Source organism: Cibotium barometz, chromosome 54 (genome assembly GCF_041138505.1).
Source record: "Cibotium barometz isolate CiBa-2024 chromosome 54, ASM4113850v1, whole genome shotgun sequence".
Classification (NCBI taxonomy): Eukaryota; Viridiplantae; Streptophyta; class Polypodiopsida; order Cyatheales; family Cibotiaceae; genus Cibotium; species Cibotium barometz.
Window position 1 is genome coordinate 23,192,778 of NC_141099.1, and position 72,089 is coordinate 23,264,866.

General features: G+C 43.5%; 1 protein-coding gene across 1 annotated transcript; it reads right to left on the bottom strand.

Annotated features, from left to right (window-relative positions):
- Positions 1 to 23,346: 23,346 nt before the first annotated feature.
- Positions 23,347 to 57,664, bottom strand: LOC147607958 (uncharacterized). Its single transcript, XM_086789728.1, has 5 exons — positions 57,356 to 57,664; positions 55,918 to 56,892; positions 24,324 to 24,524; positions 23,975 to 24,170; positions 23,347 to 23,871 (listed from the first exon to the last, which is right to left on the bottom strand). Exons 1-5 carry the CDS (start codon positions 57,515 to 57,517, stop codon positions 23,693 to 23,695), a joined length of 1,713 nt encoding a protein of 570 aa, XP_086645854.1. The 5' UTR covers positions 57,518 to 57,664; the 3' UTR covers positions 23,347 to 23,692.
- Positions 57,665 to 72,089: the final 14,425 nt, after the last annotated feature.

Genomic DNA, 72,089 nt, shown 5'->3' on the forward strand with positions numbered 1-72,089 from the left:
ATAATGCCTATTGTGAGAGATGGTGGTGGTCAACATAGCCATGGAAAGGTGGCCCAGATAGCCAAGCTAGCTCATAAATGCGAGGCCCTAGGAGAACGAAATGAGTTTTTCCAAGACCAATGCCTTTAGTCTAACATTAGAGGATTTGGTATAGAACCCTCAAGGTCGAGGAAACACTTGAACTTCACCACTCTTAGGAGATTTTTCTTAAAGTAATTTATGTGTGAAGGAGTCTTATGGGGTATAGCTTTACAACTACATAAAGACAAGAGAGAAGAAGAGGAGTTTGTTAGAGATTTGATTAGTTGTCTCAAGCATTTAAACTCCTGTTGTTGCCATCCGCAAGGAACGTAGCAACACATGTGCTAGTAAAATAGCAACACCATGCACAAGTGCGCATAAATAATATGTACAATCATTTGAACTCCTGTTGCCTTCCACATGAACATAGCAACACACATGCTAGTAAAATAGCAATGCCATGCACAATAATTTGCACATGGTCAACAAAATAACCCATATGAAACAATAATAATCTGAGATGATATAGACAATATCCTCCATGTGCGATACACATATTGCTCATCACATATCTCATAAACGTAAACACATTAGTTATTCTAATTAATTACTATCATAATAATTAATCCCAATATGAAACATTGATAGGCACAAACACAATAGAATCGCCACTTGTTACGCTTTGATGAGCGTATCACTATACACATCATCTAGCATGGCGTGTCTCACCACTTTGATGAGTGTATCACTATACACATCTGAAAAGATGCAGGGGGGAAGAGAGCTTGAGCTCTTGCAAGCACACACACACACTCACAAAACCCTAATAGAGAACACACAAGGTGAGAGGCTGAAAATCTTCTTCTTCTCTACTCAACACTCAACACACCATATACAAGAATAAGAGTACACACAATATGAAAGGTACTCAACCAAATACATACACGGGTTCTCTATAATGTGAACCCGACTAAATGAGCTGGCGCTATAACTATGCCAGTCTCTAGAATGGCTGTCACACAGCCTGTCATCCCACTGGCCGCACATCTCCCATGATCTCACCAACCATGCCAGTGGTGTAAGTGTGGGGCCTATCCCCCAGGCGGGTCATCAGTGGCCACCGCCTCACTAAACGAGCTCAATATCTCAACACTCCCCCTCGAGCTCAACTCCATCTCATGTACACCAAGCGAAGCCCTGAATCTGCGGAGCTTCTCTGTACCCAATGCTTTGGTGAAGATGTCAGCTACCTGATCCTCTGTGCTGACATAAACAAGGTCAAGGTCTCCTGCCAAGACCTTCTCTCTGACAAAGTGGTAGTGGACCTCTATGTGCTTCATACGAGCATGAAAGACTGGGTTCCTGGCCAACTGTATACTGCTAATGTTGTCACAGAAAATGACAACTTGTCTATCCACTGATAGACCCAAATCTGCAAGTAGCTTTCTCAACCAAGCTACCTCACATGCTGCCATAGCAGCTCCTCTGTACTCGGCCTCCGTATACTCGATAGAGCAACCGTAGGCTGCTTCTTGCTGCTCCAAGTCACAGCAGCACTCCCCAAAGAAAACATGAATCCACTGGTAGATCTTCTGTCTGAGATACTACCTGCCCAATCAGCATCTGTGTACCCATGTACACATATCTCTGTCCCAGTCTCATAGAATAGCCCACAATGTAAAGTAGACTTCACATACCTCAGTATGCGTCTCACTGCATCCAAATGTGGTTTCCGTGGAACCTGCATAAACTGACTCACCAACCCAACAGCATAGCTCAAATCTGGTCTGGTGATCGTCATGTAGATCAAACTTCCTACTATGCTCCTGTACATAGTAGGATCCTCCAAGATCTCTCCTGAATCTGCACTCAACTTGCCATTCTGATCCAATGGCACAGAAATAGGCTTACAGCCTGTCATACCATACTTGGACAACATGTCCAAGCCATACTGTCTCTGCAGTAATCCAATACCATGTGGTGACCTAATCACCTCAATGCCCAAGAAATATCTGAGCTCCCCCAGATCCTTCATCTCGAACTTCTGTCTAAGCAAGATCTTTACATCAAAGATCTCTGCATCATGGTCCCCCGTAATGATCAAGTCATCTACATAGATGACAACAAGCACAACCCCTCTATCACCATGTCTCACATACAATGAGAAATCTGCATTGGCTACATGAAAGCCAATAGTGACAAGATATTCAGAAATCTTGTCAAACCATGCTCTTGGTGCTTGCTTTAAGCCATACAAGGCTTTCTTCAACCTGCAAACATGCTCGGGGTGACCCACATCCTCATAACCAGGTGGCTGCAACATATACACCTCTTCTTGCAAATCCCCATGCAAGAATGCATTCTTTACATCCATCTGATGTAAAGTCCATTGCTTTGACGCAGCCACTGCTATCACAACTCTCACCGTTGCCATCTTGGCAACTGGGTTGAAAGTTTCCTCATAATCAATCCCATATGTCTGCGCATATCCTTTGGCTACCAATCTAGCCTTGTACCTGTTTATGCTTCCATCACTGTTATGTTTAACTTTGTACACCCACTTGCATCCAATGGCTTTCTTTCCTTCAGGCAATTGCACTAAATCCCAAGTTTCATTTCCATATAGTGCATCCATCTCCTCATCCATAGCTTTCTCCCAACACACATTTCCAATAGCCTCATCAATGCATGTGGGCTCAACAACCTGCACAACCTTTGCCATATATGCATAGTGATGTGCCACATAACCATCATATGTAAATCTCTACACAGGGTTCTTCACTCTCCCTGATCTTCGCAGCTTTTCATTCATGGCTTCCATAGCCTTCTTTACACCAGGTGTTCTCATAGCTGGGATCCCAAGCTCCTCATCAAGGCTCATATCTGAGCCACTAGACTCTCCATCAACATGAGAATGCCCTGCAGAAATGTCAGGCATACCAAGGGGCTCAACCACTTTCTCTTTTCCTTTACGTGATGTAGTAATCACATTTGCAGGGCTGGTATTATGATGCAGCCTGCCACTCCATGGTCTATCAATAGACCCACTAGATGAGGACTCTCCTGGTCCACTCAAAGACTGTGATTGCTGACCTGCATTCTGTGCAACCACACTTCCACTCACATCAGCCCCAACAGCTTCTTTTCCAGCAGCATACCAGCTGCTCATCTCATCAAAGACAACATCCCTGCTTACCCTCAACTCACGTGTAGCAGGGTTATAACACCTGTATCCCTTTTGCTCAAGGGAGTATCCAATAAACACACATTTTTCAGCTTTTGGATCCAGCTTAGTTCTCAGCTCATCTGGCACATGCACATATGCAATGCATCCAAAAACTTTCAGATGAGACAAATCTGGTTTTCTGCCAGTAAACCTCTCCTCTGGAGTTACATCATGTATGGCTGCACAGTTGGAGTCCTGTTCATGATGTATACTGCTGTAGAAACAGCCTCAGCCCAATAGCGATGCGGCATATTCTTCTCTTCCATCAATGCTCGCGCAATCTCAGCAATGTGCCTGTTTTTTCGCTCAGCAACTCCATTTTGCTGCGGAGTGTATCTGCATGTATACTGTCTCCGAATACCATTCTTCTTCAAATATTCAGAGAACGCATTGGAGAAGTACTCTCCCCGTCCATCTGACCTTAGGCACTTTACATATTTCCCTGTTTGCTTTTCAACCAAAACTCTGAAATTCTGAAAGTGAGTGAACACCTCACTCTTCTCCTTCATGAAATATACCCACACTTTCCTTGTGTGGTCATCAATGAAAGTCACATAATACCTGCAGCCTCCCATAGATATGGTCTTCGTAGGACCCCATACATCTGAATGCACAACATCTAGTGCATTTCTGCTCACATATCTGTTACGTGGAAACACATGCTTTGTTTGCTTCCCAAATTGGCATGCTTCACATATTTTTTGCATACCTTCCACTTTAAATTTTGGCAGCCCTGTCACAATTTCTTTTGTCTGCATAGACTTCAATCTCTGCACATTCACATGTCCAATTCTTTTATGCCATATGTCTGTGTCTGCAACAATTCCTGAACCATTTGCAAACATCGCAGCACTCATCTCAGGCATGTCTACATCCAACGTAAACATTCTGCCCACTCTATTGCCTTTTGCAACCAACCTGCACTTGTCTTTAAAATCTTCAACATAACATCCATCAGGGTTAAACCGAACCTGCAAACCCTGCTCAATCATCTGGCCAACTGAAACCAGATTCTTTGTTATGTTCGGTACATGAAGTACACCTGCAAGGTACTTCACTTTGCCATCCTGCATAGACAATGGCACATCTCCAACGTGGGCAATTGGATGAGCAGTGTCATCCCCTGTTTCCACAAAACCTGGTCTTTCCGGGTTTTTCATGTCCTTGAACCACTCCCCATGACTCGTCATGTGGTTCGAAGCGCCTGAATCCACATACCATACATTATCTTTTTGTGCTGCATCAACATTTTCAGACATGGCATTCACAACATGCTGCATAACAAACAACCTTTCATTATCCTCATTATTTCTGCTTGATGATGCATAGTTGTTTTGCTGCACTTTCCCATTTTGCATGTCAGCCTGCTTCTTATAACATTCTGACTGCACATGTCCAGGCTTACCACAATAATAGCATTCACGTGCATCATTATATTGCTTTTGCCAATTTCCACGGCCTCTTTGACTCCCCCTGCCTCTGAATTTGCCTCTTCCACCCTGCGTGTTGTTGTTGTTGTTGATTCTGGGACTGTTGTTGTTGTTGCTGCTGCTGCTGCTGCTGACCATAATTCTGATTACCTGTTCGGCCACCTCCTTGACCGCGTCCACGGCCTCCTCTACCTCGTCCTCTTCCTGAACTCGTGTAGAAGGCCTGTTGCTCTGAACTGTTTTTGCTTTGTGAAGACTGTTGGTCTTCACCCAAGTTCTTCTCTTCGATAATCAGCATAGACACCAAATCTGTAAAGTTGGGAATGTTTTCCCGAGTCTGAATAGACGTCTTAAATGCCTTGTATTGTGGCCCGAGACCACGTAGACAGACTTCCACTTTGTCATCATCATCTACTGACACACCAATAGATGCAAGGGATTCCACAATACCCTTTATCTTCAACGCATAGTCATTCACAGACATGCTCTTTTTCTCCACAGTATGAAGTTCATTCTTCAACTGTATCTTACGTGCCTTGGTATTTGTTTCATAAAGCTTTACCAAGGTGTCCCACGCCTCCTTGGGGGACTTGGCATCCTGAATGTGCCCAATCATGGTGTCCTGTATACTAATGGAAAGCCAATACATTACTTTCCTGGCTCCTTGGTTCCAGTCTTTAAACTCTTTCACATGTGCAGTAGTCGGATTTATATCCGGTATCTCCGGTGCCTCTTCATGCTCACCTTCTATGTAGTCCCAATAGCCTTTTCCCATCAAGAAATTCGTCAACCTGAACCTCCAAGCATGGAAGTTATTCGTATCCAGCTTCTCAGCCACAATCTGTGTTATGCCATCATTAGACATCTTGCCAAACACACAATTTTACCAGAAACTGCACTCTGGTTTTTCCTGCACAACTGCTGTATTTTCTGCACAGCGGTACTGTAGTACTCTCAAATGTCACCAACAGTGACTTCAATGTGCATACATACACCCAATGGCAACTGTAGACCTCTTTGCAGCACCCACAGTGTCTGCACAGTCAGTCTGTCTTCCTGCAGTTCTTAAAACAGAGTTCTGCAGAGAATCGATGACTTACCCACAGTGCTCGAAATCGCCTGCTTTCTGAAAAACGGAGGTCCAGACGCGCCCGAAACGCGTTTTTGGCCCGGAATTTCAGTCCGAAGGACTACAGTCCGAAGGATTGTATAGTTGCCCTATAGCTTTACTCCCGCGAAGAAAGCTCCTCAATCAAAGATCGTTTGCCGGTGCCTCCCGTAGAGCTCCCGACAAGGGTGTAGTCACCAACACAATAGGGAAGAGTAGTTGAAGCTCTTACCCTCGTACTGCTTCCTGTGGTTCTCTTGCTTGCAGCTCAGCCCTTAGCACGAACCAGGCTCTGATACCATGAAAAGATGCAGGGGGGAAGAGAGCTTGAGCTCTTGCAAGCACACACACACACTCACAAAACCCTAATAGAGAACACACAAGGTGAGAGGCTGAAAATCTTCTTCTTCTCTACTCAACACTCAACACACCATATACAAGAATAAGAGTACACACAATATGAAAGGTACTCAACCAAATACATACACGGGTTCTCTATAATGTGAACCCGACTAAATGAGCTGGCGCTATAACTATGCCAGTCTCTAGAATGGCTGTCACACAGCCTGTCATCCCACTGGCCGCATATCTCCCATGATCTCACCAACCATGCCAGTGGTGTAAGTGTGGGGCCTATCCCCCAGGCGGGTCATCAGTGGCCACTGCCTCACTAGACGAGCTCGATATCTCAACAACATCAACTAGTATAGCATGTCATTTGCATAAACCATGTGTTACACTTAGATTGTGTAGTTGTCTAGCAGAGTCCACTTGTTTCACTTCAATAACACATAGCTATCAAGCATGGCACTACTTGTTATACTTCAACAACATACACCTATCAAGCATGGTCTCAAGCGATACCAATAACACTAGGTCACTAGTATTTAATATGGGATCATCCACGATACCAATTCACTAACATGGCACACTAGCATCACGAGCGTCCCCATTTAGCCAAAGGGTGGACATTATATAACATTTACTTCATGAAAGAGAAAAGTGAAGTGTTTTACACACTCTCAAGGCTATGGTTGAGAGAAAGACAAAGGCATGTACATAAAATGCCTAAGATTAGATGGAGGGGGAGAATATTTCTCCAATGAGTTCAACAATTATCTAAGAGAGCACATGATAAAGAGATAGTTCACATGTAGGTATATCCCATAATAAAATGGGGTTACAAAGGGAACATACACATTTAGAGAGCACGGGACAAAAAGATAGTTCACATGTAGGTACACCCCGTGATAAAATGGGATTGTAGAAAGAACATGCACATTGTAGAAGGGGGGACTTCTTTGTGTGAACATTTTCTAGTAAGCCTTTTTTTTGGAATCCGGCTAACGGATTCCAAAGAGAGAGAGAGAGAGAGAGAGAGAGAGAGAGAGAGAGAGAGAGAGAGAGAGAGATGTCTGTTGAAATATACAAGTGAATGGGTGTGTGTGGGAAAAAGCCCTTAGCAAGAGGTTGTAAAAGAGAGTCTCTAAATGAGTGAGAAGTAGTGAAAAGGTGAGAGGTATCTACTGGGAGAGAATAAAGGGTAGAATGAGAAGTTCTAGGATGTGTGGAGATATTCTAGGAAAAGTAAAGAGGTGGAGAGAATCAAGCAAAAGAGGAGTGAATCAAGGAGAGATCAGTGGGATTAGATGCTTGGCATCTTGTGGATGTAAACTCTATAAATTGAGGCATTGGCCTAATGACTATTTGTTGGTTTTTGAGTATCCATGCCTACATTAAGCTATTAGTTAATTGCTCACTAATCTTATCTTAATCATCATCTAATCACTTTACTAATGATGTTGATTCTTGCATTTGATCCACCATAGCTCATCACTTTGCTTGCATTTTAACATGGTATCAAAGCCAAGCTTAGGATTAATCTAATTTATGAGCTTATTATCTTGCTAATCACCTTATTAATTAGGATTAAGAGATAATCACTTTTTTTAAGCCTCTTTTCAACCATTCTCTGCACCCCCAGCTGGTGGAGGAGCTCCCTCTCCCTCCAGCCTTAACAATAGGCTTCAACCTTCTAGCCTCATCTAGCTACACTCCCCATGCTTCAGCCCATCACGTCAAATCTCCAAACCGCCACCATCGGCGGCTGCTCCTAAATTTCGTGAATCTACAAGCACCTATTTCTGGAAGAAAAACTCAGATCTAAACTTACACAGAAGCAATTGGTCTAATTGGTCTTGGTCCCCATGGGTTTTCTAGGGTGCTCTACATGCTGGTGATGTCACATTTTTGAGATTCCTCAAGGAGAAGTGGCATCAAGCACTGCATCTAGAGATTAAGCATTCAATGTTTGGTCAAATATTTTGTTTCTTGGCTTAATCCTCTACTAGACTAACTGCTATTGATGCCTTTGAAAGGAGTTGAGCTCATTTGAACTCTAAGGCCCCAGATCTCTAGCCTCCCTGCACACTATTTTCTGCACACAAAATAGGAGATTATTTTGCTAATCAATGATTAATCAACACTAATCACTATAATTTGGTGCAATTGAGGGTTCAAATTTACCATTGGGTATCTGATATAGATCCCTATCACTTCAGATTGCAATTCGGAGATGGTTTAATACTCCAACCATTCAGTACAAATTTGTTACCCTTGGCTTTATGTAATTTTTGGTGAATTTATGCTGATAAATCTGTTGTAATCATCACTTAAACACCAGATTTGAGTTGTAGAAGGGTAGACACTGCCCTTGAATCATGAATTGGATCAAGAGGTAAGACACCTTCACATCATCATGAGCACGGCACAAGAAATAGCTAAATTCAATGGAGAGCAATTTTATACATGGCAAACAAAAACCATGTATTTGCTCATGAGGAAAAATCTGTGGTGGCTAGTTGAGGGAAGAGATGAATGCATAGAGGTGATTAGGAAAAATGAGTGGAAGAGCAGGAATGAGAAAGCATTAGGACTCATTGCACTCAGTTTAAATGATAAAATCATTCACCACATCACATGGATACAATGGGCAAAAGATGCATAGGATGAACTCAATAAATTATTTGGCACTCAAGCAAAAAATTCAAAGATAAATCTACTAATGCAATTCTACAAACTTGATATAAAGGAAATTGAACCTTTAATCACACACTTGAACAAATACAAAAGCATTAAGCAACTGGCAACCATTGGTGAGAAGATAGAGGATGATGAGGCACTAGCAGTGCTTCTGAAGAGTGTGGACAAAGGAGAATATGAAAACATTGTGGCAACCTTAAAGAATGTACCTGAATTGAAGCTGCATGAAATAGAAGGAGCTCTACTAGAACAAGAAACCAAGGTCAAAGAGAAGAAATGGGTGGACTCAACACCTAGAGAGGAAAAAGCATTCTTCACCCGAGGAGGATTCTCATGAGAGGACGAGGACAAGGAAGAAGCAGGGGAGGAGGAAGGATCCACAACTGTGGAAAGCTAGGACACATGGCAAGAGACTGCTATAGCAAACCTAGTGAAGAAGGAACGACATCGGCAAACTTCATGGAGAATCCTAAGGAAGTGGAGTCAGATCATCTTTTTTGAGAGAGAAAGAGAGAGAAACCCCACAACCCAATGTAACCTGCCCCAACAACAGAATAAAACCACCTCTGAGCCACCGATGATGTAGGCCAGGTAGATGTATGTGTGAGAACTTTAGTGAAGGTCACGGGCACTTGTAGTAGCCTTGGACACATAGAGAGAGAGAGTGTCAAGGACTATGAGTTAGGGACTTGAGGCACTGGTCGCGGGCTACCAAGTAAGAGGGAAACTTGGTATAGGGTCCATGTGTGCTAGGATTATTCACTTGAGGGGAGGTATTGAAATATACAAGTGAATGGGTGTGTGCGGGAACAAGCCCTTAGCAAGAGGTTGTAAAAGAGAGTCTGTAAATGAGTGAGAAGTAATGAAACGGTGAGAGGTATCTACTGGGAGAGAATAAAGGGTAGCATGAGAAGTTCTAGGATGTGTGGAGATATTCTAGGAAAAGTAAAGGGATGGAGAGAATCAAGCAAAAGAGGTGGAGTGAATCAAGGAGAGATTAGTGGGATTAGATGCTTGGCATCTTGTGGATGTAAACTCTATAAATTGAGGCATTGGCCTAATGAGTATTTGCTGGTTTTTGAGTATCCATGCCTACATTAATCTATTAGTTAATTGCTCACTAATCTTATCTTAATCATCATCTAATCACTTGACTATAATGATGTTGATTCTTGCATTTGATCCACCATAGCTCATCACTTTGCTTGCATTTTAACAATGTCAACACTACATCCTCTAAATTGAGGTTATTAAGTGAAAATAAAAACAAGTTCATTCACATACAAATTCTAAATATAACTCTTTAATCAAAACTATTGTTAAGTCTTATTATACGAGATACTAATAAGGACACAACATTGCTTACTTCCATGGGCTTGGCTTGCCCTTTGGAGTGAACCCACAGAGTGAGAAAATGGCGTTCTTTCCCTTCTGCACTTCCTCAAGCCAGAGATGCTCAAATGCATCATCAATAAAACCATGAGCTCTCCATATCATAATTAAGCCCACCATTTTGGTCTTCACTTGAGAAATATCATCACTACAGAAAGTGGTAGGATGTGAGACCTTTCCATGCTTGTGCACCATCTATGGTCTTTTTCTTGACCTCCGCATTGGTGGCATACATCGCGATACGCCCAACAACGAATTCAATGCTAACATTTGATGAGGCCATCACAAGCAATATGTAGGAGGGATGTGGGTGGCGTGCTCTACTAACAATGTCTAGCTAAATGGTAATTGACAAAGTGCTATGGAGCTTTTCTCTATATTTATAGGAGTGCGGGAGAGGTGCATAAAGAGTTATTCCTTGTAATTTTGTGGAAAAGAAAAAAACATCTTTCTTCTTTTTATTAACAATAATAAAGGCATATTTCCTCATTTGTTAGTGGGGACAATAATAAAGTCATCTTTCCTTTCTTTTTGGGAAGAGCGAGTATGTATCTTTTCTTTTTTACATATACAATTTCAGAAAAGCTTTCTTGCCTGCTAAAGGGCTTGATGTGATTTCTGGCCCACGATGATTCTCTCTCTCTCCCTCATTCTTCTCCTCTCATTTCCAAGTATCTTGTCCACTATTTGATTTCATATATTTATGATAGATTTTTCACTTTCTTGTCACTATTTGATTTCATATATTTATGATAGATTTTTCACTTTCTTGTCACTATTTGATTTCATATATTTATGATGGATTTTTCACTTTATGTGAAAATGACTAATAGGGGCATTTTCCTATAGTAGTCGTCTAGGTGAAAAAGATTTACAAGGGTATTATTCTAGTACTTATCTATGTTGATGACTTGATTGTCACATGGGATAGTGATGTTAACATTCATGAGGTGAAAATGCTCATTAAGAGTAAGTTTGAAATGAAAGATTTAGTTGAATTATAATACTTCCTAATTAAGTATAGAGGTGATTAGATCACATGATGAGATTTGGCTTTTGCAAAGATAGTATGTTTTAGACATGATGTCCAGGTATGGAATGATAGGTTGTAAGCCAATTTGAGTGCCATTGAAGTAGAACACAAAATTGATTGTAGATACATGTGATCTTTTGGAGGAAACTTCTATGTACATGTGCATTGTAAGGAGTTTGATCTACATGATTATCAACTATGATGTTAGATTAGTGAGTCAATTTATGCAGCCTTGGCTACATATACATGGATATATAGGTACAGGTGCATGTACATGGATATATAGGTACATGGACAAACAGTACATTATGGAATTTTTCATGAGGATAGAGTACAAGTACATGGATATATGGATATATGGATGTTAATTGGCCTAGTATATCTCAGTTTTGGGAGTGTTGCTCTATTAATAGGACCAGTAAGAAGCAACCAATGATTTCTTTGTCAAGTACAGAGGTTAAGTACAAGGGTTAAGTATAAGAGGCTAAGTATAGGGATGCTGCTATGGTAGCATGTGAGGTAGCTTGGTTGTAGAAGCTACTTGTAGATATGGATGAGCCAATGGATAGGGATGCTATCATTTATTGTGACAACATGAGCAGCATATAGTTGGCTAGTAACCCAGTGTATTATGCTAGGACCAAAAGAACATTGAAATACATTATCATTTTGTGAGTAACAAGGTTCTAGTAGGTTATGTGGATTTGGTATCTATTAACACATAGAGGAACATGCAGCTGACATCTTCACAAAGGCATTGGGTACATAGAAGCTTCACAAGTTTAAGAGCTTTACTTGGGGTGCAAGGTAGGGAGTTGAGCTTACGGGGAATGTTAAGATATTGAGCTCAACTAGTGTAGACATGGATGACACGAGGATGACACAACCCATATTCAAAGGCTAAACATCATCTGCACCCACATCCCCATCAACCACATCTAAGAAAGTAACATCAACAGCATCAAGAAAGGTATTAATAATGCATGGAGAAGCATCCTTCAGCTTAGCTTGATCACACTCATCATCCACACTCATGCATGGAGCATCCTTCAGCTTAGCTTAATCACACTCATCATCCACAATATTTCCTCGCACTTCTAGTGCATATACATTTGTTTGCTCCACAATGCCATATTGCTTAAAATTCCTTCCTGAATACATATGATCATCATCCTCCAAATCTGTGTATGCTCTCCCAGTATGCCTCTCAACATTTAGCTCCAAGACTGTATGAGTATCATTGCATAGATGCTCCACCTCTGGCTCTAACAAATGAATCATAGCTTATCTCCTTATTAGCCAACACATCATCCTCACCTTCCTCCTCTATAACTGCTTCAATCATATTCGTATTACCCAATGGACCTTAAGGCTGCACTTGTCCTTGTTTGGGCACTTGATTTCCATGAACTTCATCCCTATCAGTAGCATCGATATTACCCCCTCTGGTCTTTGAAAAATAGGATATATACCTCCTGGCTCTCTTCTTGGGTTGAGGACATTGAAGCACTATATGACTCCTTGATGGACTTTGTAGCCACCTCTTTAGATCTTCTTCTTCAAATAGAAATCAACCATTGAACAAAGGCTTAGGTGGCACGAGGGTAGCACCAAGTTCCAATAGAGGTGTAAACAGGGACCCTAGGCTTGCCTCTATAACCTTTAAATGATCCTATGACTCACTAGAACTCCCTCTGCTCTCGTCTTGCCCAAACTTGGTCACACTGCTTCCTTCTCTATTCTCTGCGCACTCTTATGTCCGTCTCTCTAGTGGGTTCTCCGAAAGCTCCTCTCCTATTGTGCAACCTCTTGCCCCAAATAAAAGCTCATTCTCATATAGAAGAAAAACAAACACCCTACATCTCCTACCTTCCTAACAAGAAACTGTCACGCATTGCCTTCAAGATCTCCATGCACATTTCCTTCATTATCTAGATCTCATGGATCTCTCTGTATCTTCATGCATAGTATCCTCTTCTGGCCGTTGCATGGCCTTCCCATTTATCCTTTTCATACTATGTCCACTACATACTAAGTTCTAGACCAGCATATGTTCATATCATCTTTCTACAAATTTCCTTCTCCTCCTATTCATATCATGACTTCATTGGGCCCAAAAAAAACCCCTCACAATGTGAATGGAGATTTTGTTCAAATTTTGATCATAATGGAGTAGAAGATCCCAAACTTGGTGCTAGATGTGGGAAACCATAGCACTATGCCCCACTACCACATGAATATGAAAAAGACATGTTAAGGATAGCAAGGGAAGTAGGAAGGGGGTTTGCCATAATAATCACGTTGTTAGTCATCATGACCTCTTTATTTTGGATGCACCTTTTATTTATTTCATCTACTACCAAGATTAAAGTCTACCATGATTAATGTGTTTAATCAGCTGTGTGCAATGGGATGATATGATTAGGATTAATTTGTTTAATTAGTTGTGTGCACAGCTAATATTATTTTGGATAAAGGCAATGAATGTGTTAGACCACTATGAGATATTTTGGAAGACATGAGAACATCTTTTATGGTTTCATATTTAAGAATCTATATTTTTGTAAGGCCTCATACCTTTTGTACACACCAAATAGTATTTTATATTTTGGTAGGCCCAATACTTTATATTGATGCATACTATATTTTTGTAAAGCTTGTACGCTCATAAACTCAAAAGCACTTGCTTGTGCTTTGTTTTTGGAATTATCTTCTTGAAAAGCACACTTTTTCTAATATATATAAATATGGGAGAGTGATACAAGGGCCACAGCTTGCACACTCATAAACTCAAAAGCACTTGCTTATGCTTTGTTTTTGGAATTATCTTTTTGAAAAGCAAATGCTTTTTCTAATATATAAAAATATGGGAGAGTGGCATAGGGGCCACACTGTATCTAGGGAAGATTCAACCCAGTGTCGACGGTGACTTCTAATCTATTCTCCATCTCTCTCTCTCTTGTTTATTTTATTTGGTTTATTAAGGTTTATGCTTTAATTTGTACAATTATATGTTATGCTCTAATTTTTATGTTGAGAAATTAGAGTATCCTTCTGCAAGTATCTTAAAGTTCCTAACAGTGGTATCAGAGCTTCTCATTTTTTGAAAAGGCTAAAATTATATTATAAAAGGAGGTAAGATTTTACAAAAAGCTTTTTATAAAGAAGCTTAACTTGTTACAGAGTAGCTTGTAGCTCTACTAGTTCCAAAATTAACTAGATCAGCTTATTGTCCTTAATGTTCAATGCCATGGACTCTTTCTTTTTGAACTTAATCTCTTTGGCTACCTCAATCGCCTCATTGTTGCTCATGCTGATCCAGGTCCATTCTTTCCATTTGGATAACTTTGACCTCTGTGATCTTCTTCAACAGTTTTGTCTTGGACACCTTCAATGCCATCCTCATCTACAAAGACAAACATTGTTTTAGGCCATGGATCATATCCCCTTGTACAGATTGGAAGACCAACAAGTTTCTATAGACCCAAACTATCCAGAGATAAGTGGCCCTAATAGAATTCCACAAGTTTGAGGACAAGCCATTGCTTTTTCCTAGAAGAAGCTCCCTCCAATTTAGGTCCTTCGAGTGGGCGGGGGCAATAAGGTTGCACACGAGTTTAAGCACCTCTGAGTTGGTTAGACAAGATATGAATAGGTGAGAGATGGTTTTTGGGCTTCCCCTACATCTTGGACATTGCCCATCCCTGATTCCTATCCTATGAACTTTCTCACTAGTCCACAATGCTTGGTGGAGAATCAGCCATAACAAACAAGACATCTTGGGGGGAATGGTGCTGCTCCATATTTTGTTGAATCTAAACTCTCATTGTCTTTTTTCCCAACAGATGTTGGCATCTTGCATTGAGATTGATGTGGAGGGGGGAGGAAGCTTTTTGAAATGGGGGATAGGCCAAAGAGGGTCTTTTCCTCTCCATACCATAGCCCTTATCCTGAATGGACCTCTGTGATGGATGAAGGATGCAAAGTTACTGTCCCACAGAGCGATTCTGGCTAGCACAAGGTTGACATCTTCATCGTTCAGTCAAAACTTTTCCTTCATGGATTCTGGGGATAGCCACCCTTTGTCCTGGAAGTTCCACAGGTCCCCCTAGGTTTCTATGCGTTTCTTTCAGAGTTTATAGCCAGCTGGGAACTATTCGTTCGGGATACTATTCTGATAGACCATCGAGAACCAGGCTGAGTCTCTAGATGAAAGAGGTCCACCTTGAACCTTATGTTGGGTGTGAGCTCCAAGAGGGCTTTCAAATTGTTGCATGCTCTTTAGAATCCCTTAATGAGAGGGCTCCCCTTAATGAGAGGGCTCCCCTTAGGATTGATTTAAAAGTTGCTAAAGAATAGGGTCATGAAAGGTAGCATTGTTGCATGCTCTTTAGAATCCCTTAATGAGAGTAGGATTGATTTGCAAGTTGCTAAAGAATAGGGTCATGAAAGGTAGCATGTTCCACGTCGGGAAGTTCAGCTATACCAAGAGAAGGGGGAGTTCCTATGAAGAAGTTGGGCCCAGTCCTCCTCTTTTTTGTACAGACTTCTGATGATCCATTTGGTCATCATTTTGTCTGCCACCTCACCCATGTCCGGGATGCCAAGCCCCCCTCCTTTTTTCGACGTGGAGCAAACTTTCCAGGCAACTTTGGGGATTCTAAACACGGGCATCACCACTCTACAGGAAGTTTCTAAATAGGGCTTCAAGGACTTTGAGTTCAGCATTTAAGGGTTGCCAACAGGAGAGGTAATAGATAGTCCATGGGATTAAGATGTGCTTCAGCACTATCAGTCAATCTGTCGGCCAGGTTTTGCCGTAGTCCCTTGCTAGTGATCTATTTACGTAGCATCTATCTAGTCTAGCTTTGTGTAGCTGAGGGGGACAGTCCTATTGTTTGACCATGTAAACTCTTGAGGGGGTGCCAAATCTACTAGATCATGGAAGCTCTTGATCTTCATCCATTCTTCAAGCTCCTGGCCTTTGATAACATGCCCAAGATCTTGAAATTGATCAAGTGGACATTCGACCATGTTGAAGTCCCCAGCCGCTATCATTGGGAGGTTAAGAACCATGAGGGAGTTCCACAGAGCCGGTCTGGTGCTAGATGGGTGGTCCCACCTTTGAGAGTAGGGGTGCAAACATGTTGGTCCTCTGCATGGGCTTTGAGGGGGGGCATGGTTGTTCATGCCTCTCATCAGTTGACTTGTTGGAATCCGTCCTCGTCCCCATTAGTTGTCTTTTGGGGGGGGGGGTGTTCTCCTTACAGAAGGGGGGAGATCTCTCCTTGCAATTCCTAATAAAGTGCCCCTACTTGTTCAGGATATTTTTGAAGACTATATGTTGTTCTAAGACTAGGTCCTCCCTCCCAAGGTGGATGGTCAAGGTTTCTGGAAGGTCAGAGCTCAAGTCCTTTTTGATTAGTGTCTGTGGGTGCAAACAGGGGTTGAGGTCCGGGTGGGGTCTCTAACCCAGCAGGTTTCTTAGAGGCTCCACAATCATTCTCAGAAGGGGGTACAGGTGAAGGGGGAGGTCCAGCAACTCGGGCTTCTTTTTAGTTTTGGACCGTTAGGGGAGAGACAGGGGGTCCATCTGAATAGGGAGAGAGGGGTATTCTTTATCATCCACTGGCCGGCCCAAAGGATGTGCAAGGCTATGCCCTCATCTCTGAACATGGAGCTGAAATAGTTGTTGGGTAGGTACTGGATCTAATCTATAATCACCCCTCTTGAGAGCTAGTTGTTTCTGATCCACCCCCCGAAGGATATCTACCAGTGGTCTTGGTCCGTGACAAAGGCCAATAAGAGGTGTTGGAAGCGAAACAAATCGAAACCTCCTCAAGGACCCACTTCGATATGCATGAAGCCTCAAGTCTTGAGCCAGAGAGACCAGCAGGTTTCCCTACACTTTCACTTGGTAAAGAAAAGCCTTGATTCTTACCAGGCCAAGGTTCTTCGTATCAAAGCTTTAGGGACCACTCAAGGAGGATGATTTTTGAAGGAAAATTCAAAAATCAAGATTTGCTTAATTTACTTGGTGCAAAGAAGGCCAAAGGTTTAATTTTTAGAATTACTAAAGCAACAAGGAGAAATATCATGGGAAGAGGAAAAGCCTACAAAAGCTCCAACAAGGGTACAAATGCTTGGATAAAAAGAGGAGCTCATAAAAAGATCTAAAAGAGAAGAAGGCTATAAAACCTTTAGACAAAGCTTGAATGGTTTATGGGAATCTTTTGAGCCATGGGATGGATATCTAGATCAAGGGCTTCAAATCTTTGCTACCTTTTTCCAAAAACCACCCTCTTCTTGAAAAACCACCCTTTGATTTCTTCATCCTCTCCAAAATCCGATGGCATTGATGGAATGAGCAGGTTTTCAGCTTCATCTCCCTAATCTTAGTTTTTCATGAGCTTCCCACATATTGGACAGTGTTGAATCAAGATTTTTTTGGGAAAAAATCCCCATTCCTCTGTGCACTATTGTGCCCAATGGACTTCTTTTGTTTTCTCTCCCTCTCTTCGCTACCCGAATCGATGGCCATATTATTTTCATTTTTTCTCCTTATATATATATATTATATCATTTTTTCTCTAGAGAAAAAATGAATATATATATATATATATATATATATATATATATATATATATATATATATATATATATATATATATAAAGCGCTCCCTCTTTTCCTCTAGAGAAAAAATGAATATATATATATAAAGCGCTCCCTCTTTTCCTCTTTTTTTTTGCTGAATTTGGCCCCTTCGCTAAGCACTTCTAAGCGCAGCAAGTTTAGTAAACTAAGCTTTGTTTCAAAGCTTATAGAATTCGATCAAAAGCTTTAATCTCTAGGAAGATAAGGAAGAATAAAAAAAGAAGGAAAAATAAAAGCATAAGAGGCCAACCAAGAAAGGGTGAGAAACTTCAAAATAAGAAAAGGTGAAGCAACCAAAGAAAAATTAAGAACAAAAGTATGGACACCAAAGATAAGGGGGGGGGGGGGGGCATCAAAGATCCAGACAAGGAATCATGAAGAAACTGAATCAAGCAAGGAAGGAAACAAGATAGAAGTGAGGAAGACATCCAAAAAGATGAAAAAACCAAGAAAAAATGAAGGAAACAAGATAGAAGTGAGGAAGACATCCAAAAAGATGAAAAAACCAAGAAAAAGTGGAGATTGATCAAACTTGGGAAACACAAAATGGAAGAAAAGAATGAGAAGCAAAAAATAAAGGAATACAATTTTGCAACGGATGGGAGAGTAAACAATCTCCCTCTGAAGGGAAAATTCAAGAAAACTAGAATTGAACCAATTGGCAAGTCTATATTCTCATTTCATCAAGCTTCTCAAAGGCCACTAGTCTTTTTGAGAGAACATTCCCTGGCAAGCTATTCATTAATAGTAATTCGGAGACTAAGAACAACGTACTCCATTGGCATGATTGCCTCTAGCCTAAAGGCTAAGTTAAAAGGAGTGTTATTTGTGGCAACCTTAGCCATTTGTCGATAAGCCCGTAGTGCAACGATGACCTTGTGCTCTTGGTCACCAGAAGCTTCGACTTTTTTGGTGAGTATAACACATAATGTCTTGTTGGTACTCTTGTCTTGACTATTGGCTTGTGGATAGTAGGGCAATGATTTTTGGTGAACTACCAAGAATTGTGCAAGTAAGCACCTCACCACTTCAATAATAAAATGTGAACATTGATCACGAACTAGTTTGAGTGGACACCAAAGCCGAGCAATGATGTTCTCACTTAGCAGTCATCCTTGCATTAGTCTTACGCATTGCCTTAGCTTTAGCCCACTTGGTCATGTAATTTATGGCAACAATGATGTACCGATCATGTGTTACTTTTGTTGCAGAGGACTAATGGGACCTAAAAAGGCAATACTCCATATTTCAAAGAGTTGCTAGACAATGATTAGAGTTCTATCCTTCTAGTTAGGGACATTCTATCCTTCTTTTGAAGAGTAGAAAATCTTTGGCACTCATCACATTGTTTAACAAATTCGACTAAGTCACCAAATAAAGTTGGCCACCATAAGCTAGCTTGCATTACTTTACGTGTTGTAGTTTCAATAGCATAGTTTCAACCCAATACACGAGTGATGTTTGCTCTCTAGAATGGAGAGAAGCTCATCCTCTCATACACCTCTTCTCAAAATGTCATCCTTCCCTCTCTTATACAAATGTCCTACTACAAATTGATAAGGGGTGGCTTCCTTGATAAGTTGTATAGCCATGTCTTTGTTGATTGGAACATCCTGGGGAAGTCTATGAGCAATTTTCTCACCCCTCTCTGTCACTAACGTGTTATCTGGGATATATGGTCAGCATGTTGTGATTCCTTCTAATGTGAAATCAAACTCCATAAGGATGAACAACCACCATGTAATCTTTCCAATTGCGCATGGACTATTTCAAACTTGTTAGCCAAAAGATAAATGCCAAAATTTCTTTATAGCATATACCATGGTTGATCCCTCTCTTTTTATGGTGGTGAAGCTGATCTCATCATCACTCAGCTGTCGACTATTAACAAGGCTAATAGGAAAATCCATCTTGTGCAAAGCTTAAAGCATCCACATGGACATGAAAATTTACATGCCATTATGATGCTCTTAAGATAAGTGCATTTGCCAACTCATATTTGAGTTTACAATAGGCTTGTTGACACGCTTTCGTCCACTCAAACAAAATCAATAGTTTGTAAAAAAACACTATCACAATAGTTTGCATATGGGTCTTGCTAGGTCGGCATAGAAGATGTTGAACCCAAAATTGGCATTTGAATGAGTTGAGGAAAACTTAATACAAACAACATCATTCCAAATATTTTCTCAAACAGGATAAGTGCTCTATCATTTGAATTTCACATGTAGATCATCAATGAGTATCTCAAGAATTTATGTAGAAAGCCTTATGAGTTGTGCTTGTTAGTCTTTGGAAGGTTCCAGGCGCATTCGTGAGATTGAATGGCATAACTAGGTAGGCATACACTCCCCATTGTGGAAAGGTTGTAAGCTTCCTTTCCTACTATGACCCTCTCAAGCACATGTTCTTTGTACAGAAAGGGGTAAGGGTCTCTTATGGTGCTTGTGTTGACTTTTTTTGAGTCCACACATACCTGGAGTTCTCCATTCCTTTTAGCAAAACAATCACTATGCATGATACCCATTTGATGTGGACTAATTGATGTGGACTAAATGGGTGAGTATTTTAAGTTCATAAAGTAAGGATGTTGTTTTACAAGTCTTGGAATTCCCACAAGGAATTCCTATTAAAGATCCAAGAGTTTCTTCTCCTCTTTCCGTTTCAAATCTTCGCAAAAATGTATAACAACTTTGGTTCTTTTCTAGGTCCTGCTAGATTGATGAGTTCTTTCACTTCCATTAGACTATAGGAAACACCATGTTCCTCTTTAGCAATTCTCTAAGCTTTCTTCACAAAGACATGTCTAGTGTTGAACCACTATAGAACTTGCCTTAAGAATTCCTCTTCCCTTGAATATTGTGCTTCCTTGAGTTTAGCCTCATGTTCATTTTGAGCTTACTCCTTATTACGTCACGCAGCTCACGATATTTTAGAAAAGTTACTCAAATGCTCATGTCTCCGCTCTTCATCAATCTCATCACTGATCATGCACGAATATCCTACATGGATAGAGACGTTCTTCAGTTCTTTCTCATGTTGAAAGCTATAATGATTGTGTGCATCAATATCTCCAACATAGTATAGCCAGTGTAAATCAAACTCATTGAAGAGTACACTTAGTGTTACAATTTTTATGTGCTTATGCTTACAAGTTCTACGGTCTGTCGGTGAAGATTGTTCTTCCTCATCCACTTGAGATGGCTCCTCTATGTGTGTTAATGTTTCCATTGGCTCAAAGAGTTTAGCCACTCCAAGATACATAGTGGTGTCAATTTCAATCTAGGGCATGCCTTATGAATGGTGCCTTACATCAATTGTAGGGCATGTCTTATGAAAGGTGCCTTACATCAATTGTAGGGCATGCCTTATGAATGGTGCCTATTGACTACATCAATTGTAGCCAAAAGATGCATTTACTTATCCTTAGGTTTGGGTAACGATGCATAATCTTTCTCACACTGCTCATCTTCCAAAGTGTGATGATAGGTCCGATAAACATTGATGGATGTGGTCTTAGCCATAATCTTTGACACTTCTCCTAGCCATTGGGTAAGCCTTAGTTCAACTTTGCCGTTTTCATGATATGTATCCCAATCATGGACCAATTTGGCTTCGCACATGTAGGATCGCCCAACCAAGGTCACACCATATCATCTTAGTTGTTTATAGTTCATCAGAAAATATGTAGGATGGTAGCTCAACTCAAAGGTTTTTACCTTCAAATCTCTGGAGAGTCTGAGCGCTTTAGTTATAGTTTAGTCAACCAATTTCACAACCAAAATAGTCTCCTTCATGGGTGGTTTCCCCCATAATTTCCAACAATGCTTAGTGACAATGTTAACACTAGCACCACCATCCAATATTGTGTTGACTTTGCGATTTTTATGTAGCATTTATCGCAATGCGTTAGTCTCATCACTTTTATATTAATGTCCCATTTTGTTTACAGGCACCTTAGGTAACTTTTCCTTTTCCTCATTTGGGGAGGTGACTTCGTCCCATGCACAACTAAGATGTGTTTAATAAAGTACCAAAAGATCGCATGGCTAGTGTACGACGATCACATTTTGAAATGCCTCTTGGTCTAGTCCAGGAAATTGGTGTGCTTGTACTTCAAAAAATTCAAATGGATTCAAGAGTAACATGCACCAATTAGGAGGAATGTGCAACAATTCAAGAGTAACAAATAAAAACAAGAAACAAAGAAAAATGCATGTTCTTAAGTTGACTTATGGTGTTTATGCATTAATAGATGTTTTAAGGCTACTAATTTCTTCTCATAAAATCTGGTGTCTTTGTGTATTGTCTCTTTTGGTGGATTGGTGCAAATAGCACTGCCCTTTGACATGCTTATCCTAAAAGTTGAGTTGGATTGTTGAGGTGGTGAGCCCAACTCCCAAACACTACCCATGGGAGTGGCGGAGTGTGGAGGCTACTTGCCATCAACACCCCAAGACGTTGAGGCTATCATGGATTGAGAGCATGAATGTCAAAAGGCAATAGGCTACGCTTTAACATCGGTATCATCAAGACAGGTGGCCTATCATGTTATGAAAGTCTTTGTCAAACTTTTCATAAAACTTCGCTTTTGGCCACCACACTTCCATCTTGGGCAAAGGCCACCGGAGCATGGCAACACCAACATGGAAGGCATGAACAGACACAAATGTGAACATAACACAATGCCATGACCTCTCGCTTTGAGTTATCACTAGTCCCCCATCACTTGTTGTCCCCCCATCATTGATTGATTCTGATTAAAACCCTCGTTTAAGATTCCCCCTAAAAAACTTGTTGCAACAGCTATTGAGATTACAAGCTTTAGAAGAGCCTAGCTACACTTCTAACCAACCACCAATTTGATCCTCTCAAAATGCTGAGAGCTATTGTCTGTGTCTATTGACAAGGGGTTCTTTCAAAGAGGTGGGCTTTTTTTTTCATCTTGGGCTATAGCTCCCAATGGTAGCAGACATGGGTTCTCATCTATCCTAGTGACATCCAAACAAATTTGCAAACCATCAATTGGCTAACAAACCATAAACAAAAGGAATAGGCAGCAAGCAACACAACAGTAGGCCCTTGAGGACATTCTATGGTGGGGTATGCAATTCGCCAAGTGCAACTTGCGATGTACACCAAGAACCAAGAAGCCTTGATTTGATTGATCTGACCAAGGTCGGTATAACCTCACATGACTACATATGGTTGCATGTCTTTTTTTAATTAAAATTTTGCTATTATACCATCATAAAGTGCACATGCAGTTATGCTTAATAATCCATTGAAAAGTATGTGACAAGGCACACGGTAAAAAGGAATACTCTGATATGGCTGCAAATCTAACCAGAGCTGGGTAAATGGTTGCACACAAATTATTAGAGCATCTTATTCTTAATCTCAAAGTGGAAATGCTAAGCATTCATAAAAACACACCTACACATAAAGAGAGAGAGAGAGAATTATATTTACAAGTTAAGTACAGTGATGCCAATTTGATTTTATGTAGGATTTCTTCGCTTTGAGCAGAGTTCATGCTAGTAACATGGTGTAATCCTAACCTGTCTCTGTCTCAATAGTGCGACCTTTATTTGCTAACCTGCAGTCTGTCACGTATTCGGAACACTAGTCTTTTGTGAGATTTACGAGTATGAACTTCTTTATACATTGCATTCCCTATGCTAAATAATCATTTGCCATGTACAATAATTAAGAGAGAATATGAACAGCTTCTGTATTTTAAAAAAAACATTCCATCATGTAGGCACCTTCCCAATATCAACCATTATACCTTCATAAATAAATCAGACAGGGCAGCATAAAGGGGTGCAGCAGCTTTAGGCTGTTTCATTGATCCCAAAAGAATCTCAGCCGCACTGACAGACGTGTCACCGTAAAACTGTACATTTGTACCCATACGTGTCATCACAACATCCCCTTCAAGAGAGCAACCAACAAATACACCTGCAAAACTATCATAGGTAAGCAAGCCAACCACAGATACAAGCTTGGGAACCATTGTAAAGGTAGCAAGTTACAAAGCCCATAAGTAACCCCAGTATACCACCTTTGCTGAGACTGTAAGTGTAGCATGCAGCAGTCCCCCCATCCCCTGCGCGTAAATCTGCTTCGAAACTTCTTCCTACAGGTCCAGCAGCGACACTTAAACCAGCCCCCAAAGAGATGTGGACCCTCCCACTGAAAGCCCTTACTGCTGCCTCATTGCGAAGCACAATGATAAAATCAGTGACTTCTCCACCAGCCTGAAAGGTGAACAGCACACACCAGTCAGGGACCAACAAGGCATGAAAGGTGTGAACAGCACGCACCAGTCAGCCTGAAAGGTGAACACCACACACCAGTCAGGGATCAGCAAGGCATGAATTTTCAAAATAGTTGTAAATGCCTTTTCATACCTGAGCACCCCATCCAATCCCACATGAGATTATGGCAGAAGGAGCCGACCACAAGCCATCTGATCGCTTGGCAACCACCAGCCCCGTCCCCACTTTATATGTAACCATCACGCCTGCTTTTAGAATTGTGAAGATAGCTATACCTTTTGCACCCTTTAGTACAGCATCAGGAATCGCCCGCTCTGGCTTCAAATTTCCAACCTGCAAGGAACCCTCCAATGTCACATCAAAGCAGCACAACTAGTGACAACTCAACATTATACGCTGGAATTTCTTGCTAAGTAAATCTGTTCAAACACCATCTGTATGCATGCATGAGCAGCCCCAAAAAGAGCTCAGCATGAGGTCCCCATTTCAGAATAGGAGGTGAACATAAGCCCTTTGTTCATCTCAACAGCCCACAGCCCCCTTTTGAGCAAATTTAAGCAGCCAGAAGGTTGTAAGCAACTGGATGACCATTCTACTGTAAAAGAGCCCCAATGGCGATGTTACTCACATCGATGATCACCTCGAATGGATCATCCCATGAGACAAGCGCTAAACAAGGACCCTCTTCTAAAGCAACCATGAGGTCCTTGAAAGCATGCAGTCCATGCAGAGTCATGTGAATGCATAAGTCTTGATACCCTTGAGCAGATTTGTGAGAGCTGTCGAGAGGTCGGGAAACTTGTCAATGTGAGTGGAATATGCCTAGCAAACAACCATACATCGTATGTTGTTTCTCGGATCTCCCAATTGAGGATTTATGCCACTAAGACAGAATCTAATCTGATGTCATCAACACTAATAATATATCAAAGGTAATTAACCTTGAACAAACAGAACTCCAATTTCTTTTCATTGAAATAAATGTTGGGTATTCGGAGTCTTCATATGTGTGTCCATCCCGCTTATGTGTGTATGTGTAAACTTATTCATATGTATGTGTGTGTGAACACCTGCTTAGGTATGAACACCCCCTTATATCTAGTTAAGATAAGTGTGCCATGTGTCATGTGAGTGAGTGTGAGTGTGATTTGTTTGGGTCAAAAGAAAAGGTTCTAAACCTACAAAAAGACTCTGTACTCGGTGACTTAACATATCAATCAATCATAATCATTGAGTCGTGCCATCCTTCTTTCTCTTCATAGTTCACCTTCTCTCTCTCTCTCTCTCTCTCTCTCTCTCTCTCTCTCTCTCTTTATGGCACACATACCAGGCCACTAACAAAGATACACATGCCAGTATGGAACTGTAATGGTTCACTATGGGTGCAGCCTGGACAACTAGAGCATGTTATGGTGAGGAGAGACATCATACTTCTGACAAAGACACATCAGAGCCCAGAGAGAGGGCTACCTCGAGTAGAGGGATTCCAGTGGGAGTCAGGATTCCAGTGGGAGTCAGCATACAGGAGAACCACATGCCAGGGTACCTCGAGAGGGTCGGGGGGAGTAGCAGTTCTATTCAGACGGGAGCTACAAGGGAGACTGAGAGTGGTAGCACAGGATCCAGAGGTGGCCAGATACATGTGGATCAGCTTACAGCTCTCACAGGACAGGGTTATATACAGAGCCCTATGTTACTTTCCTCCATCAAGATCCTCCTATGTCATTACAGAGGACATGCCACAAGAGGAGGAGACAGGAGCCTCGCCATACACTTGTCTGTCAGAGGAGATTATGCATTATTCTACACTAGGGGAAGTATTTCTTACTGGTGACTTCAATGCCCACACACAGAGCAGACAGTGTGAGGTGTATGACTATGATGACATGGAGATCCTCCACCCTGTGGATCCAGAGGAGATAGGGGCTAGTCGGGCATCAGAGGACACTGGACCAGACAGAGAACACTGGACCAAACAGAGGACATTATGGGGACCACTTACTAGAGTTGGGAGCCAGGCATCGTCTCGTTATTTATAACGGGATGCTACAGTGGCCGGGATCAGGAGGGCTGACATGCTTCCCACATGGGAGTCATACACGGACCAGAGGCACGGTGGTAGACTACATTATGGAGTCTTTGGAGGCATCACAGCTTGTCACCTCATTCTCCATCCCACCTCGTCCTATTGGGGCAGATCGTACATACTTGGCATTTTCACTAGCCAGATCACCATATCACCAGCCCCCCACATACCGACGCCACACACTACCATCTACTTCACACATGACATGGCAGACATATACACTGGCAGAGTAGAGGATGGGCTCCTACTCATGGATCCCCTGGCACCTATGGATACCATTACAGCTGCCTCCTATGATGGTAGAGGCCATATTCCAGACTATATGCCTGCTAGACAGATTCAGAGAGATGCCACAGGACAGATTGTCATACAGAGCTTTTGGGGCATCTAGACAGCTGGCTGAGGCAGGAGACAGAGGATCATGGTATGCACAGGTCACACATTGGTTCTCACAGCATGGCCTAGACATGGATCATCTACTGTAACTCGCGGCGGTGCCCGGGGGACTAGGGCCTTTGACACACTTGTTGATACCATCAAAGCATATTAAAACATTTAAACATGGCCACAGCCTTAACATATCCATCATCACTTTGCATAAAACATAAAAGCTGGACAAAACATCCACAAATGCTGAAAATGGAGCTTGCACGTGTGACACCGCATAGAGGCCGGAATGGGCCGACCCACCCCCTTGGAGTATTTTATTACCCGAGGAGAATAATATCATGTACAAGCTTTGAGGTCCCTGATTAGGACAGCATCTAGAGCAACGTCAACAGTAGCATCATCACCATCAGCAGTAGAATCATCATCATCATCAGTATCATCCTCAGCGTCATTATCATTATCATCATCACCATCACCATCACCGTAAGCATCATGGGAGGGCATGGGAGCCCTGTCAACAGCCAGCAGCTACCAGTCGGCAGCAAGCACGAGTCCTAGGTAGCAAGCGGCCAGCGCCTAAGTGAATGGCCAGCAGGTGTGTGCAGCATTGCAGATAAGCGCAGCATTTGAGGGAAATATTTCATCAACACTTTGTCCAAAGCAGGCTAACAGCATCTAGAACTGGCCGACCAGCACTTCCAATGCATATATAAGCAAAAGTCATCATTGCATACCACATTCAGCACATTCTCAGAATTGAAGAAGTAGACATCAGTAGAAGCATGTAGAAGGGGCCAAAAGTCACCCCATTGGGGTAGACCAAGGCCCTACATCATATACAATCATTCAGTAACCTTTTTGTACCATATTTATACAAGAAAACCCTGACACCAACTATCTCTCTTTCTTCTCTCTCCTCTGTCTTAATCATGTTTATTTAGCATCTTCTCTTAATCAGGCTTAGGGTTGTGGATCAGTACAGCAAGGCTTCCGCACATGCAACATTGGTATCAGAGCATTCAAGCTCAGCCACTAAGCATATGTTCCAAGGAGGTGTACCAATCCATCAGAAGAATGCAATTAGGGTAGCAGATGCAATGGTTTTTGCAACAGGCAAAGCTAGAGGGAGGGACTTAGAACCAGTACATCATCAAGCTCTCAAATCAGTTCCAAAGGCCTAGCAACAGGCATGATCAATTCCGGCGGTGACCCCCCGCTATGTTAAAACTTAAGGGAAAGGAATAGCACACATGGGGACAACAGAGGAACAGATGTTCAGTTCTTCAGCAAGACTTGGAAGTGGAGATCAGAAGTGGAAGGCGTTCAGACAAAAAGATTCAAGTTAAAGTAGCAGTGTCAAAGTCAATACTCTAGGGAGGAAATATGACAGAGTGTCCACCCCGTCATTAAGTTTAGCAAGAGGGGTGTCATGTGCAAGACATGTGCAAGGCTGATCCCAGGATTAATCCTGAAGGGCAACAAGATAAAGAATTAGGAGAAGAAGACCTGTTGGCTGCAACAAGAACACTTGAGTTTGTCCAAGAACTGGCCGACCAGCAGTCCGCCAGTCCCCTAGTATGTTCCAAGGCCTATATAAGGCAACTTTGCTCATTGTTTTAGGCATTCAGTCCAGCCATGGACTAGGTCATACAATAGGACTAGATTACGTATCACTACCTTTTCCAAGACAACCTATGGCTGTAGAACTTGTACTTCCTTTTTGTACATTATAATGTACTGAATACTCAGCTCTCTCTCTCTCTCTCTCTCGCTTCTCTATCTTCTGCTTGCATTTTGCATCAGCATGTTCCAAGATGGTATTTAGGGCTGAAAGAAGACTCCCTGAGCTTCCGCTTGTGACATTGGTATCAAAGCTTCAGGTTGATTCTGGGATATTATTGCTTTCCATGTCCCACTCACCCTTACTGGCATACCATGATGCTTGAAGATGTTAGCAAGAGAAAGCTTCACCATATGATCAACTTTAATGGTTTTCTTGACGGGCAAGAAGTGAGCTTGCTTGCTAAACTTGTCCACAATGGTCCACATAGCACCATTTCCATGCTGGGATCTAAGCAAGTCCATAATAAAGTCCATAGTAATACTTTCCCATGGCTGCGAGGGAATAGGCAATGGCTAAAGCAAACCTGGAGGCTGTTGCCTGTCAAATTTCACCTTTTGGCAAGTAAGACATGCACGTACATATGCCTCAATGTCTTTACGGAAAGAAAGTTTACCATTCTCATCTGCTTCTCCGAAAGCTTTGTTTGAGATAGAAAGTATCTCAAGCTTTGATGATTTGTCTTGACTACAAATTCAACCCCAAGAAGATAATGTTTCCATATCTTTAAGGCATGAATTACAACCAAGAGCTCTTTCTCATAGATATCCATATGAAGCTCAGCATCATGCAATCGACGACTCTCGTATGCAACTGCATGACCTTATTGATTTAGGACAGCCCCTATGCAATCGCCACAAGCATCACATTCCATATAAATGACCTTTGCAAGTCGGGAACAATCAATACGGGTGCACTTGTGATAGCATTCTTGAGTTGCAAGAAGGCATCCTGCTCCTTTGGGGTCCATTTAAAGGTGGCTTTCTTCTTCGTGAGATCATGTAGAGGGGTGGCAATCATAGCAATGCCTTATGAAGCGCCTATAATATGAACATAACCCCAAAAAACTACGTACTTATGACATTTTGCAACTCTGGCCAATTCCGAATGGTTTCTATCTTCGCAGGATCCATTCTTACACCATCCTTGGATACAATGTGACCCAAATAGTGTATCTCTGAAAGGAAGAACGCACTTTTCTTGGCATTAATGAAGAGTTTGTGCTTCCGCAACTCTTCAAACACTGTGGCCAAATGAGTCCTATGCTCCTGCTCATTCTTGGAGAAAACCAAGATGTCATCAAAGAATACACCTGTGAATTTTCGATGAGGTCGGAATATCCTATCCATCATACGATTGAATGTGGCTGGGGCATTGGTGAGACCAAAAAGCATCACCAAAAATTCATACAATCCAAAAGCTGTCCTGAATGCAATTTTGTGGATATCCTATGACACCACTCGTATCTGGTGATAACCACTCTTCAAATCAATATGGCTTAAACAAGCCGAGCCATCAAGCTTATCCAAAATGTCATCAATACGCGGGATTGGAAATCTATTCTTGATGGTGAGCTTATTTAGAGCTCTATAATCCACACACATGCGGAATGACCCATCTTTCTTTTAAACAAGAAGCACGGGAGAGCAATAAGGTGAGAGACTTGGCTGAACCAAACCTTTCTCCAAAAGCTCATTAACCTGCTTCATGATTTCTTGTTGTTGTGTGGCACTCACACGATATGCAGGTTTGTTAGGTGAAAAACTACCCGGCACAAGATCTATGCAATGATCCTCGGGCCTTTGAGGAGGTAGTTCACCTGGCAATGCATCAGCAAAACAATCTTTATATGCATGAAGAAAATTCAACCTATCCTGAGTCAAAACATCCACATTTTGATGACTTGGTTCAATGCTATCACGAACAAAAACCAAGTACGCAGAAAGACTCTTTTTCATTGCTTTATTAATCTGGATGTGAGATACAACTGGGATAGAATCCCCTTCCTTGCCAACATCAATAATATGCATGCGACCTCTATGCATAAAGAAAATCCTGTTTGTCTTGTACTCTTTGCGGGGCTCAAGCCTATGATGCCATGGCTTGCCAAGCAATACATCGCATCCATTAAGTGGAGCAACCAAGAAATGCTCATGATCAAGGTAACCCTGAATATGTATGCGCAACTTCCCAATAAGTGGGGTAATGTCATGGCCCTGTGAAAATGGAACAGCACAAGTGTGGGCATGGTGGTTGCTGAGTCAAAATATTGAATGATTCACATGGGGGATGCCCGGACAGAGTTAATGATGTGTGGACATCCCTAGATGTGAAGGGGGGAACTAGAACATTAGGATTTTAATGTTTTATTAAAAGTTGCCCCTAGGCCTTAGTGGCCCCTAGGGAACTTTAATAACAATTAAAGTGGGGGGCCCTAGGATTATTATGGGGAGTCCACTTTTGGAGTGTAAGCTTCTCTCTCCACTCTCTCTCTCTTCCTTTTGGGAAACGTGAAGCCTACGTGCTATTGGGAAGCGTGGAAAGCAAGAGGAGAAGGAGTTGACTGCTGAAGGGTGTGCTGCTGCTGATTTTTCTGTGCGCTGGAGCAGGCCGTACAGCATCCGTACAGTTTTGTACGACAGCAGGTACTGCTGCAGGCAGAGGCGGCGGCTGTGGAATAGGTACAGGTGGCAACAGGCGGCTGCAGCTGCAGAATTCAGGCAGTACAGGCTGGTACGACTGCAAGTACAGTCCTGTACTTCTGCAGGTACACTGTACGGCTAGAACAGGTGCTGGACAGGTGCTAGGCATCATCTGTTGTTGCAGGTGGCGCAGGCGACCAACATCCAGACAGCAGGCGGGTTACTGCTGGTTACTGCAGGTACAGTCTGTACAGGCTTGTACGGACAGGTACCAACAAGTACAGACTGGTACAGTGCTGTTTTTCAGGACTGTACAGACAGGTACAGCACTGAGGTGGATACAAGGAGGAGGGTACAGACAAGTACATACACACGTGTGAAGCAGGGTTGTGGAAACAAGTGCCTGCAAGTACAGATTGGTACCGTTACTTCCTCCAGTGCAGATACACGGGCTGATTTTGGTAAGCTCCGCATCTGTTCATCTATCTCTCTTTCTACTGCTTTATGTCTGTTGCAGATTTGAGCTATCTGGCCCCTTGTGAGAGGAGGGGTATGGCAGATTGACAAGGGTGGAGACAGAGGTTGAACAGTACATGTATGTATGAGCTGAGATGTTGAATCATGTGCTTGAGTTATGCCAGATGTATGCTCATGGCTGCCCTGCTTAGTGGTCTTGGCTGATCAGAGGGAGGCACAGTGTGTTGCTTTGAGACACAGATCTGTGTGCGTGAATCCTCTGTGCTAAGAGGGATTGTGGGCTGTCAGATTGGACATACAGGTGTAATCTCTTGGCTGATTTTGGTTGTACTCAGCCTTTCATACTTTTGGAATTGAATAAAGAAATACCGCAAGGGGCGCCAAGCTTTGGGGCCAACAGGTGTCGCTTTGTTTTCAGATTTGGGCACTCTAGCCCCAATCTTTTCTGTTTTCATATCTAGACTACAAGTGGACGGGTGACTGCTAGTCTACCGCACTCTGGTTTCTATCAGAGGCCGGTTTCAAGGTTCCGTTGTCGGGACCAATCATCAACTCTCTGAAGGGGGTGAGCTCGTGGTTGCCTCGAAGAAAGCCATCGCTGAAAAATTCAGCAAACATGTCTGATACAGAGGATGAGTACTTCTATCATGTGTTGGGTTTTATGCTGTGTATGCACCCAGAGGAGTGCTAGTGATCATCAGTAGATTACTGGGGCACTTTTTACTTCAATTAGTGGAGGTTTTTTCCCCCAGTTTAGCTTAGTTTCACTTATAAGCAGTTTATAAGTGTTTTGGTCCACCCGGCACATTTTATGGCCGGACATTTGAACACATCTCTTTAGGTCACTTATTATGTGGCTATTGTACTTCACATTTTTATCATCTGAATACATACAGTCGTGTTCTCTCTCTGTTGCTCTCCATGCCTGTGTTTGTAGCATCTCCAAACCCTAACCCTAACAGTGCATAGGCCTTCATTTGGTATCAGAGCCAAGTAGGCCTGCCTTTGCCCAGCCTGTACACAACCGCCTACAAGTTCTGTCCGTACTGCACTAACCGTACAGCCTCGCCAGCAACAACTTCGCCTGCAGCTTCCGTACCAGTTCACCGCCGTCAGCAGGTGTACTGCAGCTTTCCGTACCAGGTACCTGTTCGCCGACAGTACCTGCTGCTCCGTACATCTGTGCCTGCTCCGTACCTATCAACGCCGACTGTACCTGTCAGCGCCGACTGCACCTGTCAGCGCCCGTCATCTGGCATCACACTGTACCTGCCTGCCTGCATACAGTCGACTGCACCAACATACGAAGTAACCAGCTGTACTTGGTCGACCTGCTCCGTACTGTGCTCAGTACAGTAAACGTACCTGCACAGTACTTGCTACGAATATCTGTCTGCAGTCGCCTTCTGTTCCGTACAGTACCTGCTTCAGTACCACTTCCGTACAGCATTAGTCGACTGTACCTGCACTTGTTCATTTGGTGAACTGTACCTGCACAGTACAGTCAACTGTACTTTGCACTACAACTACCTACAACTACCACAACATACTCAGAACATCACACTATGGTAAGCATTACAAGTTTTGAATACTGGGTATTTTTATTTTCTCTGTGAAAATCTACAGGCACTACAGGCAGACTTTCTTGCAAAGAAGTCTACAGGCTTTCTGCACAATTTTGGGTGCAGTAAATTTGGGCATTTTTGGGGCATTTTGGCATTGTGTAAGCCATTCTTTGCTGCTCTACTCAGTCATTGGTGCATTGAACTGCACATTCAGAGGATTGAGAGTGCAGGCATATTTGGGTGAACTATATTCAGTGGAGTACAGTTATTTTCAGGGTTCTTGCTATTGGGTTTTTTGATACACAGGTACAACATTGTGCGTAGGCATAATGGCAAATCAACAGCAGAGTGATGTATCCACGTATTTGTCTAAGGAAGACAAATTGGACGGCACGAACTACTCCTTGTGGAGTTTTATGCTGAAAAATGTGCTTGTGGCAAAAGGTCTTTGGGATTTTGTTAGTGGTGATGAACCACGTCCAGGTCCATTGGCTCCACAGACTCCTCCCCAAGGGGGTGCTCGTGGACGAGGACAACATGTACAGGCTCCAGGGCAGCCATTGCCTGTTCAAAGAACAAATGCTCAGAAGACATGGGATGCCAGGGATGCACAAGCTTTGTCACTCATTGCATTGTCAGTACAGAGGTCTATTATACCTCATATTCGTTCAGCTGGCTCTTCACAGAATGCATGGGTGACTTTGGAGCAGATGTATGCTGCTCGTAATGAGGCTCGGATCTCATTTTTGAAAAGAGAGCTGGAAAATTAGAAAATAAATGAAGGAGATGATATGTCTAGCCACTTAAACAAGCTGCAGGATTTGAGAGAGCAACTCATCAATGTGGATGAGATTATTCCTGAGACACAGCTTGTGTCCACCATCTTACACTCTTTGCCAAGATCTTACTTGGCTTTTCATACCTCTTTGAACCTCAGCATGAGGAATGCTGTTGAACCCCTTAAGTATCAGGAACTTGTTGCTCTCTTGCTACAAGAAGAGCAAATGAGGAAGAATATGATTATGAACACAAGTGCTGAACAAGCATTTACTACAGGTCAAAAGGGGAAAGGAAAAACTCAGCCAAAGAGTTCAAATTAGAATTCAGGTGATGGTGGTTCATCTCAGGATACCAAGAAAGGTGATGGACAGCCCAAGAAGAAGGGCAACTGTCATTACTGTAAGAAGCCAGGTCACTACATCACTGAATGTAGGAAGAGGATTGCCAAAGAAAAGGCAAAGGAAGCTGGGATGTCTGTTAATGATTCTTCTAAAGCTCCTCCAGAGACTGCTTCTTTTGTTGAGGACAGGGATTACTGTTTTTATACATGCAGCTATGATGTCTCTTGGTCTTCACAGGCACTCAGTATGACAGAGCATGCATGTACTTGATATTTTGATAGTGGTGCCTCAAAGCATATCACATCTCGCAGGGATTTGTTTTGTCATGTTGGCCCTGCCCCTCTTGGCAAAACTGTTCAGTGTGCCAACAATGCTTCATATCCAGTTCGTGGCATTGGGGAGATTCAGCTCACAGCCATTGATGGCTCCATTCTCCGCCTTACAGATGCCTTATATGTACCAGGGATAAAGAAGAATTTGTTGTCCATTTCTTCTTTAGCACATTGTGGTATGCAAGTCCACTTTGATGATGATAAATGCATGGTCAGAGACAAAGCTAATGCTTTGACCTTGATGCTTACTGGTACATTATGTCATGGACTTTATCAGTTGGATGCATTTCAGCCAGTGAATCAGTCTGCTTATAATGCATTCACTCTTACTCCAGCTATGGTTGATGCGGAGTTATGACATGCTCGCATGGGGCATGTAAATTTTGGTAGTCTTATGCTTATGCAGCGACATAACATGTTTACAGATGTACCTCTCATGGAGAAGCCTCCAGATCACATTTGTGAAGGATGTATTTTGGGAAAAATACATAGGTTTTCCTTCCCATGTGATCAGGCTCTAAGAGCAACTGCAAAGTTGCAGCTTATACACAGTGATCTTTGTGGTCCCATGCAGACGAAGTCATTAGAGGGTTGCTTCTATTTTGCAACATTTATTGATGACTTCTCTCGTATATGCTGGGTCTATCCTTTGACACAGAAATCACAGGTATATGATGCATTTTTGGCCTTTGTAGCACTTGCTGAGACAGAGTCAGGATGCAAGGTTAAGACTCTCCGTTCTGACTGAGGGGGGGAATATATGTCACACATGCTGAATTCCTTTCTTGGGAGTAGAGGTATAAAACATCAGTATACTACTCCTTATACTCCACAGCAGAATGGGGTTGCAGAAAGGAAGAATCGGTCACTCATGGAGATGGCCAGATGTATGCTAAAAGCAAAGAGGCTACCACATATCTTTTGGGTGGAAGCTGTCATGTGTGCTTTCGTATCTTTGGGTGTCTTGCATATGCACACATACTCAAAGAGTTGAGGAGGAAGTTGGATGATAAAGCCACAAAATGCATTTTTGTTGGGTATAGCCATGAGAGCAAGGGCTACCGGTTATATGACCCACTATCCAGGAAGATATTCACTAGTCGGGATGTGATTTTTGATGAAAAATCAGAAATATCCATGGCTAGTTATGATGCAAATCAGGCTGAAAATGATGTGTTTGAAGGTCTACTACCTATGGAGTTTCATTCCACAGTTGGTGATCCAACTCATGAGGGTACAGGACAGCCAGCAAATGATGAAGGTGGTGCAGAAATTCAGCAGCAAATTGAGCCAGAAGCTGAACCAAATATGGGGCAGCAGGCACCACAGGTCAGACACATACCTAGATGGTATTTGAGGACATTACAGGACAGCCATTTAGAGGGTCCTCTTGCTGGTCGTACTCGTAGGGAGACACGGACCAATGAGCATGCACACATCATGGATTTGAATCTGGTTATGGCAGCCAATTTACAGGATGATGATGAGCCTGATTCATTTGTGGATGCACGAGACAATGTGCATTGGAACAAAGCCATGCAGGATGAGCTTGATTCTATTAAAAGGAATCAAACATGGGATTTGGTTGATCTGCCCAAAGGCAAGAAAGCAATTGGTACTAAGTGGGTCTATTAGTTGAAAAGACATGCAGATGGATCCATTGACAGGTACAAAGCCCGTCTAGTTGCAAAGGGTTTCAGCTCTTGCTCTTTTGCCTGCAAGAGCCTCTTCATGTGCTCCAACTCAGCCCTCGATGCATTGGGCTCTTCCTCGTGCATGGGTTCTTTACCACGTGATGGCTGTCCCATGTATGCACTGTCATAGACTCTCTCAAGAGGCTTATGCCTTCCATGCAATGCATCGGAATCCCGTGAAGCACTTGATTGGCCCCTCGAATTCGGCACTTCCAATGGGTTGCCCTGGCTGTCCATTGACTTAAGTGTTCGTGCTTATTTCCAATCTCAAAACTCTGTGTCTCCTGTTGAGAAAGAGAGACGACCGGGCTCTGATACCAATGTGACCGCTCCCTACAAGAGGCCTATAGATCGGAAGACAATATACACATATTTAGAACACTTAATTTAACTGTTATTAAACAACGGAAACAACATCAGCAACACAAATACTGGAAATACTGAAAATACAAATGACACCAGTACTGGGGCCAGAAAGGGCCGGCCCCCCTCTCAATACTTTTTGTATTTCTTGGAGTATTTTTATTTGTACAAGTGTCACGGGCCTGACAGGCTAGATTTCTCCACAAGGGAGTGAAAACAACCAAATAAAACTGGTTCAAGTCGATGAAGAGGTGTTGGTCGGAGCAGCCCCAAATCACAGGCTCATTCCCACCTTCACTGGGTGGACACCTGCCTTTCACTGGTCTTTCGAGACCGTGCACCAAAAGGCACGCCCGTACTAATGCAAGCCAAGGGATACACCGCGGAGGGAACGTGGCCTGGTTTTCCCCAATGAGCTTTGCTCCCAAATTCCCTGGTGAGTCTAACCTTCACTGGCTCTCAAAAGCTCTGAGAGCGCGGTTAACAACACCACATAGGGAAATATACTCGCCACACCAGGAAGAATTTCATGAACATGGTCAACATATACATGCCATGCTCCTGCATTACACAACTTAAAGCATTCTCTGAATTTAAACAGGTAAAGCAAGTACTGCTTGTACAACTCGTACAGTGAGTTCACCAGGCAAGTACAGTCAGGTACAACGGGTGCATATGGGCAGCCAACAGGTACATGTGGGCAGCCAACAGTTGCAGGTACAGTAGGTACTGGTCAGGTACAGCAGGTACAGCAGGTACACGTGGGCAGCCAGCAGGTACACATGGGCAGCCAGCAGGTACACATGGGCAGCCAGCAAGTACAGCAGGTACAGTCACGACCCTGTGTTTTTCTCTGGACAGTATGCAGGTGTGCACGGGGACATGGTGGACAGTGTGAATGGTACCAGTTCGGGGCCAAGTGATTAAAGTCCTTTCACATAACCCAAGGGGACAAAGGGTTAGAGGGGACAAAGCTTTAAAAGCATTAAAAATAAAAGAACACCTTTTATGGAGGGATCGTGGCCCATATGCTATTATGGGGGGGGGGGGGGGGGGGGGAATGCACTTTTTTTTTTGGAGGCGCCGGCTGCATCTACACGGGTGTGCTTTTTGGCAACGGGGCTGCAAGCGCAAGGTGGGACTTCTCTCTCTCGCTCCCACGCAGGGAAGGCTGGCGCGTGTGCTGGACTGCAGCAGTCAGGCTGCAGCACGCAGGCTCTCTCTCTCTCTCTTTGCAATTGACTGCTGGACGGGCTGGACTGCAGGCGCACAGGGCTGAACAGCACGTGGACACTCTCTCTCTCATACTAGAGCCAGCTGCTGCTACAGTGCACAGGAGCTTTTCTCTTGGGAAGGCAGGCGACTGGCTGCAGAAAACAAGAGGGCTGAGCAGGGAGCGTTGGGTCCAGCTGGACAGCAGAGGGCAGGTCTGCAGAGGGGGCTGGGCGGGCAGGTGCAGCTCGGAGGATACAGAGAAGCCCTTCGTGAGAGGAGGGGATTGGCATCGTGGAGACTGGATTTTAGGGCCTGTTTTTAGAGAGAGAGAGTGTGTGTGTGTGTCTGTTGGTGCAGGGCTGAGGCATCTTTCTCTTTCTCTCTAGCACGTGGAAATGGAAGAACTTGGAGATTTGCTGCTTGAGACTGAACCATAACTGTAGGCATATGACTAAGACTAGTTTAGGTATAGATTAACTCTAAGTTGAATTCGCCTTTCTTGTTCTCTTCATAGCACAACTTAAATTTTACCCATTCATAACAAGAAAAAGAATGCATACATAACCATGTTTCATCATATTGTTACAAGGAACTCTTTACTGGTTGATTTATTTTTCAGGCATCATAACACTTGGCCCTTAGGTATCCTTCCTATTGACGACATCGACTCATCTTTACAAACACATTCTCAAGATAGAATGTGCATCATTTAGGGGGCATGTTAACCCTCATTGGACACCTCTCTAGAATCAACGCCATCCATTAGCAATCATCACTTCATTTGGCCATTGGCATTAGAAATGCTAATTTTGTATATTGGACATTCGCACACATACGTCACGTCTTGGGCGACCTGACAGCCGAGAGGCCACAGCCCTGGTTTTGGCACCATGTTTGGATGGTGTCTTTGTGGCTTACTCATGGAAAGGCCTATGGTTAATGGGATACAGGTCTTTGGTTTCAGGTGGAAACAAGTCCATGGTTTCTCGAGGAAACATGTATTTGGGTTTCTTCAGGAGATAGGTCACATGCAGGCAGAAGGTACACGAATGGACACATGTTTGGTACAGCCTTGCTACTGATTGGGCAGGGGACAGGGAATCCATGACAGAGATGGATAGTACCCTTGGAAGGTAGAGAAGGTTGGTATAGGTGTGTCGACTGTATGGTATGCTGTGCTGTGATGCGAGTTCTCTTTCGAGAGACAGTTTGGGAGTCTGTGTTGTGATGCAGAAGCACTGGATGTGTCAGGGTGTGATGTTGTTCATAAGGTGAGAGGCTATGGATGGTTGTGGCAGCCCTGATCATGGGAGAAAGCTTCTGTATGTAGGACTCAATGTGTGAGAGTCTTTTGATGTGAACAATGGCTGGCCTTGTTTGTGGATGCCGAGTGGATATGAAGCCATGATGCAGGGTATTTGCAGGCTTCAGGACTTCTACTGTGAGACGGCTGAGTTCCCAGCCTTATTGTAATCAAAGCACTTGTAATCAATTAAAGAAATACCGCAAGGGGCGCCACTGCGTTTTGGGGCCAATCGGTGTCCGTGTGCTGTTTGCAAGAGCACTCTAGCTCCCCTTGTTTGTTTTCCTTTTCTAGGTCCTCAACGGTGTTGAAGTGTTTTATGTGCGAGTGTTTGTTTCACCGCCCGTCAGTCGACTTTCTCAAGGAGGCGAGTCCGTGGTTGCTTTGGTCGGGACAATCGCCACCTATATGAGGTGAAGAGCAAGAGCTGAAGATGAAGCTCAGAGAAAAGCTTTTTGGTCCGCTATTGATAGTGTGTGCTTTTTGGGAGTTCCTTCCCTATTTATTGGGGGGAGGGGTTCCAGTTGGGCACACACCGACGGATGGAGCACAGGAGTGCAGAGCGCGTGGACAGGAGCACCATCGCACAGGAGGCCGTTGCCCTTGGGGAACAACCCCGGGTGGTAGAGGACACCGGATGAAGACACCAATGACAAGAAGTAGTCAGCCAGGAACAAGAAGCAGTTGAAGTGTTATGGTGCAGGAGATGGGTTGAAGGCTATGGCTTTTGACACTGTCACCGGTGGTATCTTCACGGAGGCTTCATGGGTTCGGAAGACAGTTTCTTTCTATGTTTAGCAGTGGTGATCTACTATGCTTCACCGGGGACTTGTGCTTACCACTTGGGTGGAGTGCAAGCAGGTTTTGGGTGCCTGAGAATGTATCAGATGAGGCTCAGACGGAAGCGGAGGACTTGACAAGGTCCTTATTCCCGAGCAGATACTGGCACATAAGGAAAGAAAGGTACAAGGTAAAGTTTCCCGTCGCTATCCTGTGAAGTTCAAGAACTGTTCACTGATGGATGCGAAGTGGATGGAGGAGGGTGACTTAGCAGATTCACCTCAGGATTTGCAGCTTTATCTTGATGCCTTTGTGTTGGAGTCGACTCCTGTTACGGCTCATTCAGGTTCAGCAGAGCATAGGTCTGGAGCATTGCCCGATGCTCAAGAGGGGGGTAGCATCTCCGCTCCCTTGTTACAGCCAGGCTCAGTTGTCATCTAGGGAGTCGCTTGGTGACATCTTTGTATTCACCCGAAGGTACTGGAGGCTGACAGTACATCTTTGTATTCACCCGAAGGTACTGGAGGCTGACAGTACATCTGCTTATGGGACTTCTATGATTTTGTGTTCTAGACACATGAGATGATGGTTAAGTACGGTTCACAATCGCACGCACCTTGAACTATAACTGCAACTATGGATAACTCTATGAAGGGCATAAGTCTTGCGAGCAGTCCTAGGGTTGGTTTGGTTTATGGATATATGGATTGAACTCTATTTGTGCATGTATGCATACACTTTTTGAGGTATTATTGTATTCTGGTGCCATTGGATCCTGGTACCATTGAGAGTACACTGGGTAATACTTTGGATTGTGTCGTGTGCTGCATGTATATTGGTATGATACATCAAGTGCTTTATTATGTTCATGGATGCACCACTGGGTGTGACTCCTGCGGGATGGCCATTGATGGGAGAAACAGAAATTAGGGTTTCACTTGTGGGAGACACACAGAGAAGAACAAGGGAGAGAGAGAGAGAGAGTTGTGGGGATAAGTCAACTCACCAAGTGAGTGTGTGACTCCCCTATCACACATGTATATTGCACTAGTACACATAGTGCACTTAGTACATTAAAAGTACTAAGTGTACTATGTACTATAACTTATGGGCTTGTACACACTATAAGGGTGGGCATAACGCCTTTACCCCAACAACCTCCCACTTAAAGGCAAAGTGCCCTTAAGTAAAGGAAAAGAAAAAAATCAGCATGTACATGATAATATACAAGGCCATATCAAGGCTGAAAATGGCCTCATCCAATGCCCATCAAGTGTCTGCAATGAGCAAACCGCTCCGGAGGCAAACTCTTCGTCAACAGATCAGCCGGGTTGTCATCCGTATGAATCTTAACAAGCTGAATTTGCTTGTTCTCTATCACCTCTCTGATGAAGTGATACTTCACATCCACATGCTTCGTCTTTGCATGAAAGACAGGGTTCTTTGCCAACTGGATGGCACTCTGACTATCACAATGCAACAATGGAATATCCCCTGTATAGCCCAAATCAACCACTAACCGAGATAGCCATAATGCCTCCTTGCAAGCCTCTGTGGCTGCAATATACTCGGCCTCTGTAGTAGATAAGGCAGTGCACTTCTGCATCCTGGATATCCATGACACAGCACCTCCTGTGAATGTAAACACATAACCGGTAGTAGACTTCCGGTTATCTGGATGACCGGCATAATCCGAATCCGTGTAACCATGCACTAATGCATCCTGTTTGCCAAAGCAAATGCACAAATCCTGTGTGCCCTTCAGGTATCTCATGACACCTTTCACTGCTTCCCAATGCTTCTTGCCAGGGTTGGCCATGTATCTAGAAACAACTCCCACTGCAAATGCAATGTCCGGCCTAGTAGCAACCATGGCATACATGAGACTGCCACAAGCTGAAGCATACGGAATCTTGGCCATATCAGCCCTGTCACTATCCGACTGTGGGCTGTCCATAGCACTGAGTTTCACATATGGAGGCAAAGGAGTACTAGCTTTCTTCCCCCCGTCCATATTGAACCTCTGCAAGACTTTGCCAATGTATTCCTTCTGAGACAAATACAACACATGCTGATTTCTGTCCCGAAGTATCCGCATACCCAAGATGTGATTTGCATCACCCAAATCCTTCATATCAAAGGTTTGATGCAGCCTCTGCTTCAAGGCATCCATCTCTTTACGAGATTTCCCGGCAATCAACATATCATCAACATACAAAATGAGAATCAATAGACTGCCATCCAAAGCTTTCTTGGTGTACAAGCAGTGATCTATGTCACTTCTCCTGAATTTCTGAGATTTCATGAATGTATCAAATTTATGATACCATTCTCTTGGTGCCTGTTTGAGCCCATAAAGACTCTTTTTTAGCTTGCATACAAGCTTCTCCTTTCCACTTACTGCATAACCCTCTGGCTGCTGCATATATATCTCCTCATGGAGATCACCGTGAAGAAAAGCAGTCTTCACATCCATCTGAATCAAGTCCAGATCATCATGCGCAACCAAAGCCAACACAGCTCTAAGTGTGGTCATTTTGACCACTGGAGAGAAGATCTCATCAAAGTCCACACCATATTCCTGCTTGAAGCCCTTAGCCACTAACCTGGCTTTGTATCTTGGCTTTGCATCTGGTGCAACTTTGAGCCTGTAAACCCACTTGCATGGCAAAACCTTCTTGCCTGCAGGCAAATGCACCAACTTCCATGTTCCATTTTTGTGCAGAGAATCCATCTCTGACTTCATGGCACGCTCCCATAGAGCCTTGTCTGCCCTCTGTAAAGCCTCTTTATAACATGAGGGCTCCCCACAGTCAGTGAGCATCAAGTAGTCAACCCCTGGAACAAACCTGTCAGGGGCTCTGGAGGGTCTAGTGGACCTCCGTACCCAATGACCATCATTTGCAGGTTGCTGTCCAGCCTGCATATCACCCATTGGTGGCTCCTGTTCCATGCCATAAGGCTGAAAAATCATGCCCGGTATCTCCTCTAACTGTGGTATATCCATAGGGATATCTTCTGCCATCTCTGGCTGTCCATTTGGACCATTTTCAGCACCATTTAAGGGCTGGTTTTCCTGTTGTAATGGCTGATTTACAGCCCTTTGTTGTTGTCCATGATGTCCATCATCATCAAAGATGACTCTGCCAGGCTCCTGTTGCCTTGCAGGCTCCTTATACATGCATGTTTCATCAAAAATGACATCATTGCTGCGTATGATCTTTCTATTCATGGGATCCCAAAGTCTATACCCCATTTCACCTCTGTCACCATATCCTAGGAATATGCATTTGTGAGACTTAGGATCAAGTTTGGTGCGCATTTCCCTGCGTATGTGCACGTACGCAACGCAACCAAACACTCTCAAGTGCTTGTATGACGGAGGCTTCCCTGTCCATACTTCTTCTGGCACTTTCCCACCAAGCCTCGTGTTCGGTGACCTATTTATAAGGTGAACGGCTGTCATAATAGCTTCAGCCCAAAACCATGAGGTAATGCAGCATGTGACAACATAGAACGGACCTTCTCCTGTATGGTCCTGTTCATCCTCTCTGATGTCCCGTTTTGTGGAGGATCATAAGGAGTAGAGAGCTCTCTCTTGATGCCTTTAGCATCACAAAAGTCCTGAAACTGTTTGGACATATACTCTCCACCATTGTCGGAACGCAAAGCCTTCAGTGTTTTGCCAGTTTGATTCTCAACATGAGCAACAAACTTCTGAAACACTGAGAATGTATCACTCTTCAAACGAAGAGGATAAACCCACACCTTGCGTGTGGCATCATCAATAAAAGACACAAAGTATTTTGCCCCTCCCAAAGAAAGCTGAGGCATCTCACATACATCTGTATGCACAAGCTCTAACTGAGCATCTTTCTGTCCAAGAGCTTTCTTGTGGGGGCCCTGTAGTTGCCTACCATATATACAATGCTCACAAAACTGAAAACTTGAAAACTTTAGAGAAGGCAAGTAACCCAAACGAGACAATTGCTCCATTCCTTTGACACTCATGTGTCCCAACCGGCTATGCCACATAGAGATTTCCGGCAGCTCGGTTGCATTTACATTAGCATGGTGACAAACACCTGCATGCATGAAGTAAAGAGTGTCCACCTTAGAGCCTCTGGCAACAACCAGTGAGCCCTTACTAATTTTCCACTTTCCACTACCAAATGTGGTAACATAATCAGCATCATCAAGCTGTCCAGTAGAAAGCAGATTCTTCTTGATCTCAGGCACATGCCTGACATCATGGAGCATAAGCTGTGAGCCATCTGAAAATACAAGCCTCACATCACCTCTGCCAAGAATTTTGCATGCATGGTTATCACCCAAATAAACCACTCCTTCATTGCCAGCAGTATACCTGACAAACAAGTCTCTGCAACCTGTGACATGAAAGGAGGCACCTGAATCAATGATCCATGAGTGCATACCATGACCACCTGTAAGAAGTGAATGGGCATCAAGTGAAGACGTAAAGAGGACCTCATCCTCACTGCCACCTGCATGTGACACATTGATTTCTTCAATCTTGACTCCACTTTTGCCCTTTGGCTTTACATCTTTGGCTTCATCCTTCTCTTTGTCTTTGCCTTTTCCCTTTTCTTTTTTATCATTTTTCCATTTGTAGCATTGCTTTTTAAAGTGTCCCTTCTTGCCACAATAATGGCATTCCAAATCCTTTTTGGAGCGAGACTTGCTCCTTTCCCTTTCTTGGCTTCTTCCCCTTTGCTGGGATCTCCCACGTGCATTCATTGCATTGGACTTTCCAACAGAGTTGTTTTTCCTGTTCATCTCTTCTTGAAGAAGAGCACCCTCAACATCTGCATATGACAGCATAGCATGCGAATTGCTAGTGGCTGTCCTGAATGTGTCCCAACTCTCTGGCAAAGTGCATAACAAAAAAGTGGCTTTGAACTCATCGTCCATTGCCAACTTTTGATTGATGACCTGGCTGACAATACCATTAAACTCATTTAGATGGGCTGTCATAGACGCCCCTTCCTTCATCTGAAGACCTATGAGTTTCTTCAACCAATACACTTTGCTTGAGGCACTTTGTTGGGCATACAAGTCCTGCAATCTCTGCCACATTCCCCAAGCTGTCTTCTCTTCACGAATGCTGAAAAGTAAAGAGTCTGACACAGACAACATGATAGTAGATCTTGCCAGCTCATCCATATCTTCCCACTCTTCAGCAGTAAGAGAAGCGGGCATCACACCCCTTTCTTTGATAGGCTTGTGCTGCTTTTTCTGGAGCAACACATTGTAGCACTGGGTTTGCCAAATATCATAATTATGCGAGCCTTCAAGCTTCTTGATATGAAGCAATGAAGAGCTCTCACCTGTGGTTGCCATAGCAAAATGCAACCTGTCAATGCCTGACTCCCTGCAAAATGTGCAAACACTACACCAAAAAAGCACACAAAGTGCTCACAGTTTTTCTCCCAAAGTTTATCTCCCACTGCGGAAGCAAGAATGCAACTTTTCTCCCACTTTTTGTGATGAAAACACCAAAATCTGGTTGCTGCAGATTTTGGACAGCACCTTAAATGTGCTCTTTTGCCCTTCCAAAGTACTGTACAGCAGTACCAAGTGCTCACCAATGATGTACCAAACCTGTACCGGCAAGTTCAGCAGCTAAAATTGAACCTTTTGGTCACTCAAAACAGTGTACAGCCATGCCAAAACATGCACAAAGCTGTGCCAAATCTGTACCAGCAGGTACAATAGCAATAAATGCTCTCCTGGCTGTCCAAACGAGTAAAAATCAGACTTTTACAGTCCTGAACACTGCATACAACAGTCCCGAACAGAAATTGGGCAAAAGCCCCTTGACTGCAAGCTGATTTCTGAGGATTCAAGGCATAAATGTCTTGCCTGCTGCTTTGCCAAGCTCAACAAGCATACAAACTTGAAAAGCCCCTTGATTTAAGATCAATTTCTGATCATACATGGTACATTGACGCACATGAAGGCATCCAGAGTGTTCACGATGCTTCCCCTTGGCCACATATACATCCAAATAATGAAAGCCCCTTGATTTACAAGCACATTGAGTGCTTGTAAGGCATCAACACATTATCCACAGCATCAAATGCGATTGCCTGCATGCAAATCAACCAAATCGGCACAAAAGCCCCTTGATTTGCCCTGCAATTTGCTGCAATTTTGCCCAAATGTGCGATTTTTCACATCATACAGCATGTATGAGTGCTTAATTGCACAATTACATCAAAAGCCCCAAATTTCGACATCCAATTTCCTACAAATTGATCCTGATTTTACCAATTTCCTGCAAATTTATCCTGATTGTGACCAATGTCACCCAATTTTGCCAATTTTGCTCAAAAAATTGAGCAATTGGGCACCTGTACCTGCTCAATTGTTGATTGTACTTGCTCAATTGCAAATCCCAAAAAAAAAATTAAAGCAGAATACCTTGTAATTTCTGATTTTTTGTTGCAGGAAAAGGGGGGGGTTTGCTGAATTTGGTGCTGCTGTTGGGTCTCTATTATTTTCCGGCTCAGAACTTCTGAAGCTCCTGCTTTCTTCGTGCAGATTTGCTCCTCTTCCAGCAACTCCTACACCATCGGGTCCTTCACCATCTGTTTCCTTGCGATTCTGCTGTAGTGAGAGAAAGGCTCCTTCAGGCCTACGAAGATGATGAGGGGTCGGGTAGCGTCCGGAGAAGCCAAAATCTTCTTGAGCAGGTAGTGGAGGATGAAGGAGGCTGGGGAAGCCACGGAGTCCTTGATCAACAGTACCTTGTCACGTGGGGCTGCACCAGTCCAGCCCAGGGCCTCGTCTAGCATTCTGAACCTCACTTCAGTTCGCTGAACCGTACCGCAAGCGCCTGACGACCTCGTTGCCTAGCGCCAGCCTTGTATTCGCCTTCGCTTAAGCCTAGCGCCACTCGCCTGATTGCTGCCTTGCGTTCGCTTCAGTTCGCTCGCCTTGTAGCCTTCGCCGTCGACTTCGCCTTGTTAATAAGGATCAACCCCTAGTCGACCAAAGCTGCCGCCTGGGTTCCCTTCGTAGCCAGCTATCTTATGCTGTCAACTACGCATTGTCTGCCTTCGTGGTCACTATCTCGGGTGCTGTCTACATACTGAAGATTAGAACCTTCTACAAGTACAGAAATGTTTCGGCCCTTGCAAGATCTGAGATGGTTCAGTTTTCGCTTGCTAGCAACCTTGCACGACTTGATCAGATTACATCGTTTGCAGCATTAGGAGGTAGTATTTGTGTCGGCGGGAAAAATGGCTCTGATACCAGTTGATGGGAGAAACAGAAATTAGGGTTTCACTTGTGGGAGACACACACAGAGAAGAACAAGGGAGAGAGAGAGAGAGAGAGTTGTGGGGATAAGTCAACTCACCAAGTGAGTGTGTGACTCCCCTATCACACATGTATATTGCACTAGTACACATAGTGCACTTAGTACATTAAAAGTACTAAGTGTACTATGTACTATAACTTATGGGCTTGTACACACTATAAGGGTGGGCATAACGCCTTTACCCCAACAGCCATGAGACATATGTGGGAAGTACTTAGTGGATGTATTGTTTGGATGCATTGAGTGCTTTCATATGCTCATGTGGTACCATCAGTCGTGGGTCCTGCGGGATGCCCATGGGCGTAAAGCTTGCGAGCAGCCCTTAGACTGTTACTTTAGAGTAGGTAGAGCATCTTGAGGAGCATATTGTTTGCGAATGCATAAATGTGTCATGCATATGTGTGTCATATGTAGAATGATGCATGGTTTTGTTTTTGGCTAACACAGTTAACGTGTTTCCACTTGGTTTTTGCAGGATGATTGTTTTATCACCCAGATGCATTGGAGGGCCATTGTTTTTGCCATATGGGGCGTCTTTGCTCATAAGATGCCTTACTGTGCCATTGAGTGCAATCGAGGACACTTGCTATTTTTCAAGAGGGGGGTATGTCACGACCCTGTGTTTTTCTCTGGACAGTATGCAGGTGTGCACGGGGACATGGTGGACAGTGTGAATGGTACCAGTTCGGGGCCAAGTGATTAAAGTCCTTTCACATAACCCAAGGGGACAAAGGGTTAGAGGGGACAAAGCTTTAAAAGCATTAAAAATAAAAGAACACCTTTTATGGAGGGATCGTGGCCCAGATGCTATCATGGGGGGGGGGGCCATGCACTTTTTTTTTGGAGGCGTCGGCTGCATCTACATGGGTGTGCTTTTTGGCGACAGGGGGCTGCAAGCACAAGGTGGGACTTCTCTCTCTCGCTCCCACGCAGGGAAGGCTGGCGCGTGTGCTGGACTGCAGCAGTCAGGCTGCAGTTTCTCTCTCATACTAGAGCCAGCTGCTGCTACAGTGCACAGGAGCTTTTCTCTTGGGAAGGCGGCTGCAGAAAACAAGAGGGCTGAGCAGGAAGCGTTGGGTCCAGCTGGACAGCAGAGGGCAGGTCTGCAGAGGGGGCTGGTCAGGCAGGTGCAGCTTGGAGGATACAGAGAAGCCCTTCGTGAGAGGAGGGGATTGGCATCGTGGAGACTGGATTTTAGGGCCTGTTTTTAGAGAGAGTGTGTGTGTGTGTGTCTGTTGGTGCAGGGCTGAGGCATCTTTCTCTCTCTCTCTAGCACGTGGAAATGGAAGAACTTGGAGATTTGCGGCTCTGGACATTCGCACACATACGTCATGTCTTGGGCGACCTGACAGCCGAGAGGTTCCTCTCTCTCTCTCTCTCTCTCTCTCTCTCTCTCTCTCTCTGTTATGGAAAAAGCACAGAGTTTTTCTGTGGTAAACAGCCCTGGTTTTGGCACCGTGTTCATATGGTGTCTTTGTGGGTTTCTCATGGAAAGGCCTAAGGTTTATGGGATGCAGGTCTTTGGTTTCAGGTGGAAACAAGTCCATGGTTTCTCGAGGAAACATGTATTTGGGTTTCTTCAGGAGATAGGTCACATGCAGGCAGAAGGTACAGGAATGGACACATGTTTGGTACAGCCTTGCTACTGATTGGGCAGGGGACAGGGAATCCATGACAGAGATGGATAGTACCCTTGGAAGGTAGAGAAGGTTGGTATAGGTGTGTCGACTGTATGGTATGCTGTGCTGTGATGTGAGTTCTCTTTTGAGAGAGAGTTTGGGAGTCTGTGTTGTGATGCAGAAGCACTGGATGTGTCAGGGTGTGATGCTGTTCATAAGGTGAGAGGCTATGGATGGTTGTGGCAGCCCTGATCATGGGAGAAAGCTTCTGTATGTAGGACTCAATGTGTGAGAGTCTTTTGATGTGAACAATGGCTGGACTTGTTTGTGGATGCCGAGTGGATATGAAGCCATGATGCAGGGTATTTGCAGGCTTCAGGAGTTCTACTGTGACGACTGAGTTCCCAGCCTTATTGTAATCAAAGCACTTATAATCAATTAAAGAAATACTGCAAGGGACGCCACTGCGTTTTGGGGCCAATCGGTGTCCGTGTGCTGTTTGCAGGAGCACTCTAGCTCCCCTTGTTTGTTTTCCTTTTCTAGGTCCTCAATGGTGTTGAAGTGTTTTATGTGCGAGTGTTTTTTTCACCGCCCGTCAGATTTCTGAAGGCTGGTTTCATACACAAGGCAGTAAATGAGCAAGAGGGTGCTATACAGCAATAGGTACAAGCCTAGTACAGTAGGCGGGTACTGTACCGCAGCAAGTACAAGAGGCGTGGGCAGCCCTGCAGGCAAGTACAGCTACAGCTTCAGTAGGCGTAAACGGCAGGCGGGTACAGCATGGAGGATACCAGGCGATGGAGAGAACACAGCACGCGATAGAGAGAGAAGTCCAACCACCACCCACGTGGAAATATGTACTAGTCTTCCATGCAATAGTTGCTTTTAGAATTATTAAACTCTAATCAAAGGTTAGTTTATAGGCACCCACACTAGAGAGTAAACGTCCAGCCCAAATTTAAATGTGTGAACACATTAGCTTATAAACATTAAAGTTAACCATAGTTTATGGATTTTATCTTTTAAAAAAGGCCAAAATGAAAATACTTACCACCTGTTCACACGCCACACCACCAAGTCAGCAAACAGCATTCCACGGTACACTGGGGGCGTCCCCGTCCAGTGTACTGGCAGGGCATAACAGGCATACACACGCAAACAAGTCATGCAAAAACAGGCATAAATGCATGTGCACAAATAATGGGCGAAATCTCCCTTTCATGAAACTTGTACAAGAGGTTCCTATCGGGCACAAAACTGGCGCGACAAATATAAATAAATATGTCCCAGTCTTCCTATGGAGTGACAGTCCCATAGGTAAGACACCATCCTGGCCATACATGGGTGGCACCAACAGGCTCCTGTCCATACAGCACGAAGCAAATCACACACGGGTGACACGAAACTGGTTCCCGTCCATGTGACGCAGCAGTGGTCGCACACGGGTGGCACTGATCTGGCTCCCGTCCATGTGACACCATAAAACTGGCCCTTTCACATGGGACACTGGCCTTGCCCCATGTGAACATGGCACAAATCTGGCCGCTCTATGGAGTGACAGTCCCATAGAAGTGGCTCCAGAAATGGAGATGGACCAAATGGTGACATCGGGACAGCATCCCACTCTGCTCTTCATCCTCCATCGACATCAGGATAGCATCCCACTCTGCTCTTCATCCTCCATCGACATCAGGACAGCAACCCTCTCTGTTCATCCTCCATCGACACCGGGACAACAGCCCTCTCTGCTCATCCTCCATTGACATCGGGACAGCAGCCCTCTTTGCTCATCTTCATTGACATCGAGACAGCAACCCTCTTTGCTCATCTTCACTCGTTAGGACAGCAGCCCTCTCTGCTCATCATCTTCACATCGTTGGGGACACCAGCCCTCTCTGCTCGCCATCTTCACATCATTGGGACAGCAGCCCTCTTTGCTCATCATCATCATTTGATATCAGGATGGCAGCCCTCTCTGCTCATTCGACATCGACTAGGGACAGCAACCCTCTCTTCTCTTCACCACCCCTCAGGTATTGCAGCACCCTTGTCACCAAAGTCTGCACCCGTCAGGTACCGCATCACCCTCGTCACTAGAGCCTGCACTACTTCCCCTTCCGCTGCCCACTACAGATATCTACCACCTCGGAGTGCCTCTGCATCCACCGACGCAAGCCTTCGATACCGACCACCTCTCGGAGTGCCTTTGCCTCACATTGACGCGAGCCTTCGTCACCGACAGTGTTTCAACTCTGACCTTGTCTGTGCTTCTGCGCCAGTCTACTACTCAGAGTCACCTCACATCAGAGAACCTCTTGTACATGATTTCATTCACCATCATACATACACTCATTCACCCATTTCATGCTGTGTTGATTTGCTTTGATCTCTCTTACATATGGTCCTTTCGTCCTTTTGCCCTCATAGGAGCTACCCTCTCTTGTCCTCCTCAAATTCGCTCAACTATAAAGCCATGTGAGTGACTTTGTTGGCAAACTGGAGAACTGGCTGGGCGTTCTATTGCAATCCCCTGAACTCGTCCTCAAGCCACAAGAGATATTGAGGAGATAAAAACTGCTTCTTGAGGTTGGTGATGACTCGATCCCATGTATATAGTTAAAAACTTCGAAACGGGAATCGGCCTGGCCCCAATGAGTCCACCAAGAAATGGCCTCGCCTCCTTCTCTCTCTTAGAGTTCCTCAAGATCTTCCTTCATTGGTTCTTTCTCATCCCATTGCGACTCCATTTTTGGACCTTGCAATCTGACTCCTAGTCGTACCCCGAGCAGACCGAGATGCTCAATATGTTGAAGCCACCCAAGTTCAACGGGAAGATGGACGGTGAGACAATTACCGAATTGCGCCCACAAGGTGCCTTGCACACGCCCCGTGTTAGGAAGATTGGAAGCTTTTCAGCTCCACTTGTCGGGCCAACATTGATAGATGCTGTCCTTTTTTCAATGTAGGAGGATCACATTCTGTATTGTATGATGATCTATGATTGGAACGATTGTTGCAAAGCCATCTTGAAAGAGTTCACAGTAGACTAGTTGCTTAAAATGAGAGTCCTGTCCCTTGAAGAACGGTTGTTTTTCACCCTCCGGAATGTGATCGTAGACGTCTACCGCACACATAGTTGATGGTTTGTTTGCAGTCAGGCGACCAGTCCCACTATGGCGACCTGTGACAATGAGAGAGAAGGAAGAGACTGTCCCATGATCCCAATTTAAGTTTTGACCTTTTTATCATCTCTTTTATGATTTTATCCATTTTTATTTCAAATAAAGAGTACCAATGCCATCATCTTGGAGTAATGATCCCTGGTGACATGCCCAGGAACAGTGCTCAAAGTTATTGTCCTACTCATCATTCTGCTGCTTGTCCTCCTGATCACAGCCCTCAATAGAATTTGAGACCTAATCCTTTTCCTTTAGACGATTGACATGAAGGGCAGCCAACTTGGTCAGACAACTATTTGGCCAACCTAGCAGATATCCATGTTCCTACTGCAAACTGCCAAAATAGATGAAAAATAATAATAATGATAATAATACCAAATGTGAGCCCTATCTGTCTGAAGTGCAGGTGAATTGACACAGAAAACAAAGTAACGAAACACCTCCTCTAAGCCATGTCCGTCTAGCCTCCATTGCCTACCCACTCTTTCTGTAATGGCAAGACTTCGGGGAAGACACTTGCACAAACAAAAACCTAATTCTACTACTGTATAGCATTAACTGGGACCAAATAGCCTATGTACTGTCAAAGTTGACAACGGGGAAGCAGTATTGCGTTAGTGAGAAAACGCCAAGGGAGAGAGGATGAGAGAAAACGCTGGCAGAGAAAGAGAGAGAGAGGATGCACAAACGCTAGAGAGAGGTAGAGAGAGAGAGAGTATTCGAACCAACACAACAGCAATGAATTAGATATATTTTTACAATGGAGCTAGGGTGCTTATATATCCACAAATGGACTTCGCCGACCTCACTTGAGATGCATGCAAAAAACAATTTTAACACCCTCTCTGCAGCTCATAGTGGACATAAGTAGGAATACCAAGTCGATGAAGAAGCTACCATGGACACCCCAGCAGTGGCCAACCACTAGGTACACCTCGGATTTGCAACCACCAGCTTGTCACCACCAAAAATGCCATCCTGAGCACCAACTACCTCAAGGAACATTGAACTGTAGACCACACTACGTCCAAGAATCCCCATTCATGAACTATGAACACATCACGTCCAAAAAAACTCCACAAGATAATGAACTTTGGTACACACCCTGTCCATAATCCCGAAAACAACAATGAATGACTGCAGCACATGCATAGTGTTTTATACGCCATGTTGGTTCCTTGCCAGATGCCTAGTGCTTTGAATTCCGACACACGGATCCAAACACCCAGAAATTGAACTCCGACACACGGGTTCAAGTTGTCAAAACGGGAGCACAGACTGCCCCTCTCTGCCACTCACATGCCTCTCTCTGGCTGAAGCACGTGGTAGCATCCATCCACCAAGCTAGAATGCTCGAGCATGTGCCAGTGTAGTCCTCGCCACACCGGCAGAAGCCGTATCATCCCTGGTAGTATCATTGTCACTGTCATCCTCGTCAGCTTTACCTTTGCCTTTGTCATTCGTCGAGCCTTGAGCTTTAGCTTTGGATTTGCAATCCCGAGCCAAATGCCCTCGCTTTCCGCACTTATAACAACGGCTCCTAGACTTCTTATTGAATTCCGATGCAACATGTGCCGATTCTACATCCTTCGGAACTCGAATCTTGCCTTGGGAAATGAGCACTGCTTCCTCCTCAATGAGAAAAGAGCTGAGATCGTCAAATTCCAGCTTTTCCTTCGTGACTTGTAAGCGTAATGCCCTCGAGACCATCTCGTACTCCTCATGTAACTTCGTAAGAACCAAGGCAGCTAACTGGGTACTAGTTAACACACTATTCATAGCCGATAACTGATCATGGATAACCTTTGCCTTCATTAGAAATGACTGCATAGAGGCACAGGCTTCAAACTTGATGGAAAACAACTGGCCGAGAAGGGTTACTGCTCGCATTGTTGAGTCTCGATCAAACATTCCTGCAAGCTTTGACCACATTTCCTTGGCAGTCTTCAAAGTCTGTATGGCAGGGGAAATTTCCTTGGTGAGAGATTCTGCAATCGCCGACATTGCCTTCGCATTGTGAGCATCCCAATCCACAAGAGTGTCATGTGCACAGTGGGTATCTACCGTGTGCTATACGCATGCAAGACTAGTTTCGAGGCTTGGGGAAGCTTGGAACTAGGCAGGCTGATTGACGAGCTGAGTTAGGGATATACTAACGGGCGGGCACCCAAGTATGGACGGGCGGGCGGCCAAGTGTGGACGCCCGATGACCGGCCAAGAGCCTATAAAAGGGTGGCCAAGGTTAGTTATTGAGGATAGAGAGTCTCGCGAGTTTGTGAGAGCTCTATGGTCTTGGAGCCTGGATCTAGTGCAGACGTGCACCTGCTTTATGCAGCCGAGGCCGATAGCAATCTCGAGGCCCGCGAGGGTAGCTTCGCGGCGGTATGGGACGTCGTGAGGAGGAGATTGGTCGGTACGTCAACCTAGTTAGCTCAGCTCGTGGCTCGGTGGGGACAGCCAAGACTGTGGGCTCGCCCACGGCTGTCATGGTTGGGAGGTGAGTCAGGCCTGCACCCCCTTTGCTGTTTGTTGTTCGTTGTTTGCAGGATTCGAGTTTCGAACCAAGATCGATCACGAGGGAAGATCCGTGGGGATTTGACAAAGAGATTTGAGAAACTACTCCTCTTGAAGACGTGTGAACTGATTGCTATCCCTTCGGGGACGTTCCTCCGAGCCATCAACAATGTCCCATAAGCCTTTTCTGCTAGACCATAGCCTCATGATCAAGTTCCAATGCGCATAATTGTCGCCATTCAGTTTGTCGTCCTTGCTCGACACGGGAGACCCATCTCCTTCGTCAATCTGATCCACCTCTCCAAAAAAACGCAGCCCAAATCTCGTCCAACTTCACGCTGAAAATCAGCAGCACTCCTCCATCGATTACAGGCTGAAAAACGCAGATTTGAAGGGGTTCTCCGCGATGAAAACGCTGCTAGATCCGATCAGCCCCCCTCTTATAGCAAAAACGCTGGTCCAAGGGTGCTTCTCGCGATGAAAACGCAGCAAATCAATCGCTCTCCTGCCGGCTGAAAAACGCAGCCGAGATCTGCCTTCTCCTCGCGCTCCGGTCCCCTAGGCGTTGACGTGCCTTGGCTCTGATACCATGTCAAAGTTGACAACGCGGAAGCGGTATTGCGTTAGTGAGAAAACGCTAAGGGAGAAAGGATGAGAGAAAACGCTGGCAGAGAGAGAGAGAGAGAGGGTGCACAAACGCTAGAGAGAGGTAGAGAGACAGAGAGAGAGTATTCGAACCAACACAACAGCAATGAATTAGATATATTTTTACAATGGAGCTAGGGTGCTTATATATCCACAAATGGACTTGGCCGACCTCACTTGAGATGCATGCAAAAGAACAATTTTAACATGTACAAGCCTGCCAAACAGGCTGAGCTGAAATAACCCTACAGTTTGCGTTCTCCTACAAGCACCCAGGCACAACCGAAGTCATGGTGAGGCTTATCCTCACACGAATGCTGGTTGCTGCTGGTCAGCTGAATTGCAACTCAACACTACTGCTTCAGGCTGTACTAGAGTGCTGGAGGCAGGGACTGAACACTGAAGATGATGAATGAGGGGGGGAGAGGGGCAACGCCTTTTTGTATAGGGAGTTCAGTGAATTCACATCGCTGTTGCACTTCCTGTGTCCATCACAAGGGATCCACAATCCTGGACATGGCTTTGCCTCATATCAGAGCCTTACAAGCATGGCACACGATCTCAAGGCACAAAAATTGCAACTTCTTCTGCATTATCTCTAGCATGATGGGTTCTTCTAGCCACCCGATGACGGACAATGTAGAAGCCCTACAAGAAGCCTGTTATGACTTCTCACCCATGATGTCATTGTCCCCAAGTCAGCCAATGCTAGTACACATACATTACTTACAAACTAATAGCTTAAATTCTACTTAAATTTGATAATCTTGTTGCATCATTCACATCACAAAACACAACAGAAACAGTTATCAAACACTTAGGCAGAGTTAGCTACCTCTGAAAAACCTCTAAGCGTGTTTGTTGCCTTGTAAATCTCATGCTCCAATGTTAAGCCAAGTGGGCTGTTGATCCAAGATCTCAAGCAACTGAGATCCGTCACATCATGGGTAGCCAGCTGTGCAGCATTACTGACCTGATCCAACAAAATCCCTTGAACAGGGGCCAACCTTTCAAAACAAGAATCACACACGCGTTGAGGACTCTTTTCCCTGAATTTTACTGGTAAGAGGATCCTTTCAGCTGTACAAGGCCCACAAAAAATCCCTCCACAAAACCGACAATGGTGACGCGAACACGTGATTGGATGAAATCGCATATGGCATTGCATGCATACAGATGCTAAGCTGTCTGGAAGCCATTGGGGTGGTTCTGATGCCAACACAGCTGACATGGTTCTCACGTCATCTTCCATTTGAGCAGTAAGAGATGAAGCCAGAGAATCAAAGCCGTCATCCCATTCATCTCTACATGTAAGGGCAGCATATCCATCATGGCGCCCAGTACCAATAGACTTCTTCAACCTTCCCTTTGTCTTACGAGCTCTGCACAGGAAAGCTATTACTTCAATCAGAATGCTCCAGGCACTCACCTCCGGAGCTACCGCACTGTTGTTGACCGTATGTCCAACCCAAGTATGCTCCTCTGGAAAGAAGTCCCCCTCATAGTTGCCACCTCCCAGTTGTCCTGCATGGCCTGTGGGCGGGACTGAGACTGGAATCCAAGCACCTGTTTCCTCTGCTAAAGGCACATCATATACAAAGAACTTTCTACAATTGCTTTGCTCATGCAATGCCTTGTGTGCAGAACAACCTAGTTGCCCATTCTCGTTTCGTACACAATCAACTTCTGTCTCCAATGATGAAGCGCAATTGAGAGTGTCCCTGAGATCCGAGTTCAAGCAAAGAGCCTGATTGGAATCGAAGGGTGTTCTACATAACGGGCAGAGGGGCTGAGAAGAATGCCTTTGCACCTTCAAAAAGATAAAAATTATTAAAATCGAGAAAAAAATGCACTCACTAAAAAAAATTCGAACTTTCTATGTAGTTGCTGCCTTCCCTCTGCTGTCTCCACCCTCCCAAACCTCCCCTTCCACCCAAAATACCCGGCACAGCCCACCCTCTTTTCCCCCTTTCTGCTCTGACCCCTGCTCCCCTACACACCCCACCCCAAAAAAACCCTGCTTCTGCCGCCTCCTTTTCCTACTTGCCATTTCCACTGTCTACCACGGCATTGTCGCTGTCAACTCCTCCACCCCCTCTGCCCCTCCCCCCAAAAAGACTCTTTAATTGCTTTTTTTTTCAAAGATTATATTTCCCTCCATAAGGGACCAGTCATGGCATCCTTTACCTCTTCAGATGATTGTGCCGGATAAAATTCCATACAGGAAAAAAAATAAAAGTTTAAAAAAAAAACGTGGAATAAAATGTACTTACCTTCTGCAAGCAATCCAAGCAGCCGTTGTGGCCGCAGGGGAGAGAAGCGGGGCCGCCCCATGTGCCTAGGGCGTCTGTACAGATGGCGCAGATGAGCGTCTCGTGCCCGCTCTCAAGCAAGTTTAGATCTTCGAACAATCGAGAGTTACCTCCCTCCATCATGAGACGACTGTTGTTTTCATTGCTGCTCTGATTACAACTCTCAGGCCCTCTCGCCCGCTACAGTTTCATCTTCTTCGACCTCGTCGTGTGAAGAAAGAAGAGCTCAATTCCGTGAGCGACATAATTTCCATTTTCTATTTATTACAATAACTCGCAAGTAAGAATAAGTTTGTTTTTGTTTTTTGACCCTGGGTCAGAGACAAACAAGTTCGTTTCTGAGACTGAACAGAGAAACGCTTTTGTCATTAGCTTCTTTGCCTCGGTCATGATCAAGTAAGAATAAGATGTCACTTACCTACCATCGGTACACCAACCACGGGAGGGAGTGTAGAGTAGGAAAATAAAAGCATAGCAACAGTGCTCTCGCTTATCCGCTCTCCAATGAACATTCCATTCGAAGTGTTACTCCGGACTCACGGAGATTTCTTAAACAATGGATCAATAAAGATACCTTCCCAAAGAAAAGTGAGGCTGGGGTAATGAACTCGAGAGCTATAAGTTGACAATAGAATGCATCAAATGCAACCCTCCCAGTCGAACATATGCAATTTTCAAGAATCTCGGCCGTCTCAGATGGAGAGTCCGGAGTGAATGTCATCTCACTGAAGCCCTGTACATTAATTGGAGGAGGCAACCTCTACCTTGAGAGAATAAATTTTGTGATTAAGCTGGCAAACCAAGCAAGGGTTAAGCCAATGGGGTCGATGAGAGAGTGAGAAAAGCAAGTCTAAGGTTTACTATCAGTACTATCGTGTTTCCCCCAACCTTTGATGCAATTCTAAGAAGACCATGGTTGAAGAAGAAGAGCTATAATGATGCATGATTGGGAAAAGAAATCTAGTATAGCTTCAAAACTAAGAAAGAGCAATCAGTTGATCCATCCGCAGAGCCCACAGCAATAAGAAATTTTGATATAGCATCCGAACCACTAAAAGAACTCCAAGTAACTCAAATAGTGATGATGAAAATTTAAAGAGTAATGATAAATTGGATGCACTAGCTAATATCCATTAACAACATGGGCATTTACTATAATGGAATGGAGGAGGTAGAAACTAAAAATGGGAAAGTTGGTGAATATATGCTTAGTGGAGGGCAATTCTTCTTCTCCTCATCTTTATTAAAGAAACTTAGCTAACTTTGGAGCAAGTATCAATGATACAACACCCACCATCACTCATTGAGAGTTGCTGCTAAGGCATTTCTTTGCCATAAAATCTCAGTCGAGGAGCTAAATTGACTACAAGATAGAATCCTTAACCTTGTCTTTGACAAGGTCGTAAACTTCTCACACAAGGATGCACGACAAACATAGATGTCCCAAAACTTTTTAAGAGCTTAATGGAAGGGGATGTGGTGATAGCCCTCCAAGGTTAAAAGAACCTCTAATAATGCACAAGATTAACAAAATGTTGATGGTCTTTCCAATACCAAGGAAGTGGATCTAACATTTCTAGGGGAAGATCCTATCAAGGAAGTGGATCTAGCATTGCACAACAAACATAGATATCCCAAAACTTTTTAAGAGCTTTATCAAAGGGGATGTAGTGATAGCCCTTCCCAAGGTTAAAAGAACCTCTAATAATGCAAAAGGTTGATGGTCTCTCCAATACCAAGGAAGTTGATGATGCAAAAGGTTAACGATCTTTCCAATACCAAGGAAGTTGATCTAACATTTCTAGTGGAAGATCCTACCAACAAGGAAGATCTAGCATTTCAAGAGGAAGATCCTAAGCCAATATATGTGGGAGAAGATAGACACGAAAAGCTTGTAGAGCTTAAAGCCCTATTAAAAGAATTGAGAGAGTGTGTTTTGCATGGAGCTACAAGGATATCAAAGGAGTACCACCAAAGGCAGTGATATATACTATACCCCTAATGGATGTTTCTAGGTGAGTAGCTCATGGGCCTTACAAACCAATCTCAGGTATACAAAGATGATCAAGGAAGAGATACAAAAAATGTAGGATGTGGGATTTATTTATGAAATCGGTCACTAGGTGTCACCGATTATCATAGTCTCCAAAGAAGAATAAAAAGTATGTGTCAACTTGAAGAAGCTAAATACATGCACCAAGAGGGACCACTACCCTTTGCCATTCATGAAAGATGTTCTTAAAAGGGTAGTTGTCTTGGAAGTATATATTCTTGGATAAATTTAGTGGGTATAATCAAGTGTTCATCAACCTTCAATAAGGCTCAACACAAAATTGCTTTTGCAACTAAATGGGGAATTTATGCATATAAGGTGATGCCATTTGTGGTCTTTTGCAACTAAATGGGGAGCTTATGCATATAAGGTGATGCCATTTTGTGGTCTTTTGCAACTAAATGAGGAGTTTATGCATATAAAGTGATGCCATTTGTGGTCTTTGCAATCTAGCTGCCTTTCAAAGGTTATGCACATTAGGTGAAACCATTTTGTGGTCTTTGCAATCCACCTACCCCTCAAAGGTCAATGTGTAAAGCAGATGAGGATACTATTAGAGATATTCATTAATGAGCTAGCACACGTAAGGGAGGCATTGGATATGGTCATGCGGTATCTTGACATGGTATCACCACTATTGCATATGGTCATGTGATATCTTGGTATGGTATCACCACCACGGATAAGGCTAAGATCAACGTTGGGAATTTATGCATATAAGGTGATGCCATTTGTGGTCTTTTGCAACTAAATGGGGAGTTTATGCATATATGGTGATGCCATTTTGTGGTCTTTTGCAACTAAATGGGGAGTTTATGCATATAAGGTGATGCCATTTGTGGTCTTTGCAATCTAGCTACCTTTCAAAGGTTATGCACATAAGGTGAAACTATTTGTGGTCTTTGCAATCCAGCTACCCCTCAAAGGTCAATGTGTAAAGCAGATAAGGATACTATTACAGATCTTCATTAATAAGCTAGCACACTTAAGGGAGGCGTTGGATATGGTCATGCGTATCTTGGCATGGTATCACCATTATCGCATATGGTCATGTGATATCTTGGTATGGTATCACCATGGATAAGGCTAAGATCAACGTGGTACTGTTACCTGCACCCACAAATTTCAAGGGAAGCCAAAATTTTATGGGCCATGTTGTTGATTCATCTTGGAATTTGTAATGATAGAGCCAGACCACTCTAGAGGTTTATAGTGGAGTTTGTGTGGACTAAGGAATGTGGTGAAATCTCTGAAAAGCTGAAGAAAGCCTTAGTTCAATGCACCAATCTTGTGGCCACCAAATTGGGAGATTGAGTTCCTTATTGTTGATGCCTCCATAACGATGCATCAAAGTATGCAATTCTATGTATTCTTAACTTGGTGAGTGTAACTTGAACTATCCATTCTCTCCTTGTGTTATTATAGTGAAGTATTTAATATGCTCAATGGAAAAGTTATAGACAACGGATACTAAGATCTGCTCTAGATATTTATATATTTTATTGTAGAGTTTTAGCGTCCCATATGCGTGAAAGAGGGTGCTTTTATGTAGACTTAAATATTTATGGGTATTGTAGGCTTTTGAACACCATTGAGTTAGTTAGGGTTTCAAAATTGGTTGGGGTGGAAGGGACATTAGGGGCATAAATAATCCGAGCATTTCCTCTCTTTCATCCAAAATTGTGGAGTGCATAAGAACTCTGCACCATGATCTAAAGTTTGGTTCTATGGGATATGTTCACCGAATCAGGATCAATTGAGCCTTGTTTGAAGGAGAGAAGAAGATGAAGAATGCAAGGGTCTTGCTTGCTTGCACCTCTAGCCACTCTTAGTAGAGAAGCCCTCTCCTGTGGAGAGCTAGGGTCCTCAACCTTGCCTTGTTGTCATCTCGCAAGCGCCTTGCAAATGTGTGGGGAGAAAAGAGGGAGAGAGCTATGGGAAGCTCAACTTCTACCTTAATGCCTTGGTGAATAAGAGCATGGGGGAGAAAGAGAGAGAAGGAGAGAGGGAGAGGAGAGGAGAGCTAGCACACACAATCCTTAAGCAAGCATGCATCGAAGAGAAGAGAGCACACAAGCAAGCATCAATCACAAGAGGAAGAAAGACTTAAACTCAATTGTGAGCATGGGATTATGTGTTTTCTCATTAGTCAAAATGTCTTATATACAAGATTCATATTTATAATGCCCGATTATCCAAGTAATGTCATGGGGCCTACAAGCTAGTCTAGGCTGATTTCCTAGTCTAAGTATATACTACTCGTATTTTCCAAATGTTGGGGCATTAAAATCAGCCCTACCACCACCTTTTACCAGCCCCCCAATATACATATTTACCCTCATATAGTCATAAGCTCAGTTTTGACTATCTTTTGGCATTACACAAGTCGTAAGCTTGGAGATTTCCTATAATTATTTACATGAAGTGCTTTGCATGGTACAAAAAGTATGGCTCAAAAAGTATCACCAATCATTTGAAGTAATGTTATAGCCAATGTGGTTAATATATCCCCCTCCCTAAACATAGACCATCCTCAAGATTAATAATGAAGCATAGTGGGAGTTAGCGGCAGAAGCTTGTAGTAATGAAGTATATTTTGTTGCACATGCACATGGGGAATGGGACCTAGGCAATTGGGCTTAGCGTCATTTACATGTGTACTTTTGGGGGAGCCTGGGCTATATTAGGTATAGGGCTCATGAGCATTGTACCCTTTTGATCATATTCATTTTCATGAGTACACTTACTCTTTGGAGCTCTAAGCTTCCATGGTGGACTTCTCCCTCATGAGATGTTAGGATGGTGACCCACAGCCATGTTGTGACTCCATGCCTTGAGTGGCCAACCCTAGTTCCTTGCATTGGTATCAGAGCCCTTAGCTTAGATCCTTGCTTAGGGAGTGATTAGTGGTAATCATTTTTAAATTATGCTGAATCCAGTTTCTAAAATGCATTTTTTGGTCTTGATTAGTGATAATCATTTTTAAATTATACTGAATCCAATTTTTAAAATGCATTTTTTGGTCCTGATTAGTGATAATCATTTTCAGATTACTATTAATCCAATTTTTCAGAATGCATTTCTTTGATCATGATTAGTGTTAATCATTTTTGGATTAAAAATTTCAATAATTTTCAAAATGCACTTTCTTGATTTTCTTGCATTTCTTGATATTCATGAAAATCTTCTTGATTTTCTTGAATTTTAGAGATTTTTTTGCATGAATTAAAGTCTATTTTCATCAAATCTTCACACAAACCCTAGTTTCCTACCATTATTTGCAAGATGTTTTGAGTTCTTTGCATTTTGGAGAGATTCTTAGTTTCTGTGCAGGCTTTGGTGAAATATTCATCAAGAAAGGTGTTGGTTGTCATAAATATTGGAAGCAAACAACAAATGTTGCATATTTTGGTACAGTTTTCAACAGCCGTTAACAAAGCGAAGATCTATTGCAGAGTTATTAAAGTTTTCTTGTAAATTTGAGTGTAAAATATTACTGTGCAGAGTGTAAATTTGAGTGTAAAATATAACTGTGCAGAGTTTTCAGATTGATGTGTAGATTTCAAATTAATGTGCAGAGTATTATAGATTTCTGTGCAGAGTTAAAATCTATGTAATCTTTTTGGGAAAGTGTGCAAAGCATAATGCAGAGTTGTGTAGAACTACTGTAACAGTTGCAAATTTTAAGATTTTATGTACAGTTAGTACAAATTTTTAAGGATTGGTGTAGATTTTCAAGAACAATGCAGAGTACAGTGCATAGTTGTGCAGTTTTTTCTCAAGAGATCACAAAGACAGTGCAGAAATCAAACCTTGAGAAGAAGGGACAACACATCATCAACAATTTCATCAACATTGAAGAATTTCTGCAATTTCAAGAAGCAAATCTTGGTCCCAATTTCAAGATCAACATATAGCACCAATAGCTCAACAACAAAACTAGGAAAGTTACTAAGCTTTAGCTCTATTACTGCTCTACAAGCGTTTTAAAGGCTATCGATCAATAAGTTTCATCAATCATATTGAAAATACAACATGCATGTTGACATGGTGAAAGATTTAATGTTTGCACACATGTTAAAGCTGTAGTACATGAAATGTTGTAAAACTGGTACAATCCCTCTCAGATTTAAACTGAGACCTATGGTTAGACAAATGTGCTTTCATTACACCAAGGGATTCAGGTTTTGCATGCATAATATTTAAGAGTATCATGCAAAGTAAGTGCAACAAGAGGCCGAGTTATAAAAGCTACTAGCCATTAAAGGACATAGATGATATGCAAGTTGTTGGGCTAGATGGTGATTGAAGTTCTTACAGAGAAGAGCTGTTAGGAAAGAGATGTAAGCATGAGAAGAGGTGTTAGGAAAAAGCTATGGTTGCGAACTTAACAAGTTTGTGTGCAATAATTACTTTGACAAGGTGAAGTCAATGTCAAAAAAGCTATGGTTGCGAACTTAACAAGTTTGTGTGCAATAATTACTTTGACAAACACAAGGTGAAGTCAATGTCAAAAGCAAATATATCAAGTCTAAAGAAAACAAGATATTTTAGCACGCAGTAACACTAAGATTCGACAATACTTGAGAGAGCTTAGCAATCACAAGGTCATAGCAAAAGGTTGTAAATAGAAAGCTCATTGACATGTTTGATGGGCCCTCCTCCCACGCCACAACACCCATTTCTTGAGAGCTCTCAAGAACAAGGGTGCCCATTGCATCTGCATTCACAGCAAGCAAGTTGTAGCACAACACAACAACCTAACATCATCACAAGTCTACCACTTACTACAACAAGCCAAGAGAGGAGCAAACACATGCAGGTCAGAATTGTGAAGGCTAATGCATGCATGAAGGTGTTTTGACTCTGGACACAAGACAACAAATCCTTCATAAACAAGGGTGGCAGCCATCAATCAAAACAAGAGTGCTTGCAGGCATCCTATGGCATAAACACCTGTACATTAAAAGCACTAAAACAAAGTTGGGGGACATGCAAAGTCATGCAAGCAAAACAAAGTCTAAGAGAGACCTCTCCATTACCAAGACTTCAAATGAAACAAGCCTTGAAAGCTAGAAGGTGTGGTGAGGTAGCTAGTATTGCTAGTGGATCTTGCATCAACTAATGGTTGAAACACTGCTCAAGTACTAATCTTGGCTAGAAGGTGTGGTGAGGTAGCTAGTATTGCTAGTGGATCTTGCATCAACTAATGGTTGAAACACTGCTCAAGTACTAATCTTGGATACTAGTGCTAAACTTTGCAAATATTGGCACAAAAGTATTGAATAAAGAACAACAATGCCATGGAATCAATGAAGGCTTGTGTCCACTAGGCTTTGCCTTAGTGTGCATCTTAAGGTAGCACTAAATCTCAGCAAGGCAGTACATAACTACCTTCATACTACAGAGGATAACAGCTCGTCAAAGGCCTTGCGTGCAACCAGAGTTCATAAGCTGCAGTGCACTTGGCAGGCGTTCAAGCTCCATTTCACACTGTAGCACAACACATACAATAACCAGATAAAGAAGAAGAAGAAGAAGAAGAAGAAGAAGAAGAAGAAGAAAACACACACACGCAGCGCAAAATGTTAACTTATGAGTAGCGTTGGGCTATTGTTTACATCACAGCAAGCAGGGGACGCCATAGTCAACAAGCTCTACAAAAATTTATTCACACATGAGTACATTTCTGTGACATGTTCGCACGTTTCGAGCTTACATTGGGGATTATTCACGTGCATTGTGTGAGATCTTGGTGCATTGTACCCACGTTTGGGGACTTGGTGAGTTTATTCACACACGCCTCATATTTTAGGTATCTTGGCTGGCACCGAGGTATAGCATTGTGTATGTATGTCATGCAAGCGAGCTATATGCATATCATGATTATCATATGTTTAGCTCAGATGAGCAAGCAATATTATCATGTTACTCTGATGAGCACACAGCTATGTACATGTATGCGTCTCTCCATTCCTTTGTATGGGATCAAATGAGGAGCTATGTGGCCTACTTGGATTTCATTGATCGATTTGGGACCCTTTGCACATACCAGCACTTCTGGGAGGAGTGGTATGCGTGCAAGTATGGGTTTGATCCATATCATTTCACCGAGGATGATGATGATGATGTTCATGCTATGACTACAGATGATTATATGGGTGATGATGATCGTAGTGATCATTCACGGCGGGTTACATTTTTTGAGTTATGGCATGATAGGTTTAGATCCTTGGGACATCGATCGAGCATGCTGTTACTTTTGTCGCTATCACAATGGTGTTCGCATGGGCCTTGAGAGCTTCTACGACTCACCCACGACATCGACTAGCCATCATCTCACAATGGTGTTCGCATGGGCCTTGAGAGCTTCTACGACTCACCCACAACATCGACTAGCCATCATCTCATTGGTTCTCATTTACTTAAACCGACTCATTCATTGTATTACGATGGGGATGATGTTGTATTGTACACACACACACATGATGATGTTGATGTATCGCACACACATGATGAGGGTGATGTATCGCACACACATACACATGATGATAGTGATACACATGCACATGATGCCATTGACACATATGCACATGATGATGATGTATGTGATAGTGATAGAGAGGGTGATGTGTGTGAGTTAGATCATGTGGGCATGATCTCGACGATAGAGATGGCAGCGAGCATACCAAGCATCGACACTTCTTTGCTTATCATTTTTCCTACAGATCATGAGGATATTCTAGTTGATCGTGGTGACATTTTAGAGGATCGTGTGCATTTGATTAGTGATGCATCCATTAGTGCATTTGGGATGGGTGTATCCATTAGCACACTTAAGGATAGTGATACTCTACATACAAGTCACGGAGACACCTATGAGCATAGGCTTGAGTTACTAGTGTTAGATGCATTAGGCTATTCTTTTAGGATTTCTATTTGTGGGAGACATCGCGCTGATAGGACCACTACTCCTAGTATTCACAGCATTTCTGACACTATTCGTGTGGATAGAGTTCATGTATTTGAGCAATCAGGGATAGTGCATGAGAGTAGTGATGATTTCATTGATGTAAGACATCATAGTAGGATTAAGCATATTGACCATTTTCATAGTAGATCATATGGCATAGATTTTGAGAGATTTACATTTGATCTAGACATCTCCTTAGATCCTATATTATTGGAGATAGATTTATCATGGGATTCAGGTCACAAAGGGGCATCATTGATGGAGATAGACCATGTTTAGGATGACCTTGGAGGCCTTGGGGATGCCATAGATGATGACCTAGGAGATGATACCATTTATCTTTTATGTGAGGACACCATTTATCTTTTATGTGAGGATACCTTTTTATTTTTCAGTGATGATTATGATGATGTTGATGATTATATTGATATCTTAGATCATCATACACACATAAAGGGTTTTGCACATGAGAAGGTAGTGTATGGTTTTGCTCATGCCCATATACCTATTGACGTAGTGGATTATGTCTTTGACATTTTGAGTGATGCAACCTGGATGACAACATTAGTTCACTCTTACCCTCGCATGATGCTCACCTTGAGAGATATTCTTTTGGCTCCTATGGATGTCGACACGAGCCTATGTTCTTTGGAGCCAGGACATTTTCCTTCGGATGCATCCTTTGCCACTTGAGGAGCATAGTTTTTGGATATGTGGCTCAATATTCAGATGCACCTATGACATATCTCAATCTTGGCCTACACGATGGCTCTTTTATGCCAGTCCCTTTGACATTCTGGCCAGGAGTTTTAAGCTTTTTTGGTGGATACCTTTTTGTGCCCGATTTACACTGCGGTCTGAGGATGGGCTTACGAGTTTTCCTTTCGACCTTGGAGCTACTATTTCTTTGGATTCAAGCTTTCCTTTTGATCCAGGAGCTACTACCATCTTAGTTTCGACAGTTTGGGATGTATACCATACATGTCCTTTTGATCTTGGAGGATACTCGACTAGCTTCGTCCATTGATAGTGGTTCCTTATCCTCTCCACTTGCACCAAATTATCGTGGGACCATTGCCTTCTTGGATTTTGCATACCTTGGATTTCCTTTCGATCCTAGCGGTTGTTGGAATTAGGGTTGCAGGAATGCACACACAACTTCAAGAAGATGAGGAAGCTTGAGCACAACACAGTAGTGTATTATGAGTGCCAAAAATGAAAGATAACAAGCCCTAGAAGATAATGGGCGTATATACAATGCACGGGGGAAAAAACCTCCTAGTGAGGGAAAAAGTGCCCCGGCGGTCCTAAGTGTGTTCACACACATCACTACTATAATATGGTAACAAATCCCCCCTGGAGTGATGCGGTGAACAAGAGCTAGCACTCATGTATAGGGAAGTGTCTAGCTATGTGGACGAATCCACAAAAGGGAGTAAGCCCAAAGCTTTGCGAAAAGCTTCGAACTTCTCACGAGGCAGAGCCTTTGTGAAAAGGTCTGCAAGGTTATCCTGTGTTGGCACATAAGCCAAACTGATCTCTCCTGCAGAGAGTCTCTCCCTGACATAATGGTAGTGCACCTCAATGTGCTTCGTACGAGCATGGAACACTGGGTTCCGCGCAACTGCCAATGCGCTCTGACTGTCAGTGAAGATGGTGGTGGCAGATGGCTGCCCAACACCCAAATCAGCCATAAGGCGTCTGAGCCACACACACTCAACCGTAGCTGTGAAAGCTGCCCTGTACTCAGCTTCACAACTAGAAGTGGCCACAGTAGGCTGCTTCTTGCTCAACCATGATATGCATGAGCTTCCAAGCATGAAGCAAAAACCACTCGTGGACACGCGTGTGTCATAACAACCAGCCCAGTCAGAATCTGAAAAAGCATGTAAATCTGGCGGCAATGATCCCCCCTTGGGATAAAACAACCCAAGATGCCGAGTACCACTCAAATAGCGAAAGATACGCTTCACTGCCTGCCAATGCTTAATGCCTGGGCTATGCATAAATCTGCTCACCTGTGAGACTGCAAACTGAATGTCTGGCCTCGTAATGCATACATAAATGAGGCAACCAACAGCTGTCTGATAGAGTGTGACATCAAAGTGATCTCCAGCATCATGAAGACTCAACTTCAAACCTGTCTCCATTGGAGTAGCAGTAGGCTTGCAGTCTTCAAGGCCAAATCTCCGCAACAATGTTTCAATATACTTTGTCTGACACAAAGCAATACCTCCATCACACTGCTTAAATTGTATCCCCAAATAATGATGCAAATGCCCCAAATCTGACATCTCAAAAGAGGCATTCAAATCAGCCTTAAAATCAGCAATATGACTCTCATTTGGTCCTGTGAGCAGCATGTCATCGACATAGAGAGCAATGATTAGATGTACACCATCCACACGTTTAACATACAAAGTGCTTTCTGTTGGACTATTCTGAAACCCATGTGCAGTCAAATATGCATGTATTTTTTCATACCAAGCTCGTGGAGCTTGCTTTAAACCATATAAAGCCTTTTTTAACCTGCACACTTTGTTTTCCTGCCCTCTTTGAACAAAACCACGAGGCTGCGATACATACACCTCCTCATGCAAATCTCCATTTAAGAACGCAGTCTTTATGTCCAGCTGATGTACATTCCAACCATTATGAGCTGCTAATGCACAGATGCTACGAACAGTGGTCATACGACATGTGGGAGCAAAAGTCTCATCAAAATCAATGCCCTTCTCTTGAGCATAACCTTTTGCAACAAGCCTAGCCTTATGGCGATCCACTGTGCCATCAGGCTTACGCTTCAATTTGTATACCCACTTAGTGCCAATGGCCTTCTTGCCAGGGGGCAAGTCACATAAAGACCATGTACCATTCTTCATAATAGCATCGTATTCTGCTTGCATAGCAGCCATCCAATTTTCTGAACTTTGTGCCTCATCAAATGAAACAGGCTCACTTTCATCGCACATACTAGAAACAGCCAATGCATAACAATCTGACGCATAAGAGGCACCATGAGAGCCAGAACGAGTGCGACTAGACAAAGGGGCATCCAACTTGCTGTCACGCAAAGTCTGCACCAGCCATCTAGGCATATTCCTAGAGCCCTCAATCTCTTGTCTCTCATCCTCAAGTGCATCATGCACATCTGCATCAGATATAGGCTGATCTGTGCCATCATTTAAAACCTGCATAGGCTGAAAAACTGCCTCATGAGGTATTGCACTTGACTGTGTACCACTGAAAAGAGGCAACAATGTATCATAGACATCACGTGAGCTTATACTTGTCTCCTTAGTACATGAAACCAAGGGCTGAACTGCATCTTCCACAAATACAACATCACGGCTAACCAAAATGCGCTTTGTTTGTGGATGATACAAACGATAGCCTTTGCTCTCAGCACTATATCCAACAAAAATACATTTGACAGCTTTGTCATCCAATTTTTTGCGATGTTGCACAGGCACTAATGCATATGCCAGGCAACCAAAAACACGTAAATGGCCAACAGATGGCTTGCGGCTATGCCAAGCCTCATATGGAGTGACAACCTGTAATGCTTTGGTGGGACACCTGTTTAGTACATAAGTGGCACACATGACAGCCTCAAGCCAAAAACCATGTGGTAGACTTTGACTCTTAACCATACATCTTGCCATTTCCATGAGAGACTTGTTTTTTCTCTCAGCCACACCATTTTGCTGTGGTGTATACGGCACTGTACATTGGTGTTTTATCCCACGCTCAGCCAGAAATGCATTAAATTCTGAAGACATATACTCCCCCCCTCGATCTGAACGGAGGGTGCCCATCTTACTTTCTGACACATTTTCAGCCATAACCAAAAACTGTTTGAAGCACAAAAACACTTCGGACTTTGCCTTCAAAGGATATACCCATGCATGCCTGGTAAAATCATCAATGAAAGTCACGAAGTAAAGGTAGTTTCCAAATGATGGAGTTTGCATGGGACCACAAACATCACTGTGAACAAGCTGCAATCTGCGTTCAGCTCTCACTGATCCATCTTTGGGAAAGGAAGCACGCTGCATTTTACCCAATATGCAGCCCTCACAAACATGCTTGACAGGTGCCTCAAGCTTAGGCAAAGAAGACACCATTTCAGATTTCTGCAGGCGCAGCAAACTTGCAAAATTCAGATGACCAAAACGTGCATGCCACAGTTTTGCATTTGAAATAGCCTGCGTATCCATAATAGCACATGCTGAATCCTCTACACATTTGCCATCCATATTGAGCTTATACAGCCCTCGACATAGTGAACCAGATGCTACAATGATGTCACCACAAGAGAGATCATGAACAGTACATCTGTCATCCACAAATTTTACAACTAAACCTGTTTTGGCAAATGCGGAGACTGACAGCAGATTCTTTTTGATCCCTGGCACATACAATGCATCAAAAAGTGTAAAGGTGTTGCCATTTGCAACATTCAGCACAATCTGTCCAACTCCTTCAACGGGATAAGAGGAGTTATTGGCACAAGTGACAGTATTCCCTGTGGGAGCAGACTCAAGGAAAGTGAATAAACTGCGCTGCGAGGTGATATGCTTAGTGGCACCACTGTCAAAGTACCATACATCTGAATCTACTGCAGACATACATGTGTCATGCAAAGATGGGTCATAACTGCACTGCGCATTGAATGCCCATTCTGTATCTAGCACAACATTAGCAGATTCATTGTTAGAAGGAGAGGCATCTGCAACAACAGCCATACCAGCCTCTTTCTTCTTAGCCTCTTTCGCAGCCAGCTTAGGACACGCTTTGATGACATGATCATTTCCCTTACAGTACTTGCAAAATGTCTTCTGTTTGTCACCCTTCTTCTCATCTTTGTCTTCCTTCTTTGGTTGCGCAGCATTTGCAGATTTCTGCTTACTAGAAGAAAAGCCAGCTTTACCTTTACCGCTTCTCTGACTAGCAACGAAAGCTTGATCTGCGACACGCATAATATTCCTGTTTTGCCTTGACTGGTCTTCTTGCAGCAAAACAGAAACTAACTCCTCAAATGATAAGGCATTGGGATTGCCTTTCATCATCAAGCGAAGAGTGGAAGCAAAACCCTGATAAGAATCTGGTAGACCATTCAAAACAGTCTGCACAAGTGAACTGTCTGACAGGATTTCATCTGCAGAAATGAGCTGCTCTTTGAAATCCTTGATCTTTGTCAAAAAGCTATCCATAGAATCACCTTCGTTCATATGCTCACTCTCCAACTGTTTTCGGAGATAAGCAACACGAGCCTCATTTCTTGCCTGATACAATGTGGCAAGTACATCCCAAGCATCCTTAGAAGTCCTGCAGGAGCGAATATGTGGGATAATGGTACGTTTGACAGACAGCGCAATCAAGGCATGAGCCTGCGTATCTCTACCATCCCAACGAATCTGCTCTGCTGAAAGTGGTGGTTCTCGAACAGCTGCTACAGCACTTGTGCCTGCACCATCATCAACAGTACCTGTTTCTGATGTGTTTGCAGCATTCCCAGCCACAATAGGACGTGCATCAATACCCTGCACAATGTTCCATAACCCCTTTGCTACCAATACATGTCGCATCATATATGCCCACAATGGATAGTTGGTGCCATCCAACTTATCCTCAGCAGCCAACATGCGGAATACATCATTGTTGTC

What these genes read in the sequence shown, in the direction of transcription:
- LOC147607958 (XM_086789728.1), bottom strand. Translation starts at nt 57,517, where the DNA reads ATGATGGAGGGAGGTAACTCTCGATTGTTCGAAGATCTAAACTTGCTT. An exon ending in GCTTGGATTGCTTGCAGAAG is followed by an intron (nt 56,893 to 57,355) that starts GTAAGTACATTT and finishes ATCTTTTTGAAG; the next exon opens with GTGCAAAGGCATTCTTCTCA. An exon ending in CACTTACAGTCTCAGCAAAG is followed by an intron (nt 23,872 to 23,974) that starts GTGGTATACTGG and finishes ATAGTTTTGCAG; the next exon opens with GTGTATTTGTTGGTTGCTCT.